The sequence below is a fragment of the Talpa europaea genome (genome assembly GCF_964194135.1).
Source record: "Talpa europaea genome assembly, chromosome: 1".
Taxonomy (NCBI): domain Eukaryota; kingdom Metazoa; phylum Chordata; class Mammalia; order Eulipotyphla; family Talpidae; genus Talpa; species Talpa europaea.
The window spans coordinates 120,767,942-120,840,030 of NC_140073.1; the positions used below are offsets into that span (position 1 = coordinate 120,767,942).

A 72,089-nucleotide genomic window follows, 5' to 3' on the forward strand; every position below is an offset into this window, starting at 1 on the left:
AGCCCCGTCCGGCACAGCGCCCAGCACTTAGTGGAGCCTCCCCTCGCAGCAGCTGGCGGTGGTTGATCGTCCCCGGGCCCCGCGCGGGGTTGGTCCCGCCCCGAGCATCACGTGCAGGAGGCTGCTGGCTCCCCCCTCCCCCAGGCCCCCCGCCCCAGCCTCCTCCTCCCGGTGAGGGTGTGCGAGGCGGACCGCGCGAGGGGGAGCGAGCGAGCGGGCGCTGCCGGAGCCCGCAGCCCCGGCGCAGGCTGCCGCCCGGAGCCCCGCAATATGCCGCCGCGGCCCTGTGGCTCTCGGCCATGGCGAGGCTCAGCCGGCGCGTCCCTTGCACCCTGCTCCTCGGCCTGGCCGCGGTGCTGCTGAAGGCACGGCTGGTTCCCGCGGCCGCCAGAGCCGAGCTCAGCCGCTCGGATCTCAGCCTCATCCAGCAGCAGCAGCAGCAGCAGCAACGGCAGCGGGAGGAGGCAGAGGAGGAGAGGCCAGAGGTGCCCGGGGCATCCTCCACCGTCTCGGCTCCAGGTAGGTCCCGCCGCCCGGCCCGGCCTTCCCATTTTCTCTGCCGAGCTCCCCTGGCATCGCTTCCTCCCTTTCCCCCAGCCACATCGCTTCCCGTTGCCTGTTTCTGCCCATGCCCAGCTCCCCACACTGCTTGCCCAGGACTCAGCTTTGGTTTCTGAATTCTGCCCTTTGGGGGGAGAGGTTTCTAGAAAACACAGACAACTGCAGTGGGTGGGGAGGAGTCGGGAGGGAAAGGGGTAAATGCTGCCCTCTCCTTTCCTGCCTCAGTTCTTCCCTTTGCCCGGGGAATGACTGTACACACGCACGCGCGCGCGCGCGCACACACACACACACACACACACACACACACACACACACTTCTCAAATCCCTTCAGCATTCTGTTCTCGATCTTTTCCTCCCCTAGACACCGAAAAATCTTGCAATAAACACCCACACAACCCTTTCACCATCTTGCCTCTCCTGCTCTATTTAAATTTAGACCTGGGGGAAGAAATCTTGATTTATTATTCATTTCTATCTCTTCATATCCTGGAGAGGGTTTAAGGCATTTTATAAGAATGTCTGATAGAATGAAAAAGACAAAATAAACTAGGAGTTTGTAACTGAAGGAAGGAGAGAAAGGAAAGGGTGACAGATAAGATAAAGTCTGTAGTGATGTTAGTTCTGCAAAAGCCTGACCCCAGAGAGGGGAATTTACTTGTTTGTAAGACTTAATGAGGCTCATTCTTGACACTATTTACTGAGGGTGAGGATATAACCTTTAGTATGTGTAGCTGAAACAGTCCTTCAGGTCCTGCCTCATTCCCCCTCCCAATTCAAACACTGCCAGCAAGCAAAAAAGCTGGATTATTCATTTTAATAGCCTCTCCCCACCCCCCACCTCTTCCCTCCCTACGGTAGATACTGACTGCTCTTTGGGGGAAAAAAATCCGTTTTCTGGTTAGTGGGCTGAGGTTTCTGCAAAACCAAAGTGAATTATGTTTTCGATTTAACATCCTGCCTGAAAACATAGACACGGTGTTGAAAATGAGATTTTTAAAGAGTGGAATCAGCAGCTTATTTTGTACTGCTTGCTCATCATCAAAGAGCAATACTCGAGCATGCCAGCTGCGATGCATGACACAGTCAGGATGATTTAATTTATCAGAGTGCTCTGAGCATAGGATGAAATCACCAAAGTGTGCAGGAAAGCATGTGTTTCTGACTCCCTCTTAAACCAATTAACAAGACTCAAGTGTAGCTAAAAGTCCTGAAAGGTTTGCAGTGTGTAGTGTTTTTACACCTACCTTTTTATAACGGTACGTGCTAAAAACATGGAGCAGGTGAGGCTGCTGTTAGACCTGCTCTTTGCTAAACTTAAGGCATTAGAGATAGAGTGAGTAAGAGCCCACCTTCATTATGAGAGGGATTTCATAAATTAACTATGAAACAAATGTAGGAGAGTTTTGGTTTGCAATATATTTTGATTTCTTTCAGGAATATTCGTTAAATGGTCTAGAGGGCTATGATATTATATATAGGTTGTGATGAACAGCTGGAATAATATAATCTTTGTATTCTAGTACACACATCAACATATTTATGAGGGAATGTTTTTGGAAAGGGTGGTTATTTAGGAAACGAGCAGATTTTGTCTTCCTTACCTATTAATCAAGATAAAGGAACTACTGTCCACTAGATCAGCCTAGAGCCTGAAAAAAACATGAGCACTCCTGCTTTTCCCTCAAAAACTCTGGCTCCCTGAGCCAATGGCAAGAAAAGACCAATTTATTATTTTACTTACTGTAATTTTGAGTTGTATAAGGAAACACAACCTCTAAACTAAGTTAAAATAATCCTTTTCGTGCATTGCGATCTCTAGATTGAAGTGGTCTTCCTGCTTCAGTCTTTATTTCTCTACTGTCTGTTCTCCCCACATAGCTACTGATCTTTTTAAAAACATTATATAGGACCATTTCTGCTCACAGTGCTCTTAAGGCTTCTCATCTCCCTCACACTAGAAGGCCAGATCTTAAAAGTGGCCTGCAAAAGCCTAGATCCTTTGTAACTCCTCCCCATCTCATCACTGGCCCTCACCCTTCTGTAGCCGTGCTGACTTTGTTTCTTCAGTTTGCAAGTGGGTCTGGCATGGGGCTTTGCACTTGCCAACTTCTTTACATGAAATTTTGGAACTTAACTATCTTCAGGTTTGCTTCAAATGTCACTGTAACAGAGGCTGTCTTAAATAGCAATCTGCAAGTCCTTTCACACTGATCCTCTCCGCCTTATCCTCAGCCTTTCTTTCTATAGAAGCCTGACTCCCCTTACTAGAATGAATGCTTTCTGTGGTCTGAACTTTGTTTTGTTCCCTGCTATGTTTCTGGTACCCAGAAGAGTACCTGGTATGTACAGGTGCACAGAGAGTTCATGAATGAACAAATGAATGTTGGCATTCATGATCTTTTTTACCTTTTGAGTATTTACTGTTTTAAATCTAATGAAATTCTTCATTGGAATTGAGCAGAGGATATATGTAAAATAAAGTTAGGTTAGTAGAAATATTTGTAAGTAGAAGCTATAAAGTGTATACATTTTGAACCTTTGATTTTTGTTAATTGTTAATTTTGTTAATTGTTAATTTTGTTAATTGTTAATTTCAGTGTTTATGAGACTGTAGTGAGCTAATCAATACCAATACTTGAGTCCACTTACTGGGTTCTGTCAAGATTCTTTACTCCAGTGTGTAATCCTCTTATGACCTAGTAGGTTATTAATTTATCTTTTAATAGCTGTGATTGAATCTAATTTCATTCTTTGCCTCTGTAAAGTATTTTGATTCTTTGGACATGAATGAAACTACAGGACTTTTCTCAGGCAAAATTTAAAAAATTAAGACCTGTTTAGGGACTGGTATACAACTGAGCTTTATTATTAATTAGTTCATAGAGAAAATAACCATTGATCTTGTTTAACATTCTTTGGATTTTATGATTCTGAACATTGGTCTTTTTGTACTGCTGAAAAAAAAAAAGAGGCTAAAGTTAAACAAGGTATTAAAAATTCAGGATGTAAATAAAACAATTTACAGTTCTCATTAATTTATAAAACATCATCTTTAGAGGTCAGAGCTACTAAAGACTAAGGTTGAGATCTGTCATATCAGTTTTCTCCAGTGTATATAGCAGGTCAGATTTCTCTATCTGCACCAATATTTGTTAGAAATAAATATTTTGAGTGGCCAGGGAAGAATTAATTTGGGGTGTTGGTGGTAACTGAGACAATGATATCATATTCACTCTGATGTCCAATTAGATGAATGCATGCTGGGGGTCGGGAGGGGAGCTGAAGAAAATAACAAGCTCTGTTTCAAAATCTCCATGTGAAACGCAGATGCAGGGCTCTCCATGAATTTTTATAAATGTCTTCTGTATATAGAGAAAGATTTTTAAGAGGTATATATCCATGGTATAAAAATTTTTTATTGTACATTTCACTGATATATATTTTTGGACTATACATACATATGTATATATGTGTATATATTTATATTTGGGAAATAATAGATATGTAGATATTAAATAGAATAGTATTTTAAAAAAGCCCTTACTTACCATTACCAACTTTAACAATGACTAAATTCACTTATTCCTATACCTGTTATCTCTATGTGGGATTTTTCTGGAGGGGTTGAAGGAAAAATGTACACATGTACCTTAACTGTTTCAACAAATGGATATACCCAGTAACTTTCAAGCTTATCAAGATATAGAATATTTATGTCACCCTAGTAAGTTCCTTCATAACCCTTCTCCCATGCAATCCCTGCTCTTTACCCAGAGACAGCTACTGTTAAGATTATTTTCATTATAGATTAATTTTGAATTTTCTAGAACTTCATAAAATAGAATCATATATCATGTACTTTTTTGTGTCTGGCTTCTTTGGCTCAGTCAAATTTCCATAGGTTTCATTCATGTTCTGTAGTTTATTATTTTTATTGCTGAACAGTATTCCATTGTATGAATTACTGAAATTTGGTTTATTACTTCTGTTGATGGATATTTGGATTATGTCCAGTTTTAGCTATTGTAAATGAAGCTGCTACTTTCTTATACAAATCTTTGTGTGGACACATCTTCATAGCTCTTCAGTAAGTGCCTAGGAGAGGAGTTGCTGGGCTAATAGGTATGATTTTGAAGATTTTTTTAAAAATACTATACAGCTAGAACCTCAATACAGTTTAATTAAAAATAATAAAATTCAACATAAAATATTACTCTCTACTTTGTATTAATTCAGGTAACGTGATTAAAACAAACCTGATGGAAATTTCCCATCCATAAAACTTTTTAATTTTATTTCTGTTCAATGAATTTGAAAGTCAATAAGATAAGTGTGATTAGATATCAACTGTTTTATCTAAAGCTTTGAGGTCATATGCCCAAATGAAATGATTATGATTTCTTTCCAGGATTTTAATAACCAAGGGGAGCTATTTCTTGGTGTTGATTACAGGTTGAAAACACATGCCATTGTTTTGAATTTGAGTCCAATGTGTTTTAGTGGTGATTTTTTAATATTCTTAATGATTGAATAGAAACTACCAAATATTTTTCTGAAACTAAAGTCTTCCTCCTCAACCTCCCTGGTGGCACAAGGGGTTAAGACGCAACCTATGAAACTATCCGCAGCCACTGCAGCATAAGTTCGATCCCCAGCCAGGGAGCAACCCACATGGCACAGCAGACCTCTTCTGACTTGCCCACTGCTCCCCTCAGCAGTGTATTTCTGTTGACCTGCCTGTTCTGCACCCCACTCCGTCTCTGGTGAATCCTTTCACCTCCCACACCTCTGGCCTGTACTACAGTTCTTGTATGCATAAATAAATAAATCTTTTAAAAAGTCTTCCTCCTAAATATATCAATATTGAACTTGCATCTCCTTCAACTTTGTTTGTCTAGATTAGCTGCAGTATTATTGTCATTCATTCACTTGGTTTAGTTCTACTTAGTTTCATGTATCTTAATTTCCTTTTGTCCAAATTTCCCTAACTATGAAATGGGTACAGTATATTTTGTCTGCTATCGGTAGCAAGTATGCTTTGAAAAATTCTGGAAAATTCTGGAACTATGAAAGCTATGGTTTGTAGTGAAATACCCAAAACTGACAAAAGCAGCTTGTTTGCTTTGAAGATTCTGTTTGGAGAAGTTTCTTTAATTGACCTTTTATGTAAGTATGATCCACACACCTAAGACATAGTGAATCTGTGCCTTTTAAATTCTTTTTCTTTTATGACTGCCGTCAGGACCAGGCAGTATTTTTAAATGCTTGGTATCTGTGAGTGCAAAGCCAGCTCACTTGAACTGAAATGAGTGATTCTGAGTGCCTTTTCATGTAGGATGGAGGGTGTCCAGGAAATGGTAATTGCTTCCCATCAGTACTATCATGTAATGTATTAAGCTTCTCTGAAACTTCGAGTTGATAATGCCTGTTAAGCTCTCTGTGATAAGGTTCTATGTCTTGTACAGAATTCTATATTTAAAATTAATTTCATTTATATGTGAGTGGGATTTCAATTCTATTTAATGTGCTTTTTTCTCAAGTTGGTCTCTATATCATAACAATTTAGGGGATAATTTAACATTTGCCTTAAGCATTTGCCAGCATGATCAGTTATTATACTTCAGATTTTTTCCTATTCAGTAAAGAAATATTATTTATTAGCATATATTTTTACTTTTTTAGCTCTGCAGAAATGTAAAACAGTTACATACCCAAGCCAATAAATAGCAATTCTTATTTATGCACCAAAAAGCTAGCTGGATTTTAAGTGTCCTGATCACCAGGTGCAAGCTTGTGGAAATGTCCAGCCTTAACCCAGGATTCATCCTGTGTAGCCCCTGGCTTATCTGTGGGATAAGTACTCCAGAGATGTTGTAGAATTCTGTATCTTTTGGACTTTCTGAAAAATAAAACCAAAGTCCATTAGTTCATTCCCACTTATTCACTCCTTTGCTTTTTTGTGGTAGAAATATGACACAGAAACAGGATGAATAGATGCATGATTTTATTTTTCTAATGCTTTAACTATAACCAGGAATTGAATAGAAGCTGCAAAGGTTCTGAATTTTATGACTGATTAAATTTTGCCATCAATTCTACCCTTGTGTGCCCTCCTATGTTTTTGGAAAGCATGGAAATTAAGCTGTCAAATATGGATCTGTATGGCCAAGTGGTTGTTTCTTCAAAACACTAAGCATGCTGCTAAGGTTCTTTCATATCTGCATGAGTAGGATTTATTTACAAATGTCTGGGTGGCTAAAACAAGATTACCAAAAGATTGTCCATTTACTGTAAAAGTGAATAGAAGTAGGTTATCTTTTTTGTGTAAGAGGAAACCTATCACCAAGAATATGGGCATAGTAGGATTAATTTATTTTATGAAGTAAAATGAATCATGAATGTTTCAAATGTGAGTCTCATGAAAACATCAGCTATAACTAATTTGTATACCTGAAATTAAGAAAAATCTATGTACTTCTATGAATTTAAATGAACTGGTATAGGTCAAATATTTGCACTTAAAAACAAATACCTTCTTTTCATGGAATAAGTACTCCCTAAAGCATATTATATAATGTATTTGTGCTTTTAGATTCTGGATTTTTAGCAAAAAGACTTGATATTTTTTTGAAATTTCACTGTTTCTTTTTATTACTCTCATTTATAATCTTAAGAAAAATCACATAATGTATAACATGCAAAAATATTTTTCTTAAAAAATATTTTGTGTAGTGTATAAAGCAGCTTATCTGATCCAGTACTATTTATGTAAGCAATGTCTAATATCAATTAAAATATGTAGTAATTTAAAAGCAAGTTTTTACTCCACAGATTGTGATAAAGCTTCTTGGAATGGTAGGTTCTTGGAACTAGAAAGAGATAGAAATGACTTCCAAAGTGCTTTGCTCTTATATGCTTGGAAAGTGTATGACATAACCTGAAATACATCCACATCTTAAAAGAAATCATGTTATTACCTAGTAGTTACAAGGTCTGATAAAACTACTGAGGATAATATGATGATTTCCTTCATAGCAAACATGATTAATATGAATGAGCTTCTTTTGTAATTTAAACTTACCTAATTTATGTTTGTGAATCAAAAGTCAAAAGAATGTGTACTTTAAAAATTGCTTCTGTGCTATAATATTTCATATAGAGAAGAAATCTGTGAATCAGTTGTTTGGGAAATGTAGGCTGTAAAGCTATAGGAGGAAGACTTGGGAGACTCGGGAGAAATGGAGCGAGAATATAACTTGCTGTGATGAGTATAGAGTGTTATTATGGGGGAGGAAAGTACTCACGGTGGTGACTGGTGACGCTTTCCCCCTTATGTGTCAGACACTCACTACCCTGTATACCAAGAAAGGCAGAAATTCTCTGGAGAACATGGGAGGGTGTAGGGGATACATAAGCACCCTGAAATTATACAGTCTGGAATTATCCAGTACCAGAGCATGTGTAAAATTTTCAAAGGACTCCTTGACCCCCAAAAGGTTAAGAAAACCTGCCACATTAATTACGACTTGGACTCAGAAAGAAAAGAACAAAGGTAACATTCAGACTCAAATACCATTTTTGTGTTTTCTTAACAAGTGAGAATTTTGTTATTGTGCACATGTGATGGGTAAAATTAGTAAGCATGACAACAGCATAACTGCCAGAAGGTTTTAACCCTTAAAAGAGCTGATTGCTTAGGATGCAGGTAGCCTGGTTAGTTCTTTTAGCCTTTTGCTTCTGCATTCTGTGTAAAATGGTTACTGATATGCAACAAATATCTTTTGATAAATCACATGACTTTGAATTATTTTGTTATATCTAGCTCTCATGATCTAATAATCTATGGGATACCTTATACTTCAAAATACCCTCTGTTCATAAATCTTTGGCAGTCAACCCAGAAATTCTCTGCATCTTGGCTCTTGGCTATTCCACTGAAAGATGGGTTCACAGAGATTAAGTTAAAATCTTAATAAGGGCTGTGATGACTTTGTGAGTCATCTAATCCCCCAGGCCTGATTATAAACCTCAATCAGTCTTAACAGATGAGGGCCTATCATAGTTGTTTTTAATTCCTAAGGAAGGCATTATAAAAACCTAAGTCTCTCCCCACCTGCTGAAACAAGTATTCATCTTTGTTCTTTAAACTGTTTGGGGGGTCCAAGTAGTAATTTTAGCATATAGCAATGTAAGTCTGTTACTGAACTTGCTATTTTCATCACCGGTGCTATACCAAGCTTTCAGTATTAATCTCCCAACTTGGTGAAACCCATTATTTGCCTTACTCACTTTTTGAATTCACAGCTCATTGGTTTCACAAACTGATTATATTGGAAGTGCTAGATGCTACAACAAGTGAATACCAGAGTGAAGAGTTTCTTTCTTTATCTTGCACGATCATTCACTTGAAAATCCAAATGGAGAAATTTGTATTTTGACACATTCTGATGTTCCAAAGATAAATAATAACATGTGTTGAGACTTGGAAAGCTGCAGCTTCAGAGAACAGCATGGGGCACAGACATGGAGGTAAAAAAGATATGGGCACCCCTGACAAGTTCAAGTCTTATTATGACTGTCTTGCTTCCTCACATAAGCACTGACTCACAGCCTGGAACTCTGTGCAGGGATGGGGAATGCAGCTGATCCCGTATCCAGTAGCTTCTACATGGATAGCTAAGACAAAGGTAGATGAAAAGATGATGGTCCAATCTACTCCTTTCCTTTCCTATCAATACTCCTCATTAACAAAACAGTATCAAGTCTATAACTCTTGAATAATTTACTATGTAAAGACTGTATCTGAAACTTAAGTAACAATGTTAAATCCAAAACATGTTTGATATTCTAATATATAGCCAGTAAATTTAAGTATATTCTCTCTCTCCCCTGTCACAGGGTGATCTCATCTACTGCACATGCTTTAAATACCATCTATATGCTAAGACATCCCAGAGACACCAATTATTTTGACATCTTTATGTGGATATATCACAAGCATCTCAGTTTAACATGTCTAAAAGCAGACTCTAGATTTCCTGTTGTACCTTCTAGAATAAAAAAAAAAACAAATCTTATCTTTTAACTGTGGTCCAGTGCTGTCAGTGCTGTGTATTGCATGCCCAGAATTCAACTTCTTATAACTGGAAGTTTTTACCTTTTGACTATTCTCTCATCACTCATCCCTACTGTTACTAAGAACCAATAAAGAGCTCTCCTGACCAACAAAGGAGAAAAAGGATGCTGTCCTTGCTACTTCCTCTACATTGATTTAATCCCCAACCCCTATCAAGACTGTCTCCTAAGTATTCCCCATTTGTTAACTTTTTTCCATCTTCACTGCCCATACTCTAGCTCAGGTTACCTTTGCTTTAGTTCAGGTCAGCATCTTAACTGGCCTCCTGATGTCCATTCTTGACGTTGAAAAGTTCAAAATGTCCATTCTTGATGTTCATACTCCAAGGATCAACCATGGGGGGCAACTCCTCCCTCCCTGCCCCATAGTGATTATTTTATTTTTAGGTACAAATCTTCCCATGATATTGAGAACCAAGTCAAAGTCCTGCCATGACTGATAAGGCTTTGCATGATTTCCCCCTTGAGTCTCAGATCTAATTTCTCTTCCACTTCATGACCACACTCCAGTTTTCTGTACCTTGAGTGTGACAGGTTTTATACCTCTGGGCCTTGCACAGCTTGTGTCTCCGCTTGCCACACTTCCTTGATCCAACACACACACACATACCAGTTACCTTCCTTACTGTATTCAGATATTAGCTTAAATTCCACTTATTTTTGACTTTCCATTCTGAGCTGGGTTGCCCTGTGTTGTGCTCTCACGGGCATCTCCACCTTGCTCAGGTGTGAGACCCCGGCGTCTGGGCACCCCTTCCACATTTGTTTTCTCATCTAGTTTGGATGGTAGATGATGCCTGATCCAATAACTGTTTCGGTTGGGACTGCATTTCTATATAAACATTTGTTGAATGAAAAAATTAATAAAAATGTGCCCATATAGATACATGAAATTGAGTATCTTTTTTCATCCCTGTGCTTGAGATGTACACCTGAAAAGGGTACTATCTAGAAGAAAGACTGAAGGTCTTTTGGAGTGAAATGGCCAAAGCATACAGGTTTTAGATCAAGAGCAACACTGGCTTTAAAAAGTAGCAAGAAGGGAAAATAGGTATTTATTTGAATTCAGAATAACATGTGGGTATGTTTATGGGACTGGAGATAATGTACAAGATTTGGTTAGTTCCTGATTTCATTCCTTTTTTCTTTTCTTTTTCTAAACAAAACTCACTGAGCATCTACTTCTCAGGGATTTCATCATCACTGATTGCAGAGAACACCCAGTGGGGCCATAAAGAACAGAAATGATAAGTGTGATAAGCTTCTCTAATTTAGAGGGGCTTATGGGATACTGTGGAGACAGGTTTGGGGTAAGTAATTTAGCCTGTTTACCAGAGGCAAGCACACTAAAATGAGTTTCATAGTGATGTAGAAAAGTGGAAGGAAATAATTTATTTTCTCATTAGATTTATTTCTCTATTTCTGTGATTGTAGTTCCTCCCCCTTTATCTTTAGTATTCCCAGAATTCATCTTATTTCCTACTTTTGTGGTTCATCTTTCCAAAAGAAAAAGATAATGTGGTTTCTTCCACAGTGCCCACATTCCTTGAATAGACCACACTGATGATGCACCGTCTTTATTAAATAAAGGAATTGAAATCAGTGTTTAAACATAAGCCTCATTTCTGTCCCTTTGGATTCACTGAGCTAATAGTTGGCACTTTTGGCCTGCTCATTGATTTGTAACAGAAATGCTTTCCCTGCCATTCAAACAGGGGTGCTACCACCTTGACCAGCCATGCTGCTCGTTGACACGTCAGTCCTTGACGTGAGTGCTCGAGCCGGCTGTGCCTGGATGGCCCCTGGAGCGTGTGTCTCCCATCTGGCAGTCTGCTGGGTATTTCCCCATTTATCGTGAAAACAACTCATCTTCCTTCTTTCTCTTTCAGAAATCCCACATTTCATTTCCACACACCACCACAAGACTGAATTGTTTCAAATGGAATTTTTAATGATTGTGGTTGCAACATCTTAACTGAGACTTTTAAAAAATGTTTGCACATAGCCATTGCCTGGATTTCTGCTAAATCTGAAAAGTTTATGAAAGCTACTAGGAATTGTATGTATTTATGAAATTTTTCTCCATTAAGGTTAATCTAGAGTTGTATTCACAGCAGGATCCCCTTTAGTTGAAAGTTATGGGCAAAACATGAGAAAGGGTATCACATTTACTTTAATCTATAGACACGGATGTATTTTTGTGCATTCAAATGAAGTGCTCTTACCATTTAAAAAGCACCCTGTCAGTGTAGCTTTTGAATTTTTTTTAATCCCAGAATTTCTGTAAATCTTCCAAGCGAGGGTAACTGAGACACAGGAACAGGTGGCTTAACAGGGCAGCATATGGCTGGCTGCGGCTGTTCTCCCTCGGGCTCCATCCCCAGTGTGTCTGCCCCTCTGTTCTCAGGGTGCTTGTGTGCTACGTTGTCTGTTTGGACTTCCAGAGAGCAAGGAGATTATACCACATACACCATTCAGAATGTGATTTGTATTTACAGGGAAGAGCGAATATGCAAATCTATTTATTGAAAGACTCTGTCTTATCCCATCAGATCCACTCCCCTTTAGACCTCATCTGTTTTAATCCTTTCATTATCTGTCTGGGAGAACCTGCAATCATGAGTCGGTTTTCTTGCTCTCCCACAGTCACCTGTCACTGCCTGGGTTCTTATCCATATCCCACACAGTGCCTTTAGTGTCCATTCCTTTTGTTTTATTGCCACCCACACTTTTTCCTGTCCTCCAACCCCATCTGTTTGGACTGTACAGAAATCTCCCATTAGATTTCCTTGTTGTTTTCCTCTGCCTAATTTCAACCATGCCGTAATACTTGATGTATCTTCCTGAAATACTGCTTTTGATTATTAAAATTTGAGATTTTCTTTTGGGACCTCTATGTTCCTTCAGCCTTTATAATAAATACTTTGAAATATACTAAAACATTGACACTGCAGTGACTATCCATATAAGCCACCAACATGCAGCAATTTTTAAAATTGTCATATTTGCTTTATTTCCACTATTTACACACACAGTATTTCAGAAGCAATTGAAACTTAGTTGTATGCCTCCTGACTTTTCATCCCTAAAAGCAACTCTTAGGGGCCTCCCTAGTGGCTCAAGGAGTTAAGCACAGCACTATGAAGCTATCTGCAGCCTCTGCAGCATGAATTTGATCCCCAGGCAGCCAGGGAGCTACCCACATGGTGCAGCAGACCTCTCTTGTCTCTCCTGCTGCTCCCCTCACAGTGTATTTTAGTCATTCTGCCTGTTCTGTTCCCTACTCTGTCTCTGGTGGATACTTTCACCCCCTGTACCTCTGGCCTGTATCCCAGTTCTTGTATGCATAAATAAATAAATCTTTTAAAAAATTTATGTTACACATTCACCAGGTTGTGATAATACTAAGTTTTATCTAGAGGTAATATTTCAGCTACTCTATTCTCCAAAGTGGGAGATTCTGCCAATCTTTCAATATTTTTTTCTTTATTTCCTACCAACCTTGGATCATTTCCCATTGGTCAACTCTTCACATCTACCTTCTAGGGTGGATGTATTTTGAATTTTCTCTCTGATACCATTTTTCCCCTTTTGCTTATGTGGCTTTCATCCATCCATTTTTGATGGTGGAAATGGTAAGATGTAAAACCTGAAGAGCTGTCATTAATCTTTCTCCCCAACATTGCAGAAAGCCAGCCAGCCTTTGGACAGAAGGATGAAACCAATATACAGATACAGTTTCTGGTTCCAGTCAGTCCGAGGATCCCACTAGATAATTAACATCCCTGTCGTTTGCTTGTATGACTTCTACTTGTTTTCCATGAGTTGACAAATTCCTATGTTTTTTTCCTCAGCAAATTCTGGTTGGATTCCCTTCAACCAAAAAGTCTAATGTTATTTCCTACACTAAGTCCTAGTTCCAAGCAAATTTTCTCTCCCCATCAGCACTGTCCTACCTCTACTGTATCTCTTAATTCCAGCAGAAACCAACTTAGCTCACTTCTCCATGAAGTTTTTGCAGTCCTCATTTTTCTCTTACTAGTTCCCTTAAAAGGTGATTAAGTACTTGAAAACATGGTATTTAAAATCAGTCTCTACTTGTTTCTGGAGTTCCTTTAGAGCATAAATATATTTACTCTCTCATTTTACATCCCAGAATGCCTAATATTCAGTAAGTGCTCAATAAAAGTGTGTTGATTCATCACAGGCTATGATATTACATATGAAGAGAACTATCTAAGGAACTAAGTATCTTTTATTTACTCCTTATGCCTATCACAGACTGGACACACAGTAGATATTCCAAAATTCATGTTTATTAAAAAGCATTCTTATTTGAGTTCAGGGCAAATGCTGATGGTATTAAATGAATTGGGAGATAATGAACTGAATAATATTATATGATGCCTTCACATTGAGAGCTGTAAGGTAGTCAAAATACACAGAAGTACAGTTTTTAACTTTGAGCTACTTTTTAGAGTAATTTTCATTCCCCTTCCTATATTTTTGTTTCCATTTTGACTTTTACTTTTTTTTTTTTAAATCTCTTATTAACACTTAGTTTTTGTCACTTTTTGGTCCTTGACGGTAACCTCGTGCCTCTCACTCCCCCTTCCCTTCTTTTCTCACTTTCATTTTTCCCCTTTCCAGTGCTAATTTAGATGTCCTTAGGATTCTATTGAGATAGGCCTCTTTTTTACCTCCTCAATATACTGCCCAATGATCTTTGACTTATAAAAACAAATTTCTAGGTGCCTTCCTGGTGGTGCAGGGGTTTAAAAGACGGTGCTATCAAGCTATCCCCAGCCACTAAGGTCTGAGTTCCATCCCTGGCCAGAGAGGTGACCCACACATGGCCAGCAGACTTCTGTCTTGCCCACTGTTCCTCTCAGCCGTGTATTTCAGTAGATCTGCCTGTTCTGCTCTCCACTCTGTCTTTGGTGAATCCTCGCACCCCCACACCTCTGGCCTACACCCCAGTTCTTGTACACATAAATAAATGAATCTATAAAATAAAAAAGACCCCCCAAAACAAATTTCTAATCTACATTGCAAAGAAGTACATTTAATTGATCAGTCTTCAGTAATTATCAAATAGAAGTTTTGTTTGCCATAAAGTAATAGAGAGCAGTCATTAAAAACTGGTGACCTGCTGAATGTTAGCTCATCATTGTCATGTTGAAAAGGAAAGGCTTTGGTGAATTTGTGACATGGAAGAAGTGGAGTGTGGCTGCCCTGGAGGGAGTGAGAGGCGAGGGCTGGTGGATGGGGTTATTAAAGGCCAGGATGGAGTTGTATAGGGTGGCAGGGCTCAGGTATGGCTGGTTATGGGAGAGAATCATTTTTGTGTGCTTACACAACTGTGGTTACTAACTTTACCAGAAAAGGAATTGTTCTAGGATCCTGTGGTTTGGTGGCTAGAACATGGACCATGGAGTTTGGCTAACTGGAGTTCAAAACCTGTTTTGCCTTTTTTGGGGGTGTACTCTTGGGCAAACTTAGAGGTACTGAGACTTACCTGGCCAAAGTGTTGTTAAGGATTAGAACTGATATATGGGTAAGTCCTAGAACTTAACAGCTACTTCTCAGTTATTGTTTTTATTAGAAGTAATGTTTAGTCAATGAAATATTTCAAAAGTATGAGTATTCTGTCTTGATTTATATTCTATGATACCATGTTAATAAGGGCTGAATAGGTAGAAAAGGTAACATGTCAGTTTTACATATCAGCTTTCTAGTAAATGAAGCCGGGTTTGTTTTCCTTGTATTCCCTGTAAGTTGACTAAAAGTGTATACCTGTTTTGTTGTAAGAAGTATTAAACCATATTGTGGAATTAAATTACTGTTTTTCTTTTAAAACCACTTAGAAACAGGGCCTCCCCGGTGGCGCAGCGGTTGCGCGCTGGGTTGCGAAGCTGCCCGCAGCCTTTGTAGCGTGGGTTCAATCCCCAGCTGCTCCCCGGCCACCAGAGGAGGGTCCCGCATGGCCCGCAGACCTCTCCTGCCACCCGCTGCTCCCCTCAGCAGTGTACTTCGGTCCTTCTACCTGCTCTGCTCCCCGCTCTGGCTCTGGTGAATTCTCTCACCCTCCCGCGCTTCTGACTGTACCCAGTGCTTGTATAAATAAATAAATAAATCTTTAAAAAAAAAAAAAGATCTATTAAAAAAAAAACCACTTAGAAACAACATTGTCTTTGGAATATTACCTAAAATAAGCAGACTAGCAAGAAAAATACACTTGAAAATCCAAAATCAGAATGAGTTATTAATCTGAGCTTCAAGATTTCTCATATTTATTCTTTGTGTTTTGCTGAGAAGACAGATTGGCTGCTAAAGGCTGAATTCATACAGTAGTTTAATCATTTTTTTCTGTCTAGAAAATTTTAACATGAACTATGATATTCACAGAATACAAATATGCCAAATAATACTGGCTGTGATCCTTTTGGAAAACTTCGTATCGCAAGAATAAGGTTTCTTTATACCAAAAAAAAATAATAAAAAAAAGAAAGGAAAAACAACCAATAAGGCCGTTTTGCAGCTCTCCTCTGCTAGTTTTGGCATTGTGCTGAGGAATACAATTTGTCCATTAAAATGGTGTCTCTTGAAACATTGTCTTTAGCAAAGAATCTTGTTACAATGCAGATGAAGTACTGCTTATTTTTGAACACATCTCAGAGGAGTAGTAAATTGTTTCTTTCTAGCACTGTGGTTACTACTCTCCAGCAGAGAAGGGCATTCACAATCTAATGGAGGCAGCTAATTGATTATCATATTGATTAATTCTACAAGATAACTGTTCTGTGAATCCAAGGCCCATTGAGTTCTCACATTGGCATGGCATTTGTATCCAGCCAGTTTAAAATTTTCTCATGTTGACAATATTCACAAGCGAAAAACATTTTACAAAGTTTTCATTAAAAGATGTGATGAAAGAATGGAAGAGAATGAATACTACACATTAAAAGTTCAAAAATTATTTGCCATTCATTCTTATTTTGTATGTAGGAGGCAGAACTGTGAAAGCCAAATAGAATTCATCAGTAGTTTAATAAAATTTCCTAGTCATGATATGGGTTGTGCCCAAATGAAAGTAATAAAACAGACAAAGGTTCAGAAAGTTGGTAGGACAAAAATAAATCAGAGCAGGTAGCTTAGGGATTAGTTTTAGTCCTAAAATAAAGGATTCAGGCATGTCAAACGGATCATTTCTGCTCTGTACTTCTACAGCTAACAAATAACAGGCGGGTAGTATCAACCTGGGGCTTATGTTACAAGTCACAGTAATGACTTCCTGATGCTGGATTGATGGATAAATGTTTTCTCTTGATTGATTAGATGGAGTTGATTGCAGGTTATTTCAAAGACTGCGAAGGCAGCTGTGCAAGTTAATGGTCAGCTAGCTATGAGATCTGACTTCTTACTCAGTTCTTAACATATGAAAGCTATGCTGTTCTTCAGGCTTTGTCAGAAGAGAAAGCGCTTGATTTATCTTTTAAAAAGGTTTTTAAAGTGTTTTTTGTAAAAATTTAGAAAAATATACTTCAGAGATGGTAATTTCTTTTATCTGTAAAATCCAATAATTAAAAATTATATAGAATATACTGAAATTCTAACACGGAAAATTATTCAAGCATCCAAATACATGGGCATGTAGTATAACACTCAAATACAATATGACAAGCGCAGGCGAACATTTACTATGAAGAGTCTGACTTTTTGAAGGGACTTTGGGGCGTATATTTTCTGATCTCAAGATACTCAAAGCTTATAAGGTGGTGAGAGCATGAAGAAAGATACCGTAATATGCTCCATTAATTTAGAGGTGCTGGGGAACACGAGGGATGGGAAGACAAACTTTCAGTTATTAAGTAGGGATTGATTTCCCAGCTGTTTATGGATTAATCACCTGCTTTTAGATCCTCAGTTTTAGAGGCTACATAAAAGGGAATGACTGGAAAGGTAGGAGAAGAATGTATTATTGTTGATTGTCTCTAAATGGAAGGGTCTGGAGAACATAAAGTAGGAAACAGACATGAAGATTTTGGTTTGTATTTTTATATTTACGGACATACTGATCATAGGAATATATTCACCCACTTCTGTTTATTCAAGTATCCTAATTGTGAAAGACTGCAAACTGATGGAAATAGTCTATATGTGATGAACACCTATATACTTGTCACTAAAATTAATCAAATATTAATGTTTTGCTCTTTGGCATATATTTTTCTCTCCCTCTATTTTTATAAAAATGAAAGCTAAAATCAAGACCATTCCATCCCCTTTCCCTCACCACACACAATTAATCCCTATCTTGAAATTGGTGTCTATCTTCCTGTTTTAAAAATTGTATGTACATACATATTATATATATCCTTTTATGGTTTGATTTTCAATATCATGTTTGGGGGATTTTCCTTATAGATACATTTACATCACATTAATTTCTGCATAATCTAGTGTATAAATAAATGAGGTGCCCCATTGGGCAATTAGGTTTTATCTAGTGTTATGCTGTGTGGTGATGGTGTATGGTGTGTATAGTGGGTGTATATAGTTTATTCAAGCTTCATGAAGAAAAATGGAATTGCTGAGTTATGTTATATACATTTTCAATGTTTTTAGGTCTGTCCAAATTGCTTTTAAAAGTGGTTGTACAGTTTGCATTTTCCTAGTTACAGATACGTGTCCAATATTTTTTCATTTTCCTCTTGCACTTTTCAGTGAGTTGCCATTTTGTATGCATTGCCTGGTGTTTATTTGCCCTTATTTTGTAGTTGTTTGCATCTTATGAAAGGTTGTCTTTGTAGTTTGGAAGATTCCTTTTTCTAGCTCTTGATTTGTCTTTTAATAAGGGTTTTAAAGTGTCTTTTGTGGAAATTTTGTGTTTTAATGTATCAACATTTATTAATCATTACATTTGTATCTCTGCTTTAAGAATTCTTTCCTTAATTTCATAAGATAATTTAAAAATCTGTATTGAATTTGGAGTTTTTCTCTTCATGTGTGTTTAATCTTTCTGAAATTTATTTTTGTGTTAGGTGTGAGGTAGAGGTATATTGTGAAATAATGTGTATCTTTCAAAAATCCTTCAAAACCTACATATATTAGATTTTTTTCAAGAAATATTGGAAACTGTTCAAAACACCTATGCTTTTCATTTGGTATTTAAAGTTATTTGTATTGGCAAATCATCAATTTAAATATGCATTTTATCCTCTTAAATTACTTTACAAACTAAAAATGCTTCCAAAGCATTCAAAATTAGAATGTTCCATAAGGAAAAATGTCATTCATACTTACTATTGGTGTGGAGGATGCAGTACTAGGCTTAGAAGAATGAAGCAAAATTATTTACAAATGTGGGAAATACTGTGCTCAGTATTTGCTAATGCCTAAACAACTGAGACTGCCACTTGAGTACCTGAAACAAAGAAAATGCTGAATTTATTGCTTACTTAATGATAAGGAGAGCTATGATGGTCAGGAATGTATTTTTTGCTTAGTAGAACTAGAAACTGACCCTACATAGGTTTTGGGGAGGAAGCTTTGAGTTTAGGGATTGAGGACTTTCAGAGATGGTGGTGGGACGACATTAGCAAGAGAAAATGGTTTCTCAGGTGAGGCTGTTTGCTGTTTGAGTTGACTGAGAGGTGGTGCTGCTTAAGTGAGTTTATTGCTGATTGGTTGATGCTCGGGAGTATCGGTCACTGATTGGTTGACTTAGAGTTGCGTTCCCTGAGAAAAGTTATCAATGATTGATTAGTTAAACGAGTTCAGACCAGATTTGTGGTTCCCGGGCTAACGTGATTAAGCTGGCTTAAAACCTGTTCTTGTGGCTACTTGTTACCATGGTTACAGACCAGCCTCTCTCAGGAAGGGGCGACTTTTTATACTTGCTGTATAATTTATTTTCAGAGTTGACTGCTTAAGAAATTTTGTCATTATATAATTTATGCAGAGACGCTTGTAGTCAGATTTGGGGGTAGAAAGAAAGCAATGTCAGTTCTGTAATAAATTTGCCTTTACCTCTACAGCTTCTGGCATTGCTTGAGATAGGGAAAATAATTAAATACAAGTCCATCGAATATTCTTAAATATACCTTAATGACTAATGTTATATCATGATACTCAGTTTTTCTACTTGAGAGACAATGTTTTTAATAATGTTTTAAAGAACACCATACTGTCTCCACCACTTTCTACAGTGAGATCTTGAAGTTCTTTTTTGAATCCAATTTACTCATTTTTAAATTGGGAAAAATTATTCTTAAAATGGGTAAGAGAATGAAGATGCGTTAATACATACAAGACACTTAGAACAGTAGACTAAAGTGATAATATACACCCCAGTGTTCACTTCTTGTGTAGTAAATGTCAAGTACATAAAATTTCTTATTTGAACTCAACTTTTCTATCCAATTATTCCTGCTCAGTTAACTGAATGGCAAATTGCATGATTAATATTTGCCTCACAGAAATAAAAACATCAAGTTTTTCTTCTAATTGGTAACTCAAAATTGTGCATCATCTGTCAAAATTAGATCTAAGAGCTTTTAGTTACCCTATTCCATATTAATTCATTTGTATTCATACAAATAGATTTAGAATTCATATTTCCACTTTTATATAATCATTAAATATGATTAAAGTATATATTACATATAATAGTATGCATAAAAAAGTAACCGTTTCTGAGCCAAAGAAGGTGATGAGTAAATAGAAGTGTGACATACGCTCCCAGGGAACCAGGTGCTTTACCTCATGCCTGGTCAATATTCAGCAAATGTTTACTCAAGTGAATTTAATCAATACCTGGCCATATCAGTGTATTGGCTGTCTGCTAATTGCAGACGGTATCACATTTATGCTGTGCTATTTCACGCTGTGCGGATGCTTCACTCAATTTTCATGTAACACCTGAATTTCTATTTACTGGTCAGTATTCTTTTCAGGCATCTAGTTAATCTACATTTTTCTGGAGTGTCAGAGAAGCATTAGAGAAAATGCTGAGACTTGTTCTATTTAAATATAACCACTTTCCCTGCAGGGTAAGTCTTATCTACTTCAGAATGCTGACAGGAGGATTGAAGCCTTCTTTAGGAAACATGCTGAAGCGTGTGTCTGGCAGGTTCTAAATAAGTTCCATTTTCCTCTTCATTGATTTAAACATACTTTGCATGTAGAATGAACCAGGAAATAAGACTTCTATAAAAGGGAAAATGGATGTTATATTAAGTCACTTTATTTTGCTATAAGATCTCTGAATTCACCAATACAGTCTCCAAACAACACAATAGTATATGTTAGGCCCTTTGTCAGCCTATTGTTATGTATTTAATTTTCTTCCTAAGAGGCTCTCAATCTACCAGGAAGTGTGAAGAAAAAAAATTTAAAAAACAACTAGTAAACATTAGGACTGGAAAGGTAAGTTAAAAGAAAATAGAATGATTTCAAAGATTTACTGAACATTCTTTTCATGTTAACTCCCTGGGGAGACGGGAGCAGTCAGGTTGATACATCAGCTGCAGTAAAATAAAATATGAATCCTCTCCTGTTGACAGTATAAATTGGTATCATATTCTGGAAACCATTTTAGCAATACATGTCAAGAAGTGTTAAACAATTTATAATTTGGACCTGTTTCTCCTTCTAAGGAAAATAGTTGAAAATTCAGATGAAGATGTGTTACATGGATTTTAATTAAAACATTTGCAAATGTGAAAAATCAGAAATGACTAAACATAATGTAATAGAATAGCTATGTAACACGAATACATGTTCACATACAGTCTTAATCAGAAAATGGAACATATAACATTTTTTATTGGTTTCTTTTTTCCTTCCTAGCTGTAATACATGCTCATTGCAGTAAGTCACATTATACATCCAATTGATAATAGTTAACACTGACAATTTTGTGAAATTCTTTCCCACCTTACTTTGTGCTTACATAAACATAAACAGTTATACACAGACACACAATACGTTCTTAATTTTGTTAAGTCTGTTATGTTTAGTATGCTTTTTTTTTTAAAGATTTATTGACTGATTGATTTATACATACAAGCACTGGGTACAGTCAGAGGCGCGGGAGGGTGAGAGAATTCACCAGAGCCAGAGCGGGGAGCAGAGCAAGCAGAAGGACCGAAGTACACTGCTGAGAGGAGCAGTGGGCGGCAGGAGATGTCTGTGCGCCATGTGGGACCCTCCTCCGGTGGCCGGGGAGCAGCCCGGGGATCGAACCGGCACTGCAGAGACTGCGGGCAGCTTCGCAACCCAGCGCTCAACCGCTGCGCCACTGGGGAGGCCCCCTGTTTAGTATGCTTTTTATAGTGCTGGATAGAATCCAGGTTACTTCTGAGAAACTGGATTAGGAAATATTTTTATTTTCTCTATTTGCTAATATCAAATTATATATATATAGAACATTAAAAACTAATGAAAAAATGCTAAATGGACTCAAACCATGAGTTAGCCAAATACCAGGTATCTATATATGAGAATGAAGAAATAAATGACTAGAAAGTGGCAGCTATCAGTGATTAAAAAAGCACTTAACAATTAGTATCCATAGATGTGTAGCCACCAAGATTAGGTTTGTTTCCTGTCAGCATCTGACATTGCTCATTCTCTGCCCTGTTCATGCTTCTAGGGATGTGGCACCCAGGGGCCATGGGCAAGCCATAGGATAAATGTGTGCCCGTTTCAATCAAAGATAAGCAATTCTTTTATATTAAAAGAAACAGAACCACTGGACTAAAGAGGATGTCTGTAGGTCGTGTCCCTACTTCTTTGGGATAGACTTATTTTTCATCCTAAGTCAGTGGTCCTCAGCCCTGGCTGTGCATCGGAATCATTTGGGACCTTTTAAATGCCATTCCCTGGTACCCATTCTTCACTGGACTGGGGTGGCGTCCCAGTTGATTTCAGTGTCCACAGGTTGAGAACTGTTGTCCTAGGCCAACAGAGTTGAACATACTGGAAAAAGTCACAATAGTAACCCATTATGAAAACTGATCATTTTTATAATATTTTCAGTTAAAACTTATTCACGCAATCACTCGTGTTCTGAAAACAAATGTTTACAATAGCAATTTTTTTTCAAAATGGTTTCTAGGAATATTCTTAAGACAATAAAGTGAATAGTCACTTTTTAGAAAGATACACATCTGTGTTCACAGTCTTATTTCTTAATATTAAGTAGAATAATATAGTTATCTGAACTTTCAGACACTTCATATGTACTTTTCTTGAGAATGTCGCTCTTTTGATTCATGTATCTATTTGAAAGCTAATTTCTTTGACTCACTGTGACTACTATAAACATTGCATATAGTGGGTATTTAATAAAAGTAAGGTAACTGCCCAAAAAAACAGGTATCCAAACTTTCTTGGTCACAGTTCCTTTAGTGTCTCAGTAATAATGATTATTATTATTAAGGCAACATTGGTTTACAACACTATGATTCAGAGGTATCAGTTCACACCCTTCAGGTATATGCTCCTCACACCACACCAAAGGCACCATTGTCTTCCACCAGAGTTCATCATACCTCCTCCCCACTCAACTTTCCCTCATCCATATCCCATTCTGGTACCCTCAGTTCTACAGTCAGATTTCTAGTGTTTGTTACTAGTTTAGTTTTATCTGACATTTTGTTTTTTCTTCCCTCTATATTCCACATGTATGTGACACCATTTTGTATCGGTCTTTTCTCCTTCAGACTTATTTTGCTTAGCATAATCCCTTCCAGATCTGTCCAGGTTTTTGTAATGGCAAGAGCTTATTTTTTTGTTTTTTCAGTAGCTCAGTAGTACGCCATTGTGTGTGTATATATTACATCTTCATTTGTCCTTGGGCACTGAAGTTGTTTACGTAACTTGGGTATTGTAAATAGTGCTTGAGAAAGTCCCCATGGAATAAAATGGAAATTTTTTAGTAAAAAACTACATATTTGCTAACACTTAGTGGGGTATATTTGTATATTAGATACTTGGGATGAGATTGGGTACTGCCTTTGTCATTTCCTATTCAACATTCATTTTTATGCAGTGCACATTTTTTTTATCAGAGCAATCACTGAGCAGCCAACTTGAAGATAAAATGTCATTGATTTGATTGTAGAATATTAAATCATGGACTCTCTTGAGTTTGTCTGGTGTCCAACAGGTATTAGTATCATTGTACTAGCATGAAAATTTTAAATATCTTTTGGCATTCCTTTGAGTTGGCTGTCACCTTCAGTAGCTTTGAGCATAGATTAGGTACTGGCCTCATATGTCAGGCTTTTGAAATATTTCTATTTTAGGTACTACAAGGGATTTGTTTTACTGTTTATGGCTTTTATTATGTTGTTGCTTTAGATATTTAATTGCTAAGCCTCTGCGTACACTGTAGGAGAAAACTAGTCACACCATTTCTTTGAAGCATTAACATGTGGACTATTAAAAACAGGTACTTAAAACTAATTAATTAAATTCAAGGAACTGTATCAAGTACTCTGTAGTACTATATCCTTTGATTTTGAGCTGTTGTTGAAATTTGAATGCATCTTGGAAGCAATAATAAAGAAAATGCCCTGCTACAGTGTAGATACACTACTAGGCTGCCTTGCTGATAGGCTTGAAGATGACTATTTTACTGCACAGGTTTCTTGGCAGGTGATAGAGGCTGCTGTCCTTTCCAGTTGGTACAGACAGCAGATAAAAGCCCACAAAAAGCCCACCAAAACCCTACAATAAATCATGTTCTGGAGAAATATAACATGGACTCAGGCAATGAATTCTGTTACTCCAGGTCCCCTGGCATAGAGTTGTGTAGCTCAAAATAGTAATCACACTTTATAATTATTTGCTCTTTGGGGATATTACATCACTTCTAGAAAGCTGGTGGGAAATAACCAGTTTTGCACACAACACTAATGATAAAGGACTGATCACAAAAATCTACAAATTGCTGATGAGACTCAACAAAAAACAAATAAAATAATCCTGTCAAAAAATGGGCAGAAGAGCTAAAAAGAAACTTCTCTGAAGAGGAAATGCAAATGGCCAACAGGCATATGAAAAAAATGTTCAGCATGACTTGTAATCAGGGAAATGCAAATCAAAACTACAATGGGATACCATCTTACACCAGTGAGAATGGCACATATTAAAAAAAAAACTAGCAACAACAAATGTTGGTGAGGGTGTGGAGAAAAAGGAACTCTTCTGCACTGTTGGTGGGAGTGCAAACTGGTCCAACCACTATGGAGAGCTGTGTGGAGATTTCTTGACCTACTAAGCATAGAGCTTCCATATGATCCAGCAATTCCACTCCTAGGTATTTACCCAAAGGACACAGAAACATCAATTCCAAAGAGCACCTGCACAACTATGTTTATAGCAGCACTATTTACAATAGCTAAGCTTTGGAAACAGCCCAAATGCCCAAAAATAGATGACTGGATCAAGAAGATGTGGTACATATATACCATGGAATACTACTCAGCATTCAAAAAAGATAAACACATTCAATTTGCAGCAACATGGATGGCGCTGGAAGGGATCATGCTCAGCGAAATAAGCCAGAAACAAAAAGAAAAATACCGGATGGTCTCACTCATAGCAGGAATCTAGAAAACTTAAATAAGGGACCAGGAAAATGAATAACTATAAGAAAGAAAATATCAAAATCAACAAACCACTATGAACTAGAGACACTCTATGGGTGGTGGGGTTGGGGAAAGGAAGGATTGGTGTCAAAATAAGGGGATTGTAATTGTATGGGGAATATAAAAATAAAAGTTAAGTAAAAAATAAAAATAAAAAATTAAAAGTCAGTGGTACTACCAAAAAAAAAGAAAACTGGGGGAAATAGTTTGGGGAGATAATTGCGGGGGGACATTTCAGTTTGTAAATTCTTTTCATTATTTTGATATGTAAATAACAATAGCTTGATTCTCATTTTGATCTGGATGATATAGTCTTCTCTAGACTTCATGCATCAATTATACTAAATTGGGAATACTGAGGAACACTGTGTTGTTACGTTTCAAAAGATGCTAGAGTAGTCTTGTCCAATTCAAGTAATTCATACTTAATTCATTGCCAAGGGGGAATTATATCTTTGCAACACATCTCATCTGATTTCCATTGTTCCATTCATGACAGGAAACCATGAAATCAATGACTGCAGGGTCTCCAAATATCTTATTCTTTCTCCCACATATCATCAATGTATTTGAAATGTATAGAGTTGCCATAGGAACCTGGCCTAGGATCCACATAACCAATAGGGTCTATCAAGAATTCCCACCAAAACAGGTTATAAAGGAAGCCCCAAATCCTTCCTGTGCAGACCTTCCTGTCTTGCCCACTGCTTTTCTTAGCAGTGTATTCCAATAAATCTGCCTTTTCTGCTCACTGTCTCTGGTGAATTCTTTCACTCCCCCATCCCACCCACCCCTGCTTCTAGCCTTACCCTGATCTCTCTCCCTTCAACACTTGCCTCACTAGGTTGCATGGTTCTTCTGTTGCTCCATGCTCAGTGCCTTTGTATGTACAATTCACTCCTGAACAATACAGGCTTGACTGCATGGGTCCCCTTACGTGTGGATTTTCTATAAACAACTGATATAAACTTGAGAGTACCAATAGATCAAGTCTAGTACTGTAAATGTATCTTCTCTTCCTTAAGATTTTAACATTTTCTTCTCTCTAGTTTACTATTTTTTGTAAGAATACAGTATATAATACATCTAACATACAAAATATGTGTAAGGGTAAAGCTTCCAGTCAACAGCAGACTACACTATTTGAAGTTATGTTCCGCAGTAGTAGGGGGGTCATCACCCCAACCCTGAATTGTTCAAAGGTCAACTGTGATGCACTTAATAAATGTATATTGAGCAAATTTGGGTGAGTGAATAACTATAGGTGGTTCTAACCCAGGATGTGAAATTGGAAAGAAATACAAAAGTCAGGACGATAAATGCTTGTGGAGTGAGCTCGATCAGGTTGATTTATTGCTGCTGAGGACAAGAGTCCTTTGGGTAGGCAAGAAAGAACTGAGGCCAAATACTAATGGTTCATCCCTCTCATTTGTTCCCTATTGAGTTGTCTGCAGTGTGCTCCTTTATAAGTTGTAAGGACTCTTTTTATGTTACCCATTTCATGGTTTTGATGAATCACATTCACTTAAGCCCCTAGTTTTAATGGAAAAGACATGTATTTTATTTTTATTTTTCATCTTGCAGATTATATCCTTATTCTCTCTCTTTAGTTTCATCCTAGAATTAACATGTTCCCTCTAATTTTAATTTTAAATAAATCTGCTGGTTTTGCTTTAAACCGTTTTTTCCCTCCTAAACTCTAATGTCAATGAGAATATTGGACTAAGTCTACTGCTTAAGCAATTTGAAAAGGCTTTTTTATTTTGCTGAAGTTTTTAAAAAATTCAGCATGCTTTTTTGCTCCTTGAAAAGAGGAAATTGTTGTAAAGATTAAACTGTGGAAGCTCTTTCCACTCTGCTTTAAGGAAGGCAGAATAATATGGTGCTTTCTCTTTGAACCTCTGTTTTTGTTCTCACCCTTTTCTAAATGTTCAGCCCTCCTTTCTAATTAAATAGGGAAATTGTGCTGCTGGCCTGGGGGAGAAAAAGTTGTAAAACTTCTTTGTTGGTATTTTTTTGTAATAGTAAAAGCAAAGGTTTTAATTAAATCTTTGCTGTAATGCAGCTGCTTTATATTTAGCAGGCTTTGCTACTGATTTTCCTGTCAGCATTTCCAAGGTGAATATTCTTAGGAAGAGTTAAAAGTTATATTCAATTTCAAAAGTAAAAAGGAATCTTTATATTTATCCTTGTAATTATTTTAAATATCACTGGCAACTATGGGGTTAAGCTAAAAATGTTACCACACACTGGGGCTGGAAAGCTGGATGTAAATTCCAGTGAGCTCTGTGGAAAACCTGTAATTATCATTCTTTCCCCCTGGTGCTTATCCACTCTGATCTTATCTCTTTCCCTGCTTTCTCTACTTCTCTGTCCTTTCTCCTTTTTTTCCTACTCCCCCTCTTCCTCCCTTTCTTCTCCACCTCTCTTCTATTCATCTAGAATCCATGTGCTAAACTCCCTACTAAACTTGTGTGAAACACAGCCTTTGTTTGAAAACATTGGTTGTCAACACCAACTCTCTTGGAGAAGACAAATACACACATGAGTAAAACATACACAGACAATAAATATCATGTGCTTTTAGACTAGTCAGCAGAGAAGATCTCATCTGACTGGGATAAGGGCAAATTTATTTGCTGGGGGTGGAGGGCGGGAAGAGTAACATTTGAGCCGAACTTTATTTATTTACTTACTTATTTTTAAATATTTATTTATACAAGCACTGGGTACAGTCAGAAGCGCAGGAGGGGTGAGAGAATTCACCAGAGCCAGAGTGGGGAGCAGAGCAGGCAGAAGGACCGAAGCACACTGCTGAGGGGAGCAGCGGGCAGCAGGAGAGGTCTGTGCGCCATGTGGGACCCTTGCCTGGTGGCTGGGGATCAAACCAGTGCTGCAGGCAGCTTCGCAACCCAGCGTTCAACCGCTGCGCCACTGGGAGGTCCAGGAGCCGAACTTTATTTATTTATTTATTTTTTATAATTATTATTATTTTTTTTAATAGAGGCATGTTTTTTTTCTTTATTTGTTTGCTTGTTTGTTTTTTTGTTTATACATGCACTGGGTACAGTCAGAAGCGTGGGAGGGTGAGAGAATTCACCAGAGCCAGAGCGGGGAGCAGAGCAGGCAGAAGGACCGAAGTACACTGCTGAGGGGAGCAGCGGGCGGCAGGAGAGGTCTGCGCGCCATGTGGGACCCTCCTCCTGTGGCCGGGGAGCAGCCGGGGATCGAACCGGCACCGCAGAGGCCTCGGGCAGCTTCGCAACCCAGCGCTCTACCGCTGCGCCACCGGGGAGGCCCCAGGAGCCGAACTTTAAAGGATGGATTAGATTTTTTTTTTTTTAAGAAATATTCTTTTTTTTTTAAAGATTTATTTATACAAGAACTGGGGTACAGGCCAGATGTGCAGGAGAGTGAGAGGATTCACCAGAGACGGAGCAGGGAACAAAACAGGCAGATTGACTGAAATACACTGCTGAGCGGAGCCGTGGGGAGACAGGAGAGGTCTGCTGCGCCATGTGGGTATCTCCCTGGCCAGGATCGAACCCGTGCTGCGGAGGCTGCAGACAGTTTCACAGCGCTGCGCTCAACCGCCTGCACGACCAGGGAGGCCCAAGGATGGATTAGATTTTGACAGGGATGAGAAAAAGGATGAGCTAGACAAAGGAAATGAGAATGTAGCAGTTAAGTGAGCTGGCCTTGGATAGTGACCAGTGACCCATTTACCTGATGTTATAGAGGAGAGGTTTGCAGATTTTTTTCTGTAAAGTGCCAGAGAGTAAATATTTGTCATTGTAGGCCATATGGCCTATTATTCAACTGTCAGTTCTGCTGGTATAGCAGAAGCAGCCATAGGCAATACATAAATGAATAATGAGACCGTGGTCCAATAGCACACTATTTCAGGAACACCTGTTGGGTCAGACGTGGTCTGCAGACTGTAGCTTGCCAGTTCCTGATGGAGTATGATAATGGGAAGTAGGCTAGAAAGGGAAATGGTGGAATGCCAGGCTAAAGAGTTGGTAATTAATATTCTCTTTAGTAAACCGTCATTGCTATGTCTCTATAAACATTTTAAATATAAACACATTTAAGTATAGAACCATATGTCATCTATTTATTTCTAAAGATATTTGTATAGCTAGTTCTACACTGATTTCTGTGACTGAATATTTTGCATGAAAATGGAAGATGTGGCGTGAAGGAGGTCTCTGAATGACCCAAGGAAAGCCTGATTTGGGTAGTAGAAGTTTGGCATCTTTTGTGTTTTCATCAAAAAAGTTTCTGCTGTAATGGACAAAAAGTCAAATGATGTGAAACAGATTTAATGCACAGGTTCTTTGGAAGTCTAAACTCAAATAATGGACATTTTTCCTATTCAAAAAATAATACCATTCTAATAAATATATTAGATCCATACTTTTTGATACTTTTTTTAAACAAATTTATTGAGGGAAGACTGACACAAAAAGTACTATATATTTTTAATGTATACAATTTGATGCTTTCATGAGTTTGACTAGATTAGGTTCTAAATATAAGTGAGATCATACATTATTTGTCTTAGGTTTCTGGTTTATTTCACTTAGCATGATGTCCTCCTGGTCCATCCATGTTGCAAATAGCAGAAATCCCTTTTATAAAGGCTGAATAATATTCCATTATATGTATGTACTACCTTTTCTTTATTCATCCATTGATGGACATTTGGGGTTGTTGTAATATCTATTGAGACTACTGCTGTAATTAACATGAAGTACAGCTGACTCTCTTTGAGATTGCTATAATCTCTGAGATTATAGGAATCAGTACTGGAAATACATATTTCCAAATTTCTGCATAATTTCATAGATGACTACATTACAGACTCTTTCTCTTGCCTATATTTCAGTATTGATTTTTCAAAAACTTCCTTTATGGTGCTATCAGATAACTCTATAGTATTATTTTTTCCCTTGTTCTTCCCTTAGAATATACTTCCTCAAAGCAAGATTGTTATTAATGTTCGTAGCCCCAATTCCTAGCTAGTTCATAACTAGTCAAAAGTAAGCAGTTGGTAAACATTTGTTGGATGAATTAATGTAGTGAACACTTCTAGTTATTCCAACCAGCTATTTTATTCCACCATATTTTTGCGCTCTTCCTTTTCTAGGTCTCATTATAATGTATAAATCTCAGTTTGAAATTTATTTCATTGTTATTATAGTTTTTAAATTATGTGATCTGCCTATAAAAGTTCTTATACCTGTTTTTATTTTGTTATATTTTTTAAATACTTCATTTTATTTGGGTATTTTTGCTGTTGAAAAGTCCAAAGACTGTCAAAAATTTTAATTTTTCAAAATGTTTAGTATGGTTTTTTATACTTTATTTGTAAAGTGGATTGAAAATTGTATATAAAATGAAATTATTGTACATGCTTGAAACAAAGGAAGAGTAGGTTAGTTTCTGTACTGTCAAAATGTGAAAATAAGGGGACTTCTCCATAGGCACAATTGTAACTGACATAAAAATAACAACAGAGTAGGATGATGCCAAATGCTCTCCAAAGGAAGTGGGGTTGTAATTTATCAGCCCACCTACTTCTAGATGTCATCCAAATTAAGAGCAGTATTTGTCTCCTATAGCAAAACCATGTTTTTTGAAGAACATTTCCTTATTTTTAGAAATTTAGTGATTCTCACTACTCAACAATGTTTCTAATCATGTGCTAAATAGTTATTTTTCTCAGCTATCTCAGGACCTTACTTATTGACGTGTATTTTATTTTTACTTGTTTCAACATTTAGATTATATGTTTCCTTTGGGTGCAGTTGAAATCACTTGATATTAAACCATTTTTAAACCAATGGTGACATGTTGAAAAGAAGATTATGTGGGCAAGACATAATGATTATAATTAAGTGACAGAGAAATAATGTGTGCATGGAAAGCTGAAAATTAACACTGGAGTAGAGTAGGCAGGTTGTGGAGACAAAAGCACTTGTGCTTGAAAATCATACATTTAATCCCAGAATCTGCCCAGTCTAAATGCCAAAGGATTTTTGTTGGAGGAGAGAAGTAGTAAGGGAGATTGTTAAGGACATGCATTTCCTGGCTGCCAGTACTGTTTGCCTGAACAAACTGTTGACATCACAGGAGTCAGAAGCATTCTGTTTGTCACGGGCAGGTAATAATTATAACTTTTCCTTTTATTTTGAGGAAAAAGAATTGTTCATTTTCTAATTGCTGTGACCAGGCTTTCAGCTTAATTGAGAACTTTGTTGTTTTGTTTTTAATGCATTTTGCTATGATTTGCACTGGGACTAGAAAAATCAGGTTAAGGGAAAGGAGGGACAAGAAGCTCAGGGGGTCCACAAATGAGCACTGCCTCTGCAGCATTGTTTGGTGGGAAATAAACTAGCAAATATGATGAAAACCAAATTCCTGTGGCTCATCAATGACAATGTGTGGAGTAAAACACATGGGACTTGGAATGAGATGAACTTGTCTTTTTATTTCTGACTTTACGCTATTACCTCTGTAATTTTAGCCTTCATGTCTCTGCCTTAATATGAGTGAAATGTCTTGCAGGTTTATTTGAGGATGAAATTGAAAACACATGTCAACTTTCTAGCACTAGGCCTGGGATATATGTGTATATCACACAAATATCATTAGGCGTTGTTTTTTGTTTTTCCAGCTTGAGATAGAGGGGGACCCTGCTGGTCAGGCCTATGTTATGTCCTCAGTTTCCAAAGTGGTCCAGGGTAAAGATGTGTGGGATCTTCTCAGAGAGACACTGATTTTGATCATCATGTGGCCTTTGTAAATCTTTTTCTGAATTTGATGCTTACTTTCTCATCAAATTTTTTGTATTACCATCAATATCACATATGAAAGGATAAACTCATCCATTCTGAATTAGAAAAAATGAATGAACTCAACTTTAGAATGTCAGGAGGCTTTAGTGGGTCTTTTGGCAATAGTACTTTTTATAAGTATGGAACAGAGGGAATAGAGAGAAGTGTTTTTATTTATCAATTTAGCTTAAGATCATATACATTGGAATGTGTCTATAAATCCAAAAGCTCTGGGAATTCCTGAAATGTTTGGAAAAACTGAATTAATAAAGATTCCCTATTGTGTCCTACTCCTAAATATGCTATTGAAGGAGCTATTATAGGTACATCTGGTTTAATAAGACCCATTATCCAATTTTAATAGACAATTTTCATTCCCGTTTAGCGGTATACAATACTTCCTTTCATATGGTTTATCATATTGTTGAAACACAGCCTTATCCTTCTGTTACAAAAGATAGCCTATTAAATATCCTGTATTTACACTTGTATCCTATATCATTTAAGATGGTTGCTTTGCAAGCAAGCACCAAAATTCTCTGTGGTTATAAGAAATAGACTTTGGGAAGGGATAGTGATAGAGCTCACAGATCCTTTGGTCAGGCTGTGCAATCCTGTTTCTGGAAGGAGCGGGGGCAGGGAAGTGCTGGAAATCCCAGTGGATAAGTAGCTCAGGGACCTTCTGAGATGATTCAGCTCCAGTCGCTGTGAACTTCTGTATCCTTTATTCACATTTCCAGCTCTTGCCTGACCAACCTGCATGAATCAGGTGCTTTATGCCTGAGGCTCAGTAAATTTTGTCTACAAGATTCGTGGTCAGGCAGCTGTGGGAATATTTTGAATTGAGCAGCAGCTAGCTACTTGTCCCTACACATAATAGTTTTTTACTCCGTGGGCCTATTAAAGTACATTTGGTTTAGGGACGGATCATGTGACCTAGGTTATAGCGTTTTTATTTTTTTAACCTTGGAGTTTACATTTCCCATTTGAGTTTGAGACCATGCCTTGACTTGATTGTGTTTGTGTGTGGACACTTTTAAACTGATGTTACATAACACCTTAAGTTTTCAATGATAATTGCAATCATGCATTCTTTGAATTAATTTCAGCAGTGTGACAGACCCCACGACACTGTTACACGAAACAAGGACAGTTTTGGAGTCATTCACAGATGCACTTGAGGCTAGACAGTGCCTGTGACTGAGGCTTTGGGCAGTTTACATAACTTGTTTGAGTCCTTGAAAGCCTTCATTGGTAAAATTAATTTGATATTGTATATTTTACAAAGTTTTATGGAGATTTTTCTTATACATAGTGTTTGACACCAGGTACTTACATTGTTTTTTTATTTTAAATCGTTGCAAACATGATTCTACTTATTCTGGATTGCAGTCGCAATAATTGGCAGAAGTGAGGTCATGACAGAAAAATACTTAATTTGAAGAACAGTTGGAGTTAAGGCCCAAGGCATAGTTGATCTTTTAGTACCAGATATTCTTGAATTTTTCAGTTGAAAGAAATGATAGTCGTAACTACCCAAAAACAAATTAACCTTCCACAAGTTTGTCTATCATTGAACTAAAAAAAAAAAAGCAGAGGTGTGGATAAAAGTTATCTATATTTTGCCTCAGAATCTCTTTTCCATATTTACACTTGAGTATATATGAGATTTTTTTTTATACATTGGCATTTTTATAGACAGATTAATGGAATCTCATTTTAAGATATGACTGACCGGAATATTATTCTCTATTTTCTCTTTTCCGTAATTCTTCACATCTCCACACTCTAAAACTGGAACTAGAGTTGTTTTTAAGAGTATAATCAGGCAGTTGTAGCACAACAGCTTAAGAGGCCAAGCTTTGGAGGAGCAATGACCCAAATTTGTGTTTCCTTAAGCTATTGTGGGTTGGCAGGGCTGATTTGCAAGCATGTGTAATCCTGAGTCACCAATATAGAAAATGAAGAAAACAACAGTATCTGTTTAATGAGGATATTTTGAAAAAGAAATGGAATGATGCATTTAAAAATTAACCCTCAACATTTTAATTTTTAAATTTTCTGGTGAGAGTGTAATGGGTATAATTTCTTCTTTGCTGAAGTAACATTGTACTATTTCAGGTGTTCATCATTGGGAATCAACATGTGTATATTCGACATTAAGGTCACCATTAAAAGGGCAACTCTATCCTTCAGCACCATATCATTGTCCCCCTTTTTCTAATTACCCACTTTCTTCCCCTTTCTTTTCTGGTAGCCAGTGATTGGTCTTATTATCCAAAAATTTTGTATTATTGAGTTCATCTGTTTTCTCTATATACCACATGAGTGAAATCATAAGGTGTTTGTCATTTTCTATCTGATTTATTTACTAATCATAATTCCTTTTAGGTCCACTCATGTTGTACAAATGGCAGAATTTCTTTTTAATAGCTGCATAGTATTCCATTGTATATATGTACCATATCTTAAATTTTTTTACTGAGGTATCATTGGTTTGTCAGTGTTGTGGAAGTATAGGATTGCCCCCATTAGGTGTAATCACTACAGTGTACCCACTACCAAAGCACTGTGTTTCTCCAGCAGAGTCCATTGTGTGCTTTCCCCCTCCTGTTTTCCTCTCCCACCCCAAGTCTCAGTTCTATGGCCGTCTTTCAAGAGTTGGTTTGAAAGTTTGTCTTTGTCTTACCCTTTGTTTGGTTTCTCTATATTTTACATATAAGTAGACCATCTGTACAGCACATCTTTATTCGTCAGTCAATGGACACTTAGGTGGCTTTCAATGGCTGGTTACTATATATAGTCCAATACATTTTAGTTCATATTATGGTTATAATTAGCATATTAAAGAAAATACACTAAATGTTTATATAGCATTATGCTTATTTTTAGATTCTTGAAAGGATCAGAACACGAAGTTCTTGATTTTATCTTCCCTGGGACTAGGCAATTATTACCGTAGTTCTAGTTGTACTAAATATGTCTGTTATGGTACAAAAGCAATTTCATTAACAGTATTAGATAATGCATAATAATAATTTAGTAGCAATATGTAAGGCTCAATCAATGTGCTGACTGGGATTTTTTAGCTGACACAGTTCTTAGTGTATGATTTTGAGTAAAACCGGGTTCATGCCAATACACAGCATCATTAGTCTTTATGTGCTATTTCTTAGCAATGGACCTAGTATTTGTGGCGTTGTCTCCAATTGTGGAGTGATAGTTTTTATTAATGATATTAAGGAAAAACCACACACTATTCTGGGTATGCAATTTGCATTATTTCATCTTACTACCTCAAAGTAGTTACTATTCTCCCAGTTTACAAATGAAAAAGTGAACTTTGAGCAGTGAGAAACTTAAGGCCACATGTCTAGGAAATGGCAGAGATGGATCTTGACTGACTCCAAAGTCCATTCACTGTGGAAAGCAGCATCTTTGGCAAAGGTCAGTTGTGATACAGGCTTTGCAAAGCACTTTCATGGTAGCAACACAACATTATCATTAGCAAGTTCACGAACACAGTGCAAAGATCTGTAAGGATAGAAGTTTAAGTTGAAACAAGCTAGAATGCTTATGTTCCACAGTATTAGTATTTTTTTTAATAGATAATACATTTTGATATTTTGCCCTTTGGAACTGAAATACCTGCTGCTTTCCAGATGGCAGAAAAAAATAAAGGAGCTAGCCATGGTGAAACTGCATTTTATTCTGAGAACTTTGACATTTGGTATTTTGAATTTTGAATACCTTAAATCTGTATAACTCCAACACATGAGAATTAGTGAGGCAAAGTAAAAAATAAATTTTCCTGGAGAGACAACCTGTCTTTCTGTTACCGTTTTCCTTTACTGTTCTAATTGGAAGAACAAATGGAATAATAATGTTGGGCCTTAATAATAATGAATTCAATTTTATTCAGTTTTAGAAAGAATAATGAATCATTGGAATGTTTTTATCTCTCCTTACTATTCATTTATGCATATGCATTTCCTACATTTATCAAGTTTTGTACTGCCATTCAGATGTCTGAATGACATTTTAAAGTACAGTGACACATGCATTTTAGGATCCAATATGTTATAATTGCTGGCATTTTTCTCTTGCAGTGTCTGTCTTTACACTGAAAGTCCAGGTCAACGACATCATCAGCCGTCAGTACCTGAGTCAAGCAGTTGTAGAAGTGTTTGTAAACTACACGAAGACAAATTCCACGGTAACTAAAAACAATGGCGCAGTGTTGATAAGAGTACCCTATAAGTTAGGACTCAGCTTAACCATTATTGCTTACAAGGATGGCTACGTGTTGACACCTCTGCCTTGGAAGACTGGAAGAATGCCAAGTAAGCACTTAAATTGCTTTGTCTTACTAAATTTACATGATTTTCCTCTGCTTGGGGCTTTCTTTTTCTGATAATTAAAAATGAAAATGCCTATTTGAAGCCAATATAAGGAGGTTAGTTAGAAAGAGTGCTGCCAGTTTGAAGAAGACATGAAGTTAAGTTTTTCTTTGACAGAGGCTTGAGGCAATCCTGAGCAAGTTTTTCTCTGGTATACAACTTGTCTGCAGGTGGGTGAGGGGCTTCTGTGCCTGAAGAGTCAGAAGCAGAGTAGATGAGGCAAATAATTTAGATTATGTTCCATCTAATAAGGCAGTTATTAAAGATTCTTTAGCACAATAAATGTAGGCTGTTTAGAAACAATTTACTTATCAATGTACAATGAATAGGCCAACAGCAGGGCTCAAATGGACTCAGGGAGACTCACTATGAAGCTGTGGTTGAAAAAGATGGGGTAATTAAGATATACTGAAGAATTGGTAATTATTGTGGTAATCATTTCACTATTTGTATACAAATTAACACAGTTTACATCTTAAACTTAAATGAGGTTCTATGTCAGTTATATCTCAGTAAAGCTGGGGGAGAAAGCGAACGGGTAGGATTTAGTGTTACTACTTGGATATTGGGGAAGATAGGCCAATGGTATAAACCAGTATGTGTTCTTAAGTACCAGAAGTAATAAGTAATTAGGAAAAAGTGAAAAGAGAACTCTCTTAGGACAACAAAAACAAATTGTAGGGAAATTTTAAAAAAGTTAAACAACAGTGTGGGAGGAAATAAAACTACCAGATGCTACTGATACACCTAAAAAAATCCAAAGAAAATAAAACCTTGGATAACTGGTTTCTAACAAAAAGCATTATGCTTTTTGTTAGAAAGCCTGAATATAGTAAAGATTTCATTAAGTTTTTTTTTGTTTGTTTTTTTGTTTTTTTGTTTTTTGACAAACCTGACAGATGAAGTGTAAAAGTAGCTGGGAATCTTGTTTTAAAGAATATTTGCTACAGTTTGTTATTCCACATAGCTATTTTGTAGCTTCAATTGAAAACTGTGGTACTGTATATAATCTGTACTGTGGTACAAACCAGAGGCTGGTAGGTATATAAATGAAATCTATGATAAGGCACCAACAGAAATAATTGAGAAAGACTAAACATTCATTAAATAGTGTTGGTATATATATATTTTGAACTATTTGGAGTACATTAATTTGGATCCAGATTTCAAAACATTGTTCAAATGTGGAAAATCAAGTATGTAAAATCAAATATTAAATAAGAAAATAAATTCTCTGTTCTTTGAATTAAAACTTTTAAACTTAAAGGCACTAAAAGATGTCATACAAGGTAGATTTGAAGATGTTAAAAAGCAACTCGTATATCAAAACATAAATTAAGAGCAAATGAAGGTAGGAAAATACATTAAATAGGGGTGAACCTTAACATACAATACAAATTAGTGAGAAAGCCCTGCCTAAATAAGGTAAATAGACAAAGTAAGACCTACCAGTTTTCAAACTAGGAACCACAAATGACTAGTAAATAAGACAAAATGTTTTATTTAAAAGTTTGCACATCTAGGAAATTTTTAAAAAGTGAATTCATTTTGGACTAAGGGTGAGGTAAGATCAGTATCCTCAAACTATGTTGGAAGATCAAATCAGTGAAATTATCTTAATTTTGAAATGTCAGTCTCCATAACTTCTTACCCAGTATTTCCCCTGTTAGAAATCTGTCCTAAAAATAGACATACAAAAAGTGGACAGATATTTGTACCCCGGGATATTGATTCAAATATTTTGTAATACTAATGAATATAGAAACAACCTAAATATACAATATTAGTATAGTGGCTAAATAAATCTTTATACTTGAGGAATGAACTATGTGAACTTGGATTATGTTATGAAGTGTTTCCATTGAGAGATATAAAGTCACAATATTAAGTGAAAAAAGCAGGTTAAAATATTGAGTATACAATATCATATTTGCTACTTAAAAATCATGGAAAAATCTAAGAAGAGAGCTACTGAAATATAAGAGTGTTCTTACCTGTGGTGAGATTGTGATCATTTTCTCAACTTTTCCACTTAAGTTAGAGACTTTTTTCAGTGAAAAGAATCAGAGTGTAAGTTTTAGTGAAATTCAAAAGCTTCTCAAGTTTAATAGCCTTAAAAAGCTGTCAAGGCTAAATTTTAATTACCCAAATAAGGGATCGTGCCCTAATTATAGCCTTCTCAAGGTTCCGGCTACCAACTCCTCTAGTAAGTCCATTATACACTCCAAATGTTAATACACTCAGAGTTGAAATTATACTTTTCAGTAGTTCTCTTTTCCTATTTAGGAAAAGTGTATTTTATTTTACATCCACCCATACATGAAATACTTGTATTTTTGCCCTCCCATTTTTGTATTCCTTCACAGCTCTTTGAAATATCACAATATGCCCAAGCAAACATGTTTTATCCTCGCAAATGATTTAGGGATCTGATGTCATTTCTATCTATTCTAAATATTACATCAGAGAGAGAGCTCAGATGAGGGGTCTGAGTGCCTCAGACCTTTGCAGAATGGGTAAACTTATTCAGTGTGTTCTTGCTTATAAAATGGATATTTTCCCAGTTTTTTACTCTTGATCTTGACGCAATTTATCCTTTAAGTGATCTGCACTTACTCACCCCAGCAGTTGTTTCAGGGGCTTATCCTTGTAGGGAGGCCTAGTTTACTGTGTTACTTGTAAAAGTTGCCTATGGGCATTCTGTGTGTTAAACCTCTTCTTCCTCTGACAAGTAATAAGTCTGGTGGCCATACTGTATGAAGAGCATCGCGTTCCTATATGGAAAGTTAAAGATGTGAATGTAGTCTATAAGTGAACCTTAAATTGTAGAACCAAAAATTTTTTTTTTAAATTATAAGATGGAAATTATTAACAATTATATAGAGAAAATAAAGTAGTTTAAGCATTTAGCTTGGTCATATGTACCTGAGGTAGGAGTACCTCAGTAGTCACCTTGGTACAAATTGTTACATGAAATAGAAAAAGATTAGTTAAATAATGATACCCAGCCTTTCTTTTCTCACTTAAATTGAGTGACCTTATTTTTTTCCCTTTTCATTGTATTTTAGATTCTTTGTTTTGCTTTCTCCATCACCCGGGTGGTTTTTTTTTTTTTTTTTTTTTTTTTTAACCACTTCTTAGGACCTGCTGGAACAGAACTATATTTGTCTCCGTTTTTCTTTCCCCACATTTGATAAAATTTTCTAATTGTGCTGTGTTTCACAGTATATTCATCAGTTACACTTTCACTGTTCCCGCAAAACCAAGCAAATATATGGCTGTTTGAAGACACTGTTTTAATTACTGGAAAATTAGCTGGTAAGTACATTCAAAGTGATTATTATATAATTCTACTTCTTTACTAATCATTCTGGAAAAATCTAAGTTGATCAGGGATGATTGTACTGAATATAAATTGACTTGAATTGATGATTCTTATTTATTTTACTAGTGAGCTACAGTATATAGGATTTTGTGCAACAAGAATCATCATTTGCTGTTGCAGTCCTCCAAATGGCATATTTAACTTTCGGAGGTATTGGACAAAGTGTCTGAACTTTTCAATATCACAATCTCTCCCTTGAGCTTCAGTAACTGGTGAGATTGGGAAAAGGACTGAACAGATCTCATTTGGACATGCTAATTCCTGCCTTTGGCACTAATCTTGCTGCCTGTGTGGGAAAGGGATGGAACTGAGTAGTTAAGTATTTGTTGAGCAAACATGACCTTTCCCACTTGCATGTCCCAAGGGGAAGAATACAAAAGACTATTTTGAGCCTGTTTCAAGCTGTAACCTCCAGCTCTACTTTACCAATGAAGAGAACCTTGATCTTTACCTTGTCTCCTCACCTCTCAACTAGTCCTTAGAGGAAACCCGAGCACTTTGTGACTCCCACAGCACATTAGAGAAAAACTCTAAATGACAATTTCATTCTCCCTCATTGGGAAATTGATATTTAGTAGTAAAGCATAATAGGAATGACTGGTAAGGGCAGAAAAATCCTCACAATCTCCATTAAGAGTCAAAGATAAAAGAATTGTGAGACTTTTCTTAATTACAGAAAATATTGATTGCTTAAAATATTAAAAATGAAAACTGACACTATTTGGAAAAAATTAAACTAGAGTTGGGCTTACTAATATTAATTTATTGAATGAGACAATATAGCTCTTGTTCTTGAAATGCTGAGACACTTAGCAGAATTTTGAGTCACTGAGTTTGCTGGTGCATGGCAGAATGAGTGGATGTGAAATGGTGTAGAGGATGAAAAAGAAATAGGAACTATATACATGCAGAGATCTACATTTTATGTGGTTGGGGCCTTAGTGAAATCAGGGTCTCCATAGTTCCTTTTGGTGATTGTTTTGTTTCGATACATTCATATTCCTTAATGGTCTCATCAAATCCCATTTACAAAATATAATTTGTGCTGGAATACACAAATGGATTCATGTGTACATGTCCATATGCCACCCCTCTTCTGGATAGTACTCCCCTGAGCATATGGTCAGTCTTATTAAATTCTTAGATCATTTCCTTTTACTTCCCCAAGAGTTGAGCCATTGGTAAAGGCTAAGTAGGGAAGGATGGATGTTTGAAGAAAATACATTTCTTAGAAAATACACATCCTCACTTCCATAAAATGCTAATTTTTCTTCCAAGATTTGATTGGGAAGATGTTCAGTTTGAACAATGAAAATGTATTAGTCCTGCACAAAAATGTAACTGTGGGGAAAGAAACGAGAAATTGCCCATTTTCAGGAATGTACAAAACTTTAGATAAGTTCAGCTGGACATTTTGCTTAGTGCATATGTTTTCAGTTGTAAGAAATTTGGGTCTTCAACATAATTATCCCACATAACACTAATTTGTACATAATGCCTGTAAGTAATCAGAAGGTATCAGACTGTACCTTTAAACAATCAAGCAAGAATAATAAGTTATGTTTTTCTTTATATCCTTCAACTATTTTCCAGGGATGAGAATATTTCATTACTTATTTTCTTGTAACTTTAAAAACCTATACTTTCTTCATAATAGTTTTACATGGTGTTTCTCATGATTTTTTAGTTTTAATGCTTGAAGTTTTGACTGTTTTAATTCCAAAAGGGCAGGATTATTAGGAAAAGGAGAAAGGAAATAATAGGCACCTATGTAGTCATAGGCAGGCAGGAGAGCCATGACTTTTGAGTTGTTAAAGGGAGGGTTCTTGTTTATTCAGTTCTGAATTTAAACTAATATTTCTAAATATCACTACCAATTCAACTATAACTGCTAATTACAACTATTTCCTTTAAAGCAAAATGTCCTGATTAATGATGCTTTGCTTACATTTTTGTCCATTTGTTAATGAGGTTTCCTTTTTTCAGATGCCAAATCTCAACCAAGTGTTCAGTTTTCAAAAGCCTTAATTAAACTACCTGACAACCATCAGATTAGCAACGTAACAGGCTACCTTACTGTTCTACAACAGTTTCTGAAAGTGGACAATTTTCTTTATACAACTGGAATTACTCTCAATAAATCAGGTATTACTGAATTTCTTTCTGAGAAGCAGTATATAAATCATCAAATGCTGTTCAGATAGTTGCTATTATTTTAAGCATTGGAGAATACGTTATTTTTACACAAAATCTGGTTAATTACCCAGTTGATAGAAGTATCTGAGTAGTAATGTTAGGCAAAAATGTTTATAGATTATAGTAAGCAATTGCAAATTTTCTTATATCTTTGCTATTGAGAAAATATATACTGAAAATGTATCTAGATTCAACAGCACTACTACATTTACATGAGGATATCATGACCCAAATGTTTAGAGAATGATAGGATTTTACCTTTAACACACCTAAGAATTATGTTCATAAAAACTCTATACTCTGTATCTCTGCCATTTCTACCACTGATTGCAACATCATTGTTTAAAATCCCTACAGACATCTAACTTTGGGTTCTAATTTTAAATCTTTTGGGAAATAGCCAGAAATTAAAGTAATAAGGGGATGTAGGTGATTTGGTGAGATAGTTTCAGCCACAGGCTTTTTAAAAGTCCTATCAGAGCCCCAGCCAGATGACCTGCACTCTTGTGCGGCAAGCCTGCATTCCCTCCTGCACGCACCTGTGGCTAGCGCTCACTGACAGGTGAGCGTACATTAATTCTCCAGACTCCTCGAGGAGAACAACTCTTGAGTCAGATTGTGTCCCCAGTGAGACTGAGCTAGAGTTGCCATGGCGATAATCTGCTCATTAACACATCCTCTCCTTCCTTCCCCGTCTGTACTTACTTCCCCTTACTTCTCTACTCCCGCAGCAGTAGGTGAGCAAGTGTTTCTTTCAGGGTCTGCTTCTTGAAGCTGCCAGTCTAAGACACTTGCTAAGATTTTCCAGATGTGAGTCAAAATAACATTCACAAGAATGTACCAGTGCCAACTGTTACAAAAATGAAGCTCACATGCACTGGAGTTTTGATGGACCAGATATATTAGGCACAGTGGGAAGGGGTCATAATAGGCTCTGCTTTCCAACATTCCCCTATCTCCTCTTTTTAAGATTGTTCAGTAAATGTTGGCTGTTCTGCTGAGAATACTAATACTTTAAAAGTTCCAGAGCAGAGCCATCAAGTGGGGATGCCTTTTTATTATGCCCAAATGGTAGCCACTGGCTTCATGTTGAGCTCTTGAAATATGGCTAGTTCACTGAGAAACTACATTGCTTATTTCATTTAAGTTACAGCATGCTGCAATTGGCTACTATATTGGATCGCACCATTCTAGACTTCTGTGAATGTGGAAGTATAAATGTTTCCTCCTCAGCTTTCAATCGGCCTTATCCCCATGTGTGGGTCTCCTCAGTGAAGCCACTGACTACATAGAGATGGAAATAGGGTTAATCACTTTACAAAATAGTTTGACACAAGAGATTACATAATACTGGTGCTAATACTGGATTATTTACCAGTGTTACTAGTGTTCCCTTGTTCATTTTATGGTAGTGTTCAGGAAGTTTACAAAGGCTAAATCTCTCATAGTTGCCTAATAACTGAAGACATACATCAGATATGATCGCAGTGAGGATATGTCCTTTCCTTGGTCTGCAAAACCTAAACTACTTTCACCTTGCTCTACCCTCCAATTCCATGACCATGCCAAGGTCACTTCTGATTTGGGGGCTTTCCGCTTTATTCTTCTGCCTGGAAAGCTCCTCCCTGAGATCTTTGCATGGCTGGCACCTCATTTGGCCATAGCTCAGACAGCCTTCCTGACCACCCAGTTACATTGCCTTGTAGGTTTCTTTTAAAGCACTGATACAGACTGAATACAAGGGGAGAAAAGAACCTTTGTAATGAGGATTGTGAAAAATACATTGCAGCCAATTTGAGAGATCACATACTCACTGTTTTTACTGTCCAGATTACTGTGTGGTACCAGTAGGGATTATGTAATTATCTGTTAAATACATGAACAAATGATGTAATCAGTATATTTTAAAATTATCAAATTATTCAACATCTATAACCATATTTTATTCATTTAAAATAGTCATCTAAAATATTTTTGTATATATTATACAATCAAAAAGTTTTTCTTTTTATTGAGGTAACATTGGCATATACAACATTGTATATGACTTAGGGGAAGAAGTCCATACTTTGTCAGATGTTAGCATTCCACTCCTACCATCCTCTGAGAGTCTCAATTTTACAGTCCAATTTTTAGGGTTTACCTTGATTTAGTTTTGTCAGTTCCTTTGCTGATTTTTTCCCCCTCCATATTCCACTTGAGTGAAATCTGATTTATCTCACTTAGCATAACCCCCTCTAGTTCCCACAAATGGAAGCGTTCATCTTTTTTTTATAGTGGAGTATTTATAATCAAATCTTTAAAACTTTAGGCGAAATGGTATAGCTAATTCTTCCATTAACTTTCACCCAACTTTCTAAACTTTTAGATATAAGTAGTATATAATAACTAAGTCTGTTTATATTATTTATTCTATCTTATATTCTTTCTAAAATTAATCAAATATATAGCAAGTCATGTTACTTTAATCATCTAGTAAGTGATTAAAAAGGATTTTGAATTAGAATGCTTTTTTTACATTACATTAAGAAATACAACTGGGTCTGGTTGGGAGGATGTGAAATGGTAGAATTTTTACTTGGTATGATACCAATCAGATTTTTTTTGGTTTTGTAATTTTTTTTAAAAAGCATTCAAATGAATCCCAGCGATCTTTAATCAGATAACTCAAAATTAGGTCACGTAGGCTCAAATGAATATAATAATGTTACATGATATATAGCCTGTATGTATTTGCTATATCTTTAAAATCCTTAATGAGGATCAAGTATCTATTTGATATTAAAATAACCCTGGGTGAAAGAGATATTTAAACCCAAAATAATAATTTATTATGTAACTACAACTTATATTTTATGTATGGTTTTCATAAACAATTCTTTTTTAAGGTTTTGAAAGCACTGAATTGATCCCTCTGGCTGCAATATGTGTGAAAATATATTCTGGAGGAAAAGAATTAAAGGTAGATGGCTCTATTCAAGTTTCTCTCCCCCTTCTACATACAAATGACATAAGTGCAGGGGACCACATACCTGCCTGGACATTTGATATGGACATGGGTAAGTGAGCTAGGTGAAAATATTCTGAATTCTTTTGAATATTTGAGAAATGTTTAAAATGTTTGCATTTTTCAAGATATAAGGTTTCTATATTTTAAGAGTGTTAAAATGTAACTGATATGTAATACTACAATTTTAAGCACTTTGTCAGTGCCCAGCATTGGTCCCATTTAGATTCACACAACTGGAGAAAATGATGCCAATTTAACATTAAAAATTAGCATTATTTACTCATGTTCCTATGCCTTTTCTAGATCCCCTAACATTAAGTAGAAATAAAATGTATTCCTGCTTTTATGGGGTTTGTTTTGATAGGGAATATGAACTTAAAGTACTTATATAAGTCTTGAGTGGGACAGGTTACAGAGCCTGAGTAACATAACAGGATTTGATTTCTCTCCCTGTTGAGACCTCTCCGGGCAAGTAAGCTGCAGGTATGCTAACTTTATACCTGTCCAGTTAAAATTTATATACATTGTCCAGGTATAAAGTCTAAGGGAAAGACATTCTTATCTAACAACTATTGCACAAACTCTTGCACTCAGTGTAGAATGGAGTTTGATACCATCTCAGAACCAACCTTTGTGGCCTGTGAGTGGATTGTAGAGATTTATTTAGGCATTGATTACAAGTTTGAGCCCCCAACTAATCATATGGACAGAGAATAGGGGGCAGTATATCCTTAAAGGAGATTTGGAATGAGATTTCACTGTAACAGGAAGCCAAAAATCCCAACCCAATGCTTACTATGGAAGGTAAGCAGTTTTTAAGAAAGAGTGGAAATTAAAAGTGGTAACTGTAAGAGAATTCTCAACATTCTATTTTATGCTCAATATTTCATTGCCAGTCACCAAATGCTAGGGGCATTTTCCCCATACTAAGCAGTTCTGACACCAGCTAGCTAGGTATCCTACAAGTCAATTCAGACATTATCTTCCTGAAATGTCAGATCTGCAGTTAAAGGCTTAGTACCACAGATTACCCCTTGTCCTTAAAAGTCTGTCACCTGTGCTTCTGAATGACTATAAATTTAAGGTTCCCATGATCACCTCCTGGAGTTGGATAATTTGCTAGGACAGTGTTATACAAGGATGCAAGTCAGGAACAGCCAATGGAAGTGGTACATAAGCCAAGGTATGGAGGAAGGGGCTGGATGCATCCGTGCCCTCACCTCTGGCTTTCATTGTCCCAGGACCTCCACATGTTCACCAGTTATATCCTCTGAACTATGTAGTTCAGGGTTCTATTGAGTTTCATGGTGTAGGTATGAGTGATTAAATCATTGACTTGGTGATTAAACTTAATCTCTTGTTCCTTTATGGAGGTGCTGAGAGTTCAGACCCACTAATCACTTGGTTGGTTTCCCTGGCAACCTGCCTCTTCTCCTTAGGGACTTTCCAAAAATCAGGTGATTAGCAAACTCAGGTGTAGTTGAAAATAGATGTATTACCTTTATAGATGCATACCACCAAGGGGTTAAAAATGACATATACATATATGCCTATATATACACATCTATACATATATAAAAATACAGACTCACACTAGCATACTAATTTGGGCCTAAGTTTCCTAATTTCTTGAAAGAGTTATAAAGCTATCTGCACTGAGTCCTGATTGTCACAATTTAAAAAGCAGTAGGTTGACTTATTCCCATTAAGTTCCTCTACCTTATTCAAAACATTGTTTTATACACACTTATAAATAGCTTTGTTATGCTGAACTTCAAAAAACTTTTCTCTATGAATGGGATTTTGTTGGATTAGGCAGCATTTTTATTTATTTATACAAGCACTGGGTATAGTCAGAAGCGCAGAAAGACCGAAGTACACTGCTGAGGGGAGCAGCGGGCTGCAGGAGAGGTCTGCGTACCATGTGGGACCCTCCTCCAGTGGCCAGGGAGCAGCCGGGGATGGAACCGGCGCTGCAGAGGCTACGGGCAGCTTCGCAACCCAGCGCTAAACCGCTGCGCCACTGGGGAGGCCCTCGGTAGCATTTTTAAAAAGTTTAGTTCTATGTCATAATATCCTATAACTATTTAATCAAATCCAAGAACATGTGACAAACACTTATTGAATTTCACCACTCAATATGTGCAATTTCAGCATTATTTGAAGTCTTGATTTCCCTAAATAAGCCTATATCCTTAGTTTATGATAATGCAACAGTTTTAATACAGTTTGAAAGTCATTAAATACTTTGTAGAACTAAAAATGATACTGTTAGTAAATTATCAACTCTAAAGATACATAAGCTATAATTAACTGGGTGCATTTTCACTTACCTTTCTTTTTAGGTGTCTGGGTAAATCGTGGTCGGGGAATCGTCCAAGACTATAACGGTCATTTAATGTGGACCTATGATGCTCCACATTTGGGCTACTGGATAGCAGCTCCAATTCCAGGAACTAGAGGTATTGTGAAAATGAAACAAATTCAAACAGTCATAGCTGAGTGATTTTAACCATTGCCACTTACCTGCTCTTACACTGGAAAAACTTCTAGTCTCTTGAACTCAGCTTTACTCCTTTTCATGAGAAAAAATTATTCTATGAACTCTAGTTTCTTTCACCTATGCTGGCTTATGAATATGTGACATTAAAGTTGAATCAAATAGTTTCTTAATGTACTTCATATTTTCATGAATAAATCCTGCACAGATCATTTAGAGCTTTTAGCTGGAAGCTAAATTTTGGGGCATTGTTAAAAAATGTATTAGGATGCAGGGGGTCACAGAATCCCAGGGAAGACTGAAGAATCATTCTGTAAGGCAGGACTCCCAGACGATCGAGTTAGCAGGCCCACTTGATTGTCATTGCAAGGTTCTGCTGCATGATGGCAACCCTTGACAGTTTTTTTTCCCACACTGTTCCAGATCATTGCAGGGATGAAGAATTTGGTCCTCTCAACCCTGCATCATGATATGTTCCCAAGAAAAGACAGGTGAAACCCAAATGAAAAGTAGCCCAAATCCCCAAATTTTCTACTAGTGATGATGTATTGATATTCTAGGAGAAATGAGTACTTCCTTTTCCCCAGATTTACATGGTACCAGATTATCTATATAATTTATACTTAAGGAAATCCTGTGATCATCCTGAGTTCTTAAGTGTTAAAATAGCCAAACATACAATGCCTATTGTATCGATTAAATCTCCTTAGAACAAAGAAAGCACCTCACCTGCTGTAGTCTGGACTGGTTGTGATAGTAGGTCCCTGCTGCATTCTGACCTTTGGGGTGTTCACTGGAATAAATGGAGTCGTGTCTTCACTTTCCCTGCTGCCAGCTTTGCTAAGTCAATATTGTAGCCTTCGAAATCTTGTTTCTTATTTCATCCTCCTTTATCCTGTGGGATTTGTATGTTTACAGAAACAAAACAAGTAAAACCTTTTTCAGTGAAGTTTTGGAAGAATGTTTAAGTTGAAGAAATGTCCTTCTTTCATCTTTAATCATGTGTCAAACAATTCTTTTTGGTTTATCAAGTGTTTTTGCTCCCAACTGAGGGGTCACTATGACCTGGTTATTCTGGTCAGGAGTGGTTCCAGTGCACACCCTGACCGAAGATGGATGACATTTTACATGCATTTCTTTGCAGCATTCTAGCAACTCATCTTATTATAAATGTCTTTTAATAACTTGAAGGCCATCAGTTTTTTCTTTAAAAGCTTTTAAAGAATTTTTTATTCATTTTTTATTTTTTTTTTAATTTAGCTATTTTTTTCCTCCTTTTTTTAAAATTAATTTATTTATACAAGCACTGGGTACAGTCATAAGCGCGGGAGGGTGAGAGAATTCACCAGAGCCAGAGCGGGGAGCAGAGCAGGCAGAAGGACCGAAGTACACTGCTGAGGGGAGCAGCGGGTGGCAGGAGGGGCCTGCGCGCCATGTGGGACACTCCTCTGGTGGCCGGGGAGCAGCTGGGGATCGAACCAGCGCTGCAGAGGCTGCAGGCAGCTTCTCAACCCAGCACTCAACCGCTGCGCCACCAGGGAGGCCCCAACATTGGAGTTTTTAAACCATGCCAAGAGAAGCCTTTTCAGTGAAGTCAAAATTTAGAATTCCCATAGAAAAAGAAATATGAGCCATTAATGAGATATGACCAAATGGAATGTTTTCTATTTGAACTTAATCTTCTAAGTGCTATTTATTCAGCAACCTGAGGGTTATACTTTTGTTCTTCCCGATGCAAGATATCATGCTGTCTGGCCTTATCTTATTCGAGATTTGCAACTCTAATGAAATATTGATGAAATAGAAGAATTAATATTTAATGTACTTCAGCCCAATGTGATCCAAGTTATTTCATTTCTAACCAAAAATAACCTAAGGAGAACTTGAGTTTTATAGAGAAGTATACTTTTATTCAGGAATAAGATGATTTTATGATTATAAAAGCTGGAAGTTTTGTTTCGACTTTTATATCAAAAGGTTGTGTGAATTAGCTATCTTTTAGTGATCCTTTTGAAAAACAGCACATTCTACAAGCATGTCAAAGGGATACTGTACTAGAAATATAGATAACACGACTGTATCTCTGACTTTGATAGTAACTAACTGGGTGAGCTTGAAAGAGGTACTTACCAATCTGAGTATTAATTTTTGTTTTTAATTGCAAGAGTTGGATATAAGGATCCCTAATGTCCCTAAACATTCTTAGAGTGAGTTAAGTTACTGTAAAGTCAAAACTGGCCCTAATAGGAGCTAGTTAGTGTCTTACACTGAGTGGCTGACAATTTTTAAATATGCATTTTCAAATATATTTGAACAAAATATAAGTTTTAACCTTTCTAATCCTTCTAGGCATGCACAAATACATGCAGATCAATACTTCTTGCTAATGTCATATATACAGGGCAAACCCAACAGCACTGGCCTATTTTTTCTCATTTAAAAACCATTTTTATTTGTATTAAATATAGATGATAGAGATTTAAAGGTTAAATAGATTCTCAGGGCCCAAATAAAAATAGTTTCTTGTCTACTCAACATCCCAAACACAATTCCTGCTCCCAGAGGTATAACCATTGTCAATACTGTTTACCTGAATCTGCTAGTGTTCTTATCCTAATCTGTAAATAACATGCTTTGCTACTTTTAAAACATTAGTTTAGGTATTATTGACTATTGATATTTACTATAGAAATATAAAGATGTAATAGCTTTTATAGCCCCCTAAAATACTTTATTCAAATTTTGTTAAATCAAAGTTTATATTTTTATTAAGATAATTACATTTTCTTTTGTTCTAAATTTGTCTTTCCTGGAGTTAGTAATTACATTCTTCATAATTTTCCGTGAACTCTTGCTATTTATTTCACCCTATAATCCTTTTCCAGCACTGGCCTATTTTAAACATGAGTTTTATCAGTATCCAGTGGAGTGGATTGTTTGCATTTTTCTGTTGTAGAAATATATTCATACATTAAGAAAAGTGGAATTTCACCCAGTTATGCTCAAACTTTACTTTGTTGCAGATCTGATTATGAATCTAGATATTCTGTTCAACTTGACAGCCTCAATCTGTTTTCTCATCACCCTGAATACTTATTAGAATCTAGTTGATACATATAACAAAATGAAGTCTTAGTATTTTTGAAACAGATCATTCTCGATTAGTTGCCCAATAGCATTCATTTTTGTGTGGAATCCTAGGGTTTTTTTTGGCAGTGAAACCTATCACAACAGCACACATACACTTGTAAAGGATGACAGTGAGTTGACTATACCTGTGCTGGGCACACTTTTTGGGATCCAGTTACATTAGCGTCTTCTTATGTTAGGGTCCAGGCTGAAGAAGTTTCAATTTTTAATCCTTCAAATCCTAGAATTTTTGTTTCTTTCTAGTGCTTTTATCCCTGTATACATTTAAGTCAAATGCAGCTAGTAACATTCAACACACTACCAATATTCTATCTCAAAACCTCTGTACAAAATTTAAATTTGAACTATTTTTCCCACCAAATATTTTGCTACTCTGTAACTCACCATTTTTACTGCCCCCTAAAATAATTTTCTCACTGCCTGAAACCGGTGTTACAAATTTTAGGTGGTTGTGGTAGCAGCATTGTGTCAATTTCTGTATCAGTAAGCTATTACTGCAGTAACAAACCAACCTGCTATCATAGCAACAAAAAGAGCAAACACCTATTTGCTATTTACATTACTGTTGGGCTTGGCAAGTCAAAATTCAGTTCAACAATTTTTCTTATTCCATAATTTAGACTGGAGGAGTAGCAATTCTCAGAGATATACTATTTACATATCAGGAGGTCTCAGCAAGAGGGCAGTGCCATATCATGCATCTCATTTAGGCGCTCACATTTCACTGGGCAGGGCAAGCCAGTTAATTGGGTAGGTAAATGCCTCCATTAAAAAAGGGAGGTTCTGGGCCTCTCTGGTGGCACAAGGGGTTAAGACGCAACCTATGAAGCTATCCGCAGCCACTGCAGCATGAGTTCGATCCTGGCCAGCCAGGGAGCAGCAACCCACATCACGCAGCAGACCTCTCCTGTGTTGCCCGCTGCTCCCCTCAGCAGTGTAATTCGGTCAATCTGCCTGTTCTGCTCCCCACTCTGTCTCTGGTGAATCCTCTGGCCTGTACCCCAGCTCTTGTATGCATAAATAAATCTTTTTTTAAAAAAAAGGTTCCATATTCCCTGTCCCACCTAATAAGTGTGTGTGGGGGTCCTGTCATCTGCCCACTAACAAGCTCACAAGACCTGATATGGGAGGAGAACAAACAAGAGAGTGAGTGTGTGTGTGTGTGTGTGTGTGTGTGTTTATGTTTGGTCTGCCTCACTCATGGTATGAATATTGAGAATTTGATCTAAAATAATTTCTGTTTATATGAACCATTTAGGTTCAGGTATAATTGGAGATTCAAAGGACATAACTGCCTACCACACAGTGTTTCTCACAGCCATACTAGGAGGAACAACAGTCATTGTCATTGGATTTTTTACTGTACTACTTTGTTACTGCAGGTAAGAATATAATCCTTGTGTATAAACACAGAATACCACATATTACGGAATCATGTCAGTAGTTCTGTGTAGTACAAAGTTTAATTACAGAAATCAGTTCACCTTTAAAATATGTAAATTCAAATAATGATATGTTCTAACAGTAACATTGTATGGGATGGTTTTTAAAAAATGAACCCTCTTGATCATAAGCTTTAATCTTTTCTTTCTTTTGGCTTCTCTTTTACTTAAGGGATAAGTGTGGTACTCCACAGAAAAGAGAAAGGAATATCACCAAACTTGAGGTTCTCAAAAGAGATCAAACAACTTCAACAACACACATAAATCACATTAGTTCAGTCAAAGTTGCATTAAAAGGTGAAGAAAAGTCACAGTTATTCAATGCCAAAAGCTCCTCATACAGCCCTCAAAAAAAGGAACCATCAAAGGCAGAAGCAGAAGAAAGAGTTTCCATGGTAAAAACTCGGGACAATTTCAAAATCTACAATGAAGATGTTTCGTTTCTGTCAGTCAATCAAAATAATTACTCAAGAAATGCAACCCAGTCTTTGGAGTCCAATGGAGGGGCCAAACATATTAGCAATACTCTATCTTCATCTCTAGGTGATGCCCAAGAGGAAAAGAGGTACCTCACAGGTAATGAGGAGATCTATGGGCGTTCCCACATTCCTGAACAACTTATGCATATCTACAGCCAGCCCATTGCCATCCTTCAAACATCTGACCTGTTTCCTACTCCAGAGCAGTTACATACTGCTAAGTCAGCTACTTTGCCAAGAAAGGGACAGTTAGTCTATGGTCAGTTGATGGAAACAGTAAACAGAGACACCTTCACACAGACATTGCCCAAAATGCCAATGCATTCTCATACACAGCCCCCTGATGCCAGGGAAGAAAATATCCCACTTGAAGGTCAACAAAGCTTGCCATCCCAAACTACTGCAGATTGGAGCCGGTATTCAAACAGTTTACTAGAATCTGTCTCTGTTCCTGGAACACTAAATGAAGCTGTTGTCATGACCCCCTTTTCATCAGAGCTTCAAGGAATTTCTGAGCAGACCCTTCTAGAACTGTCCAAAGGAAAGCCCTCCCCTCATCCCAGAGCCTGGTTTGTGTCTCTTGATGGGAAACCAGTTGCACAAGTGAGGCATTCCTTCATAGACCTGAAAAGGGGCAAGAGAACCCAGAGTAATGACACTAGTCTAGATTCTGGGGTCGACATGAATGAGCATCACTCTAGCAGGAAACTCGAGAGGGAGAAAACTTTCATCAAAAGTATGCATCAGCCGAAGATCCTTTACTTGGAAGATTTAGACCTGAGCAGCAGTGAGAGTGGAACCACCGTATGCTCTCCTGAGGACCCAGCCTTAAGGCACATCCTTGATGGAGGGAGTGGAGCTATTTTGGAGCACCCTGGGGAAGAGTCCCCAGGAAGAAAAAGCACTATTGAAGATTTTGAAGCCAATATATCCCCCACTAAGAAAAGGAGCAGACCACCACTAGCCAAAAGAGACAGCAAGACTAACATCTGGAAGAAGCGAGAGGAACGCCCACTGATTCCCATAAATTAACTTTAAGTGTGGTTGTTGCTGCTGTGTTGTGCTGTTTATTCTTGCTTCTTGTAAATTGCAGTATGAACTTCCAAAGAAGTTGAGACTGAGCAAATCTCATGGTCCCTGGACATGTCTCGAGCAGAGTAAATAGTAAAATGGTAGTTCAGTAATGAGAGACAAGGCTATAAGAAAAGCTTTTTTTCTGGCCTATTTTCATTATTTTTAGATGATGAATTTGAAGTATCCAAGAGTTCAAAATGTTATGTAGCTCCAAGCTGTTAGTTATCTGAAAATGTTGCTCAGCCAGCCAATTTACCCCTGATTCTTTTGAGAACAGTGAAGTGTATTGCTAAAGTTGCTTCCAAAAATGTTGCCTCTCTTTTGACAAATACCCCTGTAAAACATCTAGAAATGAAACTGTTCTTCAGGCATTATACTCTTGTGATTTAAATGTTATGTTCTTCCCAGCCAGACTTGAAAATAACTTGGTAACTGTTTTGTACGGATGTTTTTAGAGTTCAAAAGCCAAACAAGTTTTTTTCTTTTTGCAATAAACAGTATGTGTACCTGTATATTCCCAAATTAAACCCCATGCTCTTAGGGAAATGTCAGTTGTTTCTGCATGTGAACTCACAGAATAAATAAGGTATTAATTTGTTACTTAGAAATCTCAGGAGTGAATGTTCTGATACTGAATTTTTATGTATTCTCTACATAAAAGTACAGCAATGAAAAAAATTTTTTTAAAAGAACCCACATCTTTAGCTTCAAACTCACTAATAAATATTGGCTAAAATCAGTTTTAAGACATTTCGTCTATCAAAAAAAATCAACTACTAAAAATCAATTTTAACTTGATTTAAATATAAATGAACTCAACTAAAAGTTTCTAGTATACACCCCAAAACTAAAATATATGATGATAAAGAAAAGAGACATTTAAGTTTTTTTCTAAATGTCAAGAGCAGAAAAGAAATGCTATTTCACTGGGATTCAATAATATCCAGAAGCAATTTTTTTTCTGTTGACATTCTTAGAAGATGTTTAAGGGAAATTTCAGTTTTAAAGGAAAAGTTTTTTTCTTAAATCATTTATAGCCTTTGTAACCTTCTGCCTCCCCCCACCCCCAGATTAGGAAGTAATATATCCACATTCTCTTTCTAATCTCACAATTTGTGTCTTGAGCTCTGAATTATACTCATATGTCCTAAAAATAAATGTTCTTAATTAAAATCCATCCATTTTTTCTTAAAAATTTCATGAAGGCAAATGTCTGAAGTAGCTTCCACTTTCCTTTAAGGGAAAAATGAAGTTAACCTGCTTTATTTCTCATCCCCTATTATTCAACATGGGAGCAACATAGAGATCCAAGTCATGTAAAACCAAAATTAGCCACATTAGCTTTAGTCAAATTATAGGAGGTAATGAAACAACAGTTCTAGTTCCAAGATAGTAGACTTCAGCCAGTTTTTCCCTGTAAACACTTCTGAAACATCTAACCCATCAGTTAACACTCCTACCTTTCTATATTAACCCAAAGAACTTAATCTAGGGCAAAATTTTGCTATTTTACTCCAATCCACACAAGAAGAGAAATGTTTGGGGTAATACATAAATCTACTGTTTTGGGGGGTAGTATTAAGCCCAAAATTAGAGACTGCTTTTTGGACTTTACAGAAAGATGAATTAAAATTGGCATAAATGAAAGTGAGTTGGAAAAGGTTAAGGAGTCAGTACTCTGCTGAAGTGCCTTTGATACAGACTTGCTTTATTAGAAGGACATGATAACATCTTTCTTAAATGTGTGTTTTCTTTCTGTAAAATTAAACAGATGAGCAGTTTTTATTAAATTATTAAAATATACAGACCTAGTGTTTCACGTTGGAACAATGAATTTTGCATGCAAGTAGCATTTATCTTTTGTGGTTTAATTCTTTTTAAAATCTAGTTTATACTGATACATTGTTTATGTTGGAATGAAGTTAGAAACTATATAGTAAAATACTGAACTTCAATATTAAGTGTCTATTTTTCCCACCTTTAAATAAAAATGTTTCATCTCTCTGATTGGTAATTTGGTAATGGAATTCATGCATTGTTGGTAGTGGACCACCTTGGTGTGCCACATATTCATTCTTGTGTAAAGGAAATGAGAAGATGTATCCCCAGGGCTTTTCTAGAAAAATTTTGATTTCAGATAAAACCTTATTTTTTTATACACTGCACATTCTGTTCACAATTGGGAATTATAGGCAGTTTATCTTTTCTAAACAAAAATGTGTAACTCTCATTTGTGAGTGGTTCACAAAATTCCTGTTAAAAAACCTGAAGCCATCTACTTTTTCTTATCCCAAGCAAAAATAAACCTACATACATTCAAAACTTTCTTAAATTTTTAAAATTGAAAACCAACACAGTTTTTTGCAAATGTAAACCTAGAGAATTTTGGTCACAAGTTAACATTTGTGGATCCTTTGTATATACTTTGGATATCTTGAAAGCAAAATTATCCCTCAATTAACTGATGGATTTATTTACTAAAGCACAGTTATATGTATTTTTGAATACATATTATGATCTTGAGACTTTATAAAATTCATTTTTATGACATTTATGCAGTTGTATAGGGATTATGCCCTTTTATAATAAACAGTATACCACGAAGGTCACAAATGTTGAGGAATAAAAGCACTACTTTGGCAATCATTTCAGATCACTTTCTGTGTTTGAATCCTCTGGTATTAATACATATTATAGAACTTTAGGGATCAGTGGCTCAAATAGTGTCCCTCAAAATTTTCTAGAAAGGTGAAACTCAAAGTTACATTCAATTATAGGATGAGTTACTCCTTTCCCCGTTACTAGGATTGTGAAGTTTTGACTATTAATTTCCATCTCAGACCTAGAGTTAACATTTTGCCCTCTTGTTTCCAAGTGTTTCTATCTTTTGTATTCTTCCATCAGAGGAATTTCACATTTCCGTGTATTGCCATTACCATTACTATATTTACTGCTGAAAACTGTAACAATTTGGAAAATTTGTAAAATGTTAAATATAAACCATTAAAGATAATAAAACATCTCTAAAGCTGTATTCGCTGCATTGCTTAATTTGGAATAAACTATAAAAGAGTGATTACATCTAGCAAATATTCAACTATTATTTTCCCTGCTTACACTGACTATAATAAAACCTTTTGAAGACTGTTTAATGAACTTGATTTCTTTGTATTTCATGTTCTCTAAAGTACACATTTTTACCATTAAAGGTATAGACAAATTATTTTTCATTGGATAATGAAAAGATGTGTAGATAATTTAGAAGAACAACATAAATTGCAATGTCCAAAATACCTATATGAGAAAAATGGGAGCTATCCCCTCCTCCACTTAAAAATTTGAATATTAAATGATACAAAGGCTATTTATATTCCAGATTGTTACCCTTCAAGAGTGCTTCTACTAAGTTAGCTGAACATATTTAAGTGCAGACAGTTTGTATTTGGGGGTTTTCGAATATCAAAATCACTACCCCAGCTGCCATGGTTTTAGATATTTTATATAATATGTAAATATAGAGTACTAGAAATACCACTGGCCACGTCTAGTTGGAATATGAATTTACTCACAAAGCAGAGATTATTATCCCTATCACTGGTATTGAAACACACTTCTATTTGGTTCCCTGCTGAGTACAATTAGGCAGTGGCTCCCTTTGATTCAGGTCCTGGTCTCCATCTAGCAGAGTCTAGTGTCTTGATAGAAATGGTGCAAACTCTAGAGAAGTCATGCAGACCCAGACCCACATGCAACTAGTGGCAGTGAAAAATAGACTATAAATCATCAGAAACACCTGCTGCTCATCCCAGCCTCATTTTGGAGGGAAATCAAAACTAGAAGACTTAAATGTAAGAAACTACAGGAGAGGTAGTTGGAGTTAGGAGATGGTCTGGTCAGTTTACCAAGAATAATTCACTTATTAATATTTGATAATTGTGACAGCCAATCAGGGAAACTTTCCTTGAGTTACATGCTAGAATATATTAAAATAGTGAATACCATAGTAGTGATTCATCTTTTGGCCTTTTAATTGGTACATTTATCATAATACATCGTGAAACAATAAGCATTAAATCATTACAGTGTTAGTATTTGGGAAGTATGCCCTGTTGTCTTAGATTTGTTTGCTTCATCAAATTAAATATGTCCTTGACTTGTGTTCTTTCTCTTCTTTTTATTTGGTGCCTTTATTTTGTGATTGTGGATTTCTATTTACTAAGTTAATGAATTTTTTCTTTATAAAAAATAGTGTCAAAAATCGTTTAGCCAAAAATTATCTAGAAATCAGTTTTGCCTGGTAATGTTAAATGTCAAAAAGTCAAAAGATTGAAAAACATTTTCATTAAATACATATGGAAAGTTTCTTAGGGGAAAGTCATAACTATTTTTTTTCTAAAATAGCTAATCTTAGAGATCAGTTTAAAATTATCTATGTGGTTTGTCAAAACATTGCAATAACACTTTTCTCCACTTTGTTATAGTAGATGAAGATCTTGCAGTTTCTGTTAGGAAAGTTCACATGTTGAAAAACATTTTTTTTTTTCCTTACAGTGACAAACCTTTCTTAGTTGAACTCTATTTCATGGTTTTTAAAACTACATGTTATGGTTGTAAAAAAATATTCTACCGTCCTCTAGGGACACCCCAATTTCCCATATGATTTGGTCATTTTTTTCTTCAGGTTGACTAGAAGTTTCATAATTTATATGTTGACTGGTTCTAATCCTTGTAGGCCTTATTAAAACACCAGACTAACTGCCGACAGTGTGATTCAAAACAAACCATGTAATTACATTCCCAGGAGTCTCTGGGCTTATTACACTTGGACAATTTAGTTGAAAACATTCCCTAAATATGATATTAAAAAGCATAATTGTTGCCATTAAACCATGAGGAATAGATACATCAAAATAATTTTAACTTTATATACCCCCATATATCACTCTGAAAATAGATTTCTGGGTTTTAAATACACTTTTTAAAGCAAATTTATTAAACTTAAACTTATTACTATATCTAACATTCTATAATAGTGTTGTTTTGAAACCATGATTTCTCATTTTATAACTTCTAAAAGATCTGTTTATTAATTGTAGAAATGTGTAATTATTGATACACTTTTATAGATATCTCATTTTTTCATTTACTGTTTATTACTGGGTGTTTGGTAACTGGGTGACTAGGGGAAGGCATGAAAGTAGATCTGTCATTTTCTGCTAGCTATTCCGGTTTATAAGGACCAGCGGAAGATGTAGGCATTCTCCTGTGCACCTTTGACTCAATCTTGGATTAGGTATTAGGTAATGGGAGATGTTAGATCTGATGAAGGCAATGAAGATTTGGGGAATTCCAGGCAGTTTGAAACTGCAGGTGAAGGTGGGATGTAGGGTGAAAAAAGTATTTTCACTGGTGTCATTAATTAGATAATATATAATATAGAAAATAATACAAATATATAAAAATAGCCATTTTATAAATAAACTGATATATATGCATTCAAGTTGACAGAAAAAGATAGTAAATTCAGTGTCTCCTTTAAATTTCATAAATATGATTCTCCCACTTTACATCTCAAGTTGGATATAAATTCAATTTTTGCCAATAAAAATTTAAATGCAGGGTAATCATTTTATGTTAATTTATTCCCTCAGTAAATTTGATTTTTTCTATATTGTATTTTCTTTTTTTTTTTTAATTTTTTAGATTTATTTATTTATTTATACAAGCACTGGGTACAGTCAGAAGCGCGGGAGGGTGAGAGAATTCACCAGAGCCAGAGCGGGGAGCAGAGCAGGCAGAAGGACTGAAGTACACTGCTGAGGGGAGCAGAGGGCGGCAGGAGAGGTCTGCGTGCCATGTGGGACCCTCCTCCAGTAGCCGGGGATTGAACCAGCGCTGCAGAGGCTGCAGGCAGCTTTGCAACCCAGTGCTCAACTGCTGCGCCACCAGGGAGGCCCTCTATATTGTATTTTCACAGTGTAGATATTCAATAAATTTTTGACAAATAGGAACAAAATCCAATATGATTTCAAATTATGGCTCCTGTAAACTGTAATTTCCTCATATGCTTTAAGGATATGAGTGACAGTGCACACAATAGAAATAATACATCCTTACACGGCTGATAAGAGACTTAAACAAGGTGGTATAGAAAAAAGCATAGGTAGACCAGGCAAATTCTATTGTTCTATGCTACTATCACTGATTAATTTCAAATTAAATTACAAGGGGTAACTCATGAGTCAAACTTACCAATGGTATTATTTCCAATAAAAACTGATTTTTATCACTGCAAACTAACCCCTATATCACTGATAGTCAATATATCAAAGTATAGCCCCCAAATGCCAGAGTTTTCATTACAAACCCCATTTGCTATGCTTTTTCATGAGGACCACTAATTACCAGGGAAAGAAGAGACCACTAAAGATATTGGGGAACCTCACAAGATTAGGATAGTTCTGCTTAACTGCTCTCATAAAGCACTTGCCTACCATAATTCATATTAACTCATAATTCAATAACAGCTCAGTCGTTTAAAATGATTTAGGAATAATCATTAAATACCAATGAAGGAGAGGGTTTTTATAGGCCTACTATCTAGTAATTTATGAATCAAAGGAAAATTGGTTATTTTGAAACATCCCCTACCTTAGTTTTTCATAAAATTTTGTGAATCTAAACTTATATAATTTTGAAGTTATTATATAATTTCCTTCAGAAAATAATTGTTTCAAGAAATGTTTTGTTCTCATCACTGGTATTTTGAATATGTCAACCTTAATATCTGGAGCCCTATTTTAAATGTTGTCAGGTTAGAGAATACTACATACACAGAACAGCAAGCTATAAAACCCACAAAGTCTTACCTTCTTCACTGTTTCCTTCTCCAGGGAAATGGAGGGGGGCGGATTATCTGAGGTCATAGAGGGCAGTGGTGCTCAGAGAAGAGTAGTGGACATGGTTTTCCCCATGAAGAAACCTTGTCTGTCCAATTTTTCTGTTGTTTTGTTTTCAAATAAACCTCGTCTATGAACTTACTACCAATTACCTTTTTGAAGTTGCAAATATATTCTAAAACTTACAGGAAGATGGACCAAAACACTGAGTAGGGTCTTTCCTGTTGTCCTGAAGAGTTAAGTCCACAGAACAACAAAAGCACACATTTTAAACAATAGAACCCACCGTTGTCAGGCCAAACATTTCTGAAGGTTTCTGAGAGTTGTTCTTTGAGCAGAACTTTTACTAACTCTTCTATCCTCCACCCTTCACCTCACAATGGGAGAGGATGAGGAACACAGGAAGAGAATGTTTATGAGGAGAGTATGTTTATGAATGGATCTATCCCCTCACTTTATCTCCTGTAGTGAAAGAAACACTTTGCTGGTGGCAGTCTCCCAGAAGCATGGGTGGGGAGAACAAGAGAATCACTGGTGAAGTTTGCAATAAGGAGACACAGACCTCTCTTTCCATGACTCAATTATCAGCATATGCTAGTGCAAGTGGGAGAAAAACCACTGGGGGGAATCATAGTGATGCCACCAAGACTGGTTCAAATTTAGCACACACATCTAAGGACTGCCTATGATCTGCTCTTGATAGCAGGGAACCATGTGGGTATACTACACTGTGCTTTCTCTAACCTTCTCCAAGTCTCCACTATCTAGGAGTTTGTGCACACATCTGGCTCCCCAGGAATGGGCCCCTGGATGGCCTGGCTCTGATAGACAAAGAATATCCATATGACAACAGTAAACAAAGAACAGATTAGTGGTTACCAGAGGTGGGGGGAAGTGAACAAAATGGGTGAAAGTGGTTAATAGGTGCAAATAACTACTTATAAGTCATGGGGATAATACATATTATGATGACTAAATAATTCTGCATTATACATTTAAAGCTTGCTAATAGAGAAGATCTTAAAAATCTTTGGAACTATGTGTGGTGATAGATGTTAACTAGACTTACTGTGTGTCATTTAAAATTCAATAAAAATTTTAAAAGCCCAAGGAAATACAGATCATGATACCAGACTAGTTAGCTAAGGTTTTCATGCTATATCTTGAAGACTTCTCCATCCAGGTTATTAGATGGTGATAGTTTTAAGAAATCATTCCCCAGACCCTCAACCTTCACAAATGTACTCTTAATATCGGTATGATTGAATACTTGTTAGTTTGCTGCTTCTCCTTTTCTAATCCCTTTTCATTTTACAAAATATTACCATATAAAGGGATAATTTGAGACTTGCTGACTATTTGAATGGATTCTAAAAACGATGTTTCTATGTTCTTGTAACTGCCAAACGTTTGTGAAAATTACAAGAGTGTTACACGTGTTGGTAAAATCTATAAAAAGGTTCTCCACTCCAAATTCAGATAAAAATTACTATTTGTAAGCATGAATAAGCGAATTACTTTTTTGTTTACCTTAGAATACCTGGTGCAGTACACTACATAAAGTTTATAAATACTGAGTAGATTTCCTTACCCCATTTATTGAACAAATGAAAAATATTTAAACCTTGAAATATTCTGTAATATTTTAAGTGAGGTCAAAAGCACATTATCATTTGTCACTATAAAAATGGAAAATCTTGGCTTCAATGTTTTAAATGAATTACATCTAATATCAATAATAAAAATATAATTACATATGCTTTTTAATGCATTTCTTAATGTAATGTTAGATTTAAATTATTACTTTAGCAAGGGCATGATGAATTAAAGTCTTCAGTGTGAATAATTGATTTTTACCTGTAATTAATACTTTCTAATTTGTTTCAACTTTATTATCTCAATTGTAACTTCAAATTAAATTCCAATGGCAGTTTTTATAAAAATAGAATACTGAAATTTGTTTGATACATGAATGCTTAAATCAGCCTTGAGAAAGAAAAGCAAACCTGAAGACATTGCATTTCCTTTTTCCAAAGTTAGGGTTATCAAAACAGTATGTGTTCATATAAAAATAGACACGTAGGTCAGTGGAACAGAGATCCCAGAAATAAACCTGTGGAAAAATTGTCAATTTTTGACAAAGGGGGTACATGCAGTTGTCCCCCTTATCTATGGGGAATATACATCAAGACCCCACTGGATGCCTGAACCAAGGTAGTATATATAGGATCTGGTATAGGTTTTTTTGTATAAGTATATACCTATGCTAAGTCAATTTATAAATTAAGCACAGTAGGAGATTAACAACTAATAAAATAGAATTATTATAACATTCCATAATAAAAGTTATGTGAATGCACTCATTTTTATTGTACACAATATTTCAGACTGTGGGTAAATGAAATAGTGGAAATCACAACTGCAGATAAGGAACTACTGTATATAGCAGCAAAAGCATTATCTCCTCAGTATACTGCTCAGCTATAAAAAAATAAACTCTTGCCTTTTGCAACAACATGGATGGAGCTGGAGAGGATTATACTACGTGAAATAAGTCAGAAGGAGAAAGAAATACTAGATGGTGTCACTTACATGTGGACTATAGAGAAAGAAGTCAAAGGGTAAAAAAAAAAAACCAAACCAATAACAAGCCCTAGAAAGCTGATGTAGAATTGAGGCTACAGGAGGGGGAGGTGGGAGAGCAGAGTGTGGAGGGGACACAATGGGCTATGATGGAGGACTATGGCTGCACTGATTGTAAGTGTGGTGTGGTAACACATACCTGAAGGGTGTGATACTATATCTCTAAATCATATACAGCATTGCAAGCCAATGCTGCCTCAATAATAAGAAATAAGTATGTATATACAATGAATAAATGGTGTTGATAAACTGAATAGCCACATGCAAAAGAATTGAACTGTTCTCACACACCATACACAAAAATCAGCTCCATATGGACCAAAGACTAGAGTGTAAGACTTGAAACTGCAAAACTAGAAGAAAACATATGGATGAACTACCTGACATCAGTCTTGGCAACTCGTTTTTGGATCTGACACCAAAAGCAGACAACAAAAGCAAAAACAAGACTACATCAAACCAAAAATCAAAACCAATCATCAACAAAGTGAAAAGACAACCTATTGAATGATAGAAAATACTTGCAAATCATATGTAGGATCAGGGGTTAATATCCCAAAGTATCACAGCCACAATGACTGTTGTGTTATAATGGCAATCATCAAGAAGAGGCAAGTGTTGGTGAGTATGTGGAAAACCCTTCATAAGGGCTTCCTGTGCACCAATGGTGGGATTCAAAATTGGTGCAGCCACTAGGGCTCAAGAGTAACATGTCATGGTGAATACTGTAAATAATACTGTTTTATATCACTGAAATTTATTGAGAGAATGTAAATACTGTGTGTATAAATAACACTATATGGGATGATTCTTTTCACAATGTTTATGTATATCAAATCACCACAGTGTACATTTTAAATGTGTATAAAATATAATCTTATTTGTAAATTATATCTCAATAAAACCAGGAAAAATTAGAAAGTTCATCTTTAGTGTGTTGTGTGAATTACTAGAAATTGTAAAGCTAAATTCACATACGTTACATTAAAGATAGATTCTTTCAGTCCTTTTTTTTCCTAGACAACATTCTTTTCCATTAAATCATGCAATACTCTGGTTAAAGTCTAGAAGAACTCTATGGCTTCTAGGAAACCAGGTGTGATTTTTAAATCATCATTAAAAATTATGAATTCTCTTGGAAAGCTAAAGAACATATGTAGATATTATGCATTTCAGATTTAATTTTAAAACACTTTAAATATCAGACAGAATACTAATTATACAGAGGAAATGTGGGATATTTTAAACCTGTCAAAATAGTCAATAGAAAGTTAAAAACAATACATTGTTTTATATTTTTAGTGCACAATTTCTTAGCAGTTCCCAATCTATAATAAGCAGGAATTATCTATAATAATCTAGTATAATCAGGAACTGTCTTTATTTTTTTAAAAAGCTTTCTTATAACAAAAGAATACAAATTAGTGCTGGTGCTGTTTTCCAAATCCATGTCACACTTATAATAGTTGCATTATTTAAAAAATAACTATTAATATATAATCAGCACTAAAAAAGTTGCTGAAATAATCAGGATAAAAGTATTTTATTATTTTCCTTCAAAATAACTGCATGTATGAAATTTTGTGTTTGAAAACCAACATTAGACTTTTATTCTATTTCCCTCTTTGGTAATAAGCATTTAGAACTTTAGCACTTTTAAATAACTATATAAAAATATATTAAACACACTGCTAACACTGCTATTTATATTTTAAATAATCAGTGATATGGATGTGTGAAACTGAATAATTACTAATTTTAATGGTTTGATGAAGTGTAAAAGTAATTTATTTATTTCTCGTTTACATGTGTTTCTATTCAAATTATAAATGAATGGTGGTATCTTTTAATGACAAAATTTTATTACTTTTTATTTTCTTGAGGTAATATGGGTTTATGGTAATACTATATATATATACTATAATATGGTAATACTATATATTGGAAGAGAGGTATTATAGTCATTATACCTTATCTAATTCAGGTATCAGTGAAATTTTCTCTAAGCACACTTGTAGTCCATTATTATTTTTGAAACAAAAGCAACTACTTAAAATATTTAAATTTTCTTCATCACCTTGCTATGTTATACAATAAGAATAATACAGTAGCATCTAACTACTATATTAAAATTGCATCTGAGGCACAATCTGATCTTTAATGTAACATCTCCTAGTCCTGTGTTGTCAGAATGTCAAATATTTGAACAAGCACGCATCTTGGATGTGTGTTTCAATTATGAAACAGATGGCCACCAAACAGTACAATTTATTTCCCAACGGAATAAAATTTCAAACATTCAATGCTTTCCAGTGATTTAAATCTCTGTGCAATGCCAAATTGTCCTTTATAAGAATTGATGTTGCTATTTATAGCTTGAAAAATGCTTCCTCCACCATAGAGAGATCACTCACCCAATGACATTTTAACTTTAAAAAATCATCTTCAAAGAACACATTAAAGGTAGAACTTGTTTCACAGTAGTCATTACTTAGAAAAAAGCATTCCCATCAGTTTTTAATCCTCTAATTGCTTTTGGAAATGTTCCTACAAAAATGTACCTCTGAATATTTCAGTAGATGGCTTCTTTAAATAAAATATTTATTACCATATGTACAAGCAACACACATTCTATATGTAACTAATCATATTAATATTTATGAAGGTATTATAATATTATGAAGGTATGAGTTTAAAACAGAATAATATACTACTACTTCAATTAAAAGGAGAGAAAAAAAACATCATACTAGGAGTAAGAAAATATGAAATTTTTTTCCCCTTCTAATTTTGACTCCTCACTTTGAGTGAGACATTAAAACCCTTTTCACTTCATTTTCCTCATTAAAAAAAAAAAATCCTCTCAAAAGTCTTCAGTTCTGATTAAAGCAAAGGGAAATTAAGAGACCACAGAAGGTTTGAATGAAATGTTGGCCTCCTGTCTCCTTCATGTTTTCTCGCTGGTACCTTCTCTTGGCCACCTTCACCAAATTCTCACCATACATGGAACCTCACGAACCTGCCCCACCTCTTAAATCTCTTCTTCAGGTACTACCTTGTCTGATCCACTTCCCATTTTTTTTTTTTAACCTTCCCTGCCTAAGAAATCCTATCTTTATTTTCCAACTCATTTGCTCATTTATTCTATTTTATGAGCCAGATGTTCCCTGTATTTTCTTTTAGTTTAGATTTTGAGTTTCTCATCATTTTTTCCCATGTTCTCCTTTCTCCCAAACTTTCTTGTGCATTTTCCTGTAAGTGCAACTGCTGACCAAAACAGCAACCCTAAGTTTCTCTATGGTTGCACATGGATGACTCCATGCAGTTAAGAATCATCAAACTCAGTGGAAAAGTGGGAGCAAATTCCAGATTGAATTGGGCTGAAGAGAGAATGGTAGGTGAGAACACAAACAGGGGTTACACATATTCAAGAAGGACAATTATGAATGAAAGGAGAGAGATAAATAACTGGAAGGGGATGTTTGATATCAGTTTACAGCCAACAAACTTAAAATGACCTTAAAATTTCCTGAATTTCTATGTTTCACTAGTCAGTCCATTTTCCATTTCTTTAAAGAAAATCAAATTCTTATTTCTTTCCAATGACCTCAAACCTCTATTGTTTCTCACTCTGCTGACCTAGACTGCTACTACACCACCTCCTGCCAGTCAACATTCAACCTTACATAAATCTACAGTCCCTCTCTATCCTCTTTCCTTCTTTCATAGCTACTACAGCTCTATATTCTATTATGGACTATCCTGCCACCTGTGCTCTTGCTCCTTCCCAGGATTGTTGCCTTATTAGTTATCACCCACAACAGCTGTACCTTCAGTGATATTTAAATTAAAAAAAAAATCCATGAAACAAACATCACCTTCCAGTTATTTATCTTGCTCCTTTCATTCATAATTGTCCTCCTTGAATATGTGTAACCCCTGTTTGTGTTCTCTCTTCAGCCCAATATGGAATTTGCTCCCACTTTTCCACTGAAACTCCTAGCAAAGGTCACTTATGACTTCCCAACTGTTAAGGCAAACTTGCATTTTTTTCTCTTAACTTTACTGCACCAGTCCTTAATAGTTGACTACATTTTCTTTGAGTTTCTCATCATTTCATAACACCACAGATTTCATCCTCTCCCCCAAACATGGCAACCTGTCTTCATAATTCAACACTTCAACAAATATTAAAGAGCAATCACATGTCAATCATTGTATACTGAGCATATGGGAATAAACAAGAAAACAAGGTCCTTGCCTCCAAATTACCTTACATTTTTTTTTTTATAGAGGCCTGTTTTTTATTTATTTATTTGTTTGTTTGTTCGTTTTTTTGTTTATACATGCACTGGGTACAGTCAGAAGCGCGGGAGGGTGAGAGAATTCACTAGAGCCAGAGCGGGGAGCAGAGCAGGCAGAAGGACCGAAGTACACTGCTGAGGAGAGCAGCGGGCGGCAGGAGAGGTCTGCGCGCCATGTGGGACCCTCCTCTGGTGGCCGGGGAGCAGCTGGGGATTGAACTGGCGCTGCAGAGGCTGCGGGCAGCTTCGCAACCCAGCGCTCAACCGCTGCGCCACTGGGGAGGCCCATAAATTACCTTACATTTTAAGGGTGGGTTAAGTAATTTCATACAGTATTCAAAAGCATTAAGATAGGTGAACTATTGTTAAATTCTAAATTAGAATATTTCTCTCTTAGCCTCCATTTTCAGGATCCTCTGAGTTTTAAATGTTGGAGCTCTTCAGAGCTATGTCTTCACTCCTTAGTTGATATTTAGCTATCATATAGCTTCCATCTACATGCCTATGACCGGTAAAAGATTTATATTTCACCTTAAACATCTGAGTTATAAACATATTTAAACACTTACCTCAAGGATGCTGGAGGCTCCACTCTGTTGTGGCTAGATGTAACGGCAGGAAGGGACGGAGCAGGTTCTCTATGATTCGACCAGACGGGTGTAGGAGGAGTCCAGGAGCCCTCAGTGGCTTTTGCAGGCTTCTATTGGGATTTACCAGGTACACTGCTGGCAGGGGTGCTTTCTGGGCTCTCCCGCCTTCTCTGGTGGTCTTTGCCTTTCTTTCCGCCTCTCGTTCGCTCACGTTCTCTCTGCTTCTCTACTCTACTGGCCTCCCCTAGATGCCACCCTTATAAGCCCAGTCTCTCAGCACAGGTGTATCCACTTAGGCAGGCCCACACCCTACTCCAGGTGCCCGCCATCAGGCATGCATTCAGGATGGCAGGGTTCTGTCATCTATCCTAAGGGCTGGAGGGCAGAAAAACCTGATAATCATTTTTACTTACCCTACAATAGACTATGTGGTCCCTCTGTTGCTGTGACTGAGACTGGATGATGCTAGAATTTTTTTTTACTGCTGGGAGTGACATCTTCAATAGTGAAGCACTATTGTCACTGCTGGAAGCAACATCCTTCACGTGTTCTCACATTTTTTTTTTTATCGGAAGTCGTCAGGGAGCTCTGACTACAATGGGTTTGGGAAGTGCAGTTTCCCCTCCTATGCCCAGGAACTTTCATATTATAGCGCTTTTATCCATACGCCCCTATCCATCCTCTACCACAAAAAAATCGTTGTAGAGTTCTTTTTCCTCCTTACCCCCTAAACGTTTCTATATCTAATTTTACCCATTTAAAATGATAGTAAACAAAAGACGCCAGAATTGGCGTTCACAGAAGGACCTGCTGTTGTGGCTACCCAGAATGTATTGAGGAGAGAGCCCGCAGCTTTTTGAGTGTCCTTCAGCTGCAGAGCATTACCTAGGCCAAGAGCATGCCCTTCTCGGGCCAGCAGATACTTATGACTGATTGGTGCAGGAGTGTATTATCAAGGCCTTACCGTTCTACTTTTCCCTCTGCCAAATTTGGTTTTGTTTCTCCAGGAAAGGGACTAGATGAGGAGTGATGATGAATAAAGTATCAAAATTTTAAATAAAGGCAGGATTAGGTGCCTTCTTTCCACAGGTATTAATGCCTAACAACTAGCTTGTACAACAAATTTTATTTAAGCATCTGCTTTTGCAGGAATGAACCTACACCTGATTACTGGTGCTTTGGCGCTGGGTTGGTGTGGTAATGTGGTTTGGTAACATTGAAGGGGTGCCTCTGAATTATATGCAGTGTTATAAACAAACATTACCTCAATAAAAAAATACTGCCAAGAAATTACTTGTCTAAAAATCAGAAAAATAAATAACTTATGCCAGCTCGAATTGGAGGGATGTCTGAGAAAGAAGGTGTAAATTGGGACTTGAGAAATCATTGAGCCCAGGTGGCATTGAGGGCCTTGTTATTGGTAAGTGGAACACAGACTTCCCTGGTATAAGGTGAATTACCATTATTAAAGCCTCTCCACTGGTGAATCATGGCAATATTCCACTGGGGGAGGGGATTATGCATTGACTGGCTTAAAATATCAGGTATTTGAGACATACTGGGGAAAGCAACTATAAGGACAATGGGAATGGATGGCTTGCTAAGCTGACTAGTATACCAGAAAAAGATCATGAAAAGCTGAGCGTAATTGAAACATGAAAGCCAACAGACTCCTGATATTAAAAAAAAAAAAAAAAAAGTACTTTCCTGCACAGGAAGGCAAAGGAAGTTAGAACCAGGCATTTATGAAATGGTAGAACTCCAGATAAGGTTCAAAGCCCAATTAAGGCAGGTCATTTGTGACAAAAAGAGGGTCTGGCTGGAAAAAAAATGGAGTCCTGACTTTGAATTAGAATATATGAGTGGATGATTCTGAACATCTTGATCCTCACACTCTTCTGAACTTTCTGCATTTCTGGAAATGCAGAAGTGGGCCACTTTTTTCTTAAGGGTTTGCCTGCCCACTCCTCTTGCTTGAAGGCAATGTGGAGTCCCCTGCTCACAGACATCATGTGCCCTCCTTCAGGATTGGCCTTTAGCTTTGGAATGATCCTCAGTCATATAATTAGGGTTAAGTCACAACAACACTCAGCCAGAGATATGCTGGTGCTAATAAAGCCTAAGATCCTAATGAAGCTGCAAGCCTGATTCAGTGTGTATTGGAAGTATAGAGGAAAACCTGCTGGTTTGAAATATGAGAGAACTTAACTAAGGAAGAAGAGAAGATTGGTCAGGGGAGTTTATTGACTTAGAAACATTTTGGTGATACTGGATTGTAGGGTAAAGAAAATGTCAGGCTTTTCTGCCCTTTCGCCATCAGGATAGATGATGGATCCTTATCCTGAATGCATGCCTGATGGCGGGCACCTGGAATAGGGTGTGGGCATAGGTAGATGGGATTCAGCTGAGTTAAGACTGTGCTTTTAAGGGCGGTGTCACGGGGGGACGCCAGCAGCACCAGTAAAAGCCAAAGCCGAAGCTGAAAGAAAAGCCGAGAAGCAGCAGAACCAACGCCAGAGAGCCCAAATAGAGTGAAGACTTGCTGGGGGCTGGGAGGCCTGCCAGCCTCCCAGCCCCCCAGCCAGCACCCCTGCCTGCCATATGCCTGGTGAACCCCAATAAAAGACCTGCAAAAAAACCATTGAGGACTCTGACTCCTCCTTTACCCGGTCTGCATGGGATCAGAAAACCTGCACCGCGTCCAGTCCTACACTGTGGCCAGTCCGGCCCTTACATGGATTTAAAAGGTGAGGACATTGGGTGATTCTGCATACTCACTACAGAGATGACTCCTTGAGCAGTGTGCCAAGATGAAATACCAAAATCCCACAGTGGACAGTAGACCAAGGGATTGAAAAACCCATAGAAAATGGCATGCTAAAGTGAATATACTTTGTAAGGCTAGGAACACCAGCACTATATTATGATGTTCCATTGGGAACACCTGAAACATACACCACTTACCAAAATCATCAGTGTCACTAAAGGTTCAGTGGTGGCCTTCTTCTATAACCGAGGACTGATGGGAGAAGAGGATGTTACTACTTGACTAATAGCAATGGGGATCACTGGATCCAAATAAAGTCCATTTAAGTACTTAAATGTCAAGCTACAGGTAAATGAAATTATTGTAGCAGCCAGGAGATCTGACTCATGAGGTGAAGATGGTTAACCAAATGGAGTGTCAACTAGGAACAAAACAGATGGGACTCTAACAAAGGCATTCTATTCAGCTGGAACTATCACAAGAAATGAAAGAGGCTATTGTCACAATCCAGTGCCAAGCTGAATGGAGCTGAAGGGAATTATGTCAAGCAAAATCAGTCAGGAAAATACCAGAAAAATACAAAGAAAAATACCAGATAGTGTCTTTTATATGTGCATATAGAGAAACAAAACAAAGGGTAAGATAAAGACAAACTAGTAACAAACCTTAGAAATCTGACTATAGAACTGAGGCTTCCACAAATGGAGAGATGAGAGAAGGAAAGGGGTGAGAAAAATGTGAGGAGGGAGCTCAATGGACCACGGTGGTGGGCTATGAATGCTTTGGTGGTGGGTGTGGTATGGGAACAACACAAGAATGGGGAGATTCTATACCTCAAAAAAACAAGCAATGTCATAAACCAAAAGTTACTCAATTAAAAAAAATTGTTAGACACTCAATAGTTAGGTAAATAACAAGGAAAAATGCTAGAAAATATCTTTAAAAATAATGCACATGCTTTAATATTGATTGTGTCAAAGAATTTGGCAATAGTTATGTTACAGATACTAATGTGGCATAACAGAGCATTTATTTTATTTTCATTTGAT

The 72,089-nt window shown here is 36.6% G+C and overlaps 1 protein-coding gene across 1 annotated transcript; it reads left to right on the forward strand.

Moving 5' to 3' along the window:
* Positions 1-299: 299 nt before the first annotated feature.
* Positions 300-53,795, forward strand: FAM171B (family with sequence similarity 171 member B; the record flags this gene model as incomplete). The annotated part of the gene is made up of 8 exons (XM_084238257.1): positions 300-519; positions 36,311-36,544; positions 39,827-39,919; positions 41,973-42,131; positions 45,071-45,241; positions 47,538-47,654; positions 52,101-52,224; positions 52,457-53,795. The coding sequence occupies 8 exons, from the start codon at positions 300-302 to the stop codon at positions 53,793-53,795; spliced, it is 2,457 nt and encodes an 818-aa protein (XP_084094383.1).
* Positions 53,796-72,089: the final 18,294 nt, after the last annotated feature.